The sequence below is a fragment of the Hoplias malabaricus genome, chromosome Y (genome assembly GCF_029633855.1).
Source record: "Hoplias malabaricus isolate fHopMal1 chromosome Y, fHopMal1.hap1, whole genome shotgun sequence".
NCBI lineage: Eukaryota > Metazoa > Chordata > Actinopteri > Characiformes > Erythrinidae > Hoplias > Hoplias malabaricus.
In genome coordinates, this window is record NC_089820.1 from 74,058,626 (window position 1) to 74,129,942 (window position 71,317).

A 71,317-nucleotide genomic window follows, 5' to 3' on the forward strand; every position below is an offset into this window, starting at 1 on the left:
CTAATGTATGTACCTGTAATTTATGTCTTCATCTGTATCTGTATTCTTTATTAAGGGCAGCTTCCTTATGTTTGAATCATGTTTCATGGTCAACCAAGCACTTATGCTAATGACCACAGACGGACACACTCAACCTGACCTCCATGATCTAATAATCCACTCCAGAATTGGTCCAGTTTAAGTTTTTATTCGATCAAAAGTTGTCCAGTGCATGAACCATCATTGACCTTTGTAAATCATACGAGTCAAGCTATGGATTAACCCATTGTACAATGCTGCCACCTGCTGGTCAGTGTAAGCAGAGACACTAGCTGCTTAATAAGTAGACACTGATCAGCCATAACATCATACACGCCTATTACAAAATATAATACATATGTAGCCCCTCTCACCCTGTTGTCAGCTATTATTTGGATCATTCTCAATCCAGCAGTGACATTATGGGGTTTATAAACTCCAGCAGCACTACTGTGTCTGATCCACTCATACCATCACAACACACACTAACACACCACCACCACGTCAGTGTCACTGCAGCGCTGAGAATAATCCGCCACCAGTCATACCTGCTCTGTGAGGGTCCTGATCATTGAAGAACAGGATGAAAGGAGCTACTACTGCCTGTAACTGCAGAACTGCAAAGAGAATGGACAGTGTGTTTAAAAACAAGGGAGTGTCTTTAAAGTTATGGCTGATTTGTGAATACGGTGAAGTCACTGTCAATCTAATCTAAGCTAATGTTGTGCTGCCCCCTTCTGGCCAATCCAGTGAAAATCCCATATAAAAGTGACCAGTGAAGAGTGGTCAGGGGCCTCTACTTCTCTGGGTCAGTGTAATGAAAAGTTAAAGAATACAGAACAACAATCACCAGCAACAATCCTTTCATTTTTAATTTCAATACAGTACAATGCAGTACACCATTTACATCATTTAAATATCGACTCATTTAAATATTACCCAGCATGCAAGGCCAACGTACAGCAACAAGTAGCATCTTCATAAATAAACCTTTAAACGTTCACATTTGGCGAATATAAAAACAGCAGACGTAGAATGTCTTGCGCAATTGAAAATGTAGCTCTGTGCAAAAGTCAGAGACCACATTTCCTGCCTTTAAGTTCCAGTCAAAATGTTCAGGTGTTTTCCAAGAGATTAATAATCCCACTTCAATAAGGAATGAGAAAATTCAGCAACAACATGATACAGGGGAAATGGGACCTAATGTCTTCAACAAAACTGTCATTATCTGATGAAAACCTACAGTGTGGTGTGTGTTCTCTCTGTGTCTGTGTGGGTTTCCTCCCACAGTCCGAATACATGTTGGTAGGTGGAGTAGGTGTGAGTGTGTGTGTGACTGGGTGAGTGTGTGATGCTCTGTTCAGGGTGTGTTGCTGCCTTTACGCCCAGTGACACTAGGTAAGGCTCTAAATCAGGATGAACTGCTTAAAGAAGATGAATGAATGAATGAATGTATAACTTATTACAAATATCAAAGATGGTCTCTGACTTATGCACAGTGCCATACTTCCTTCGGGATCCGCAGAAATGGATCGTTTGATACCAAAATAATGTCAATTCACAGAATTCACGTATTCAGAAATATCAACATGTACACGATAGGAACATGATTGCGATTCATGTTGACGTTTTGGGCCGAAGCGGTCAGTGTTTTATGCCAGTGAAAGGCAGCAGGACCCGGCATAAGAATGTGAAGAAATGAGTGGAGCAGTTTATTTTAAGAGTCACTCTATTCTACAGAGCAGTGGGAGTCAGGGGTCCGACAGTGTATACATTTTATAGCGGCCCAGTAACAAAACACCTTAGTTTACGTGATCTCCTTTTTGTTCTTGCCCTATCGTCCAATCCCAGGGCTTGTTACTGATAATGTCCATGTCAGCAGTAACATCACTCAGCAGTGGTCACTTTGTGACACGTCCAAAGCGGCAGAGCAGAGGGACAATTTGAGGCCGACATCACGACCACACACTAAAACAATGTCTCCCTATCATCTCTGTACAAGAGAAGTGGAGGGTGATGACACTCTTTAAAGGAGGAATGGATATAAATTATGTCTCATTTGTCTGGCTCCTGACCACTTGGAACCTCAGCTCTGTGGACATTCAGTAACCGAACGTCGAGCCCCCTGTTATGAATGAGCACTTTGTCTTTATTAAATCTAATAAATGTAACAGGGCATTAGAGTAAATACAATACATCCTTTTAAAGCAACACAAGGTAAGATTTGGTATTTTTGCTCCTGCTCCCGGGCTCCTCCTACTGTAATGCAGCTTTAAAACACTGTCCTGAATGTGGGACGGAGTGAGTTGTGAGGGATGCTTTCCTACCTTCCTCATGTTGTTACATAGTACAATTTCTCCAGTACTGAACTTGGTGTAAGAAACAACAGAGGCTCTACTCTCCCTATTACAGCTCAGTGGACCATCACAATTGTTTTATGGTACAAATACTACCACAGTCTATCTCAAGTGAGTTGCTTATAGTTGGTAAAAACCACTGACTGCACCTTTAACTCTGGCACTGGCCCTCAAAATAAAGTCTGAACCCAACTGTATCAGCCCATGCTCTTTTCCGAGAGGCAGGAGCTTGGCGTGCTGAAGGTGCAGGTGACCATCTCAGCTTTGTTTTCAGATGTGGGGGGTCGCATGCACCCCTCTATTTCAGATGCTAATTTTGGACAGGATGACGCTTCGCTCTCGAAGCCCAGAATTGGCTCCTGCTCCACACTGAAGGGGTGGAAGTTGTCCAAGGCGGTGTCAAAGTCCCAGGCCTGGCGGAGAGTCAGGTCCACGTACGCTTTGGAGTCCACGGTCTGTTTGATGCGTATGGAGGCGTAGCTGGTGTCGTTGCTGTGTGTGGACGACGGAGGCGAATGCTGACTGCCCACCCAGCCCAGCGTCTGCTCCTTCCTATCTCTCCTGCGGCCTACCGTCCGCTTCAGCCACTCGCAGCCTCTGGTGAACAGGCTCTTTCTGCACAGGATGTACACCCATGGGTCCAGGATGGGGTTGAAGGAAGCAAAGCGGATGGCCAGGAGGTCACTGCGGTAGTCCGGCTTCAGACCAGCAGCAATTTCAGCCGGACCGTAAATCTGATTCACAAAGATACGAACCTGCAGAGAGGAGATACCGAACAGTCAACATCTCGGGAGTAACATCTCGAGAGTTTACAGGTACCGGTAAAGTAACAGGTGGAGTAACAGAGGGAATAACAGATGGAGTATAATGTACAGTTGTATAATGTAGGATTACAGATATCTCACACGGTTATAGGGGTAATTGAATGAAAGATGGGGTAACAAATGAAGTTTCAGCAGGAGTAACAGATTAACAGAGGAAGACACAGGTGGAGTAATAGATGGTAATACAGGTGGAGTGATACAGGTTGAATACAGGTGGGATAAAACAGATGGGGTAATACAGGTGGAACAATATAGGTGTGTAAAACTGGTGGGGTAATACAAGTAAGATAATACAGGTGGAGAAATATAGGAGGGGTAATGCAGGTGGAGTAATACAGGTGGAGTAATACAAGTAGAGAAATACAGGTGGGATAAAACAGCTGTGGTAATACAGATAGAAAAATACAAGTGGGATAAAACGGGTAGAGAAATACAGGTGGAGTAATACAGGTGTGATAAAACAGGTGGGGTAATACAGGTGGAGAAATACAGGTGGAGTAATACAGGTGTGATAAAACAGGTGGGGTAATACAGGTGGAGAAATACAGGTGGGATAAAACAGGTGGGGTAATACAGGTGGAGAAATACAGGTGGGATAAAACAGGTGGGGTAATACAGGTGGAGTAATACAGTTGGAGTAATACAGGTGAAGAAATACAGGTGGGGAAATACAGGTGGAGAAATAAAGGTGGAGTAATACAGGTGGAGAAATAAAGTTGGAGTAATACAGGTGGAGAAATACAGGTGGAGAAATAAAGTTGGAGTAATACAGGTGGAGAAATACAGGTGGCATAAAACAGGTGGGTTAATACAAGTGGGGTAATACAGGTGGAATAAAACAGGTGGGGTAATGCAGGTGGAGATAGTCTAGACTCACCACCAGCGGAACGGAGCAGACGAGGAACACGATAGTCATGAGGATGAGAGTCCAGAACATGCGCATCTCTGCAGCGGACGCCACCGCAGGGAGCCCCGCGCGCGTCTCTCGGCTCATGCGCACGAGGGACCTGCACGCAGCACAGTTGCACGCGACGGTGACAGCGACGAGGGTCAGCATGACCCCCCCGTACAGGTAAGAGAATGCGGCTCCCGCGGTGTCCGTCGCGCGCCAGTCCAGGAAGCACCAGGTCCCCGGCGCGTGGCGCGCGTGCCTGCCGAATCCAAGGCTAGGGAGCGCGCAGAGCGCAACGTTGGCCACGTACACGACCACGAGGGCTGCGCGCGCCGTGCGGCCGTCCACGCGCCGCTGCGAGTAGAAGTAGGCGTGGTCTATGGCCACGTAGCGTTCCACGGCCATGGCGCAGAGCACGGAGACCCCCGCGGAGCCGAAGAACAGCATCGAGGAGGAGAAGAAGTGGCAAAGGCGCGCGCCCCCGGGCCAGCGGCCGGCTGCGTACGTGGCGATCACCACGGGGCTCGTGAAGCACGTCCCGAGCAGGTCGGTCACGGCCATGCCGCACACGAGCGTGTAAAAAGCCGTCTCTTTTTGCTCGCGCCGGCTCGCGCACAGGACCCCCGCCGCCACCACGTTGCCCAGCGCACCCGCCGCGAACATGCTGGCCGACGTCACCAGCGAGCGCACGTCCAGGCGCAGAGGACCGGAGCGCGAGGAGCCTCCGTCGTCGTTCAACAGCAGAAGAGAGTCGTTCATGGTGCTGAAAGACTACCTGTGCGCGCGCGGTTCAGGGCCGTGCACAGTGTGCGCGCTGCCTGCGTAAAAGCCGGTACGCGCACCTCATCTCCTGCGTTTCTGAAGTGCGAGGACACCCCACTCACAGCTGATATAGGTCCAAATTGTCCACGCCCCCATCCACTACATTCCACTCCGTCCTTCCTAACTGTGACGCCCACAGCGTTCCAATCCTTAATTGTGACGTCCGCTCGAGAGTGGCCGCCCTCCACTGTGACGTCAAGGCAGAGCCACGATAATCAGTCCACTGTGATGCCTTCAGCAACTGACCATTTTAAAATGACAACATGAGGATATACACAGATAAGCCCACCCCCGTTTTTAGACCACCCCCGTTTCAAGCACTTTGTAGTTCTACAATTACATTAAATTACAAAAAAAATTACAAAAACAAATGTTCCATTTGTTGCTCTGCATACTTTAGGTAGATTCCCTTTTGACACTGAGCATGGTGGTTTTAGGATCATGTGCAATGGGTTGGGGTTGACACTTATTATTATGGGGTTAGTATATAAGGTGTGTATGCTTTTATGATATGACTATTATGTAATTAACAGACAAATATGAACCACTCACTATTATTATTTTTGTATTACTTGTGGGTATAGTTCCCTTAGAGTCCAAAAAAATAGTGGACAATTTTCAAGACCCTCAAACAATCCCAAAATTCACCACAAAAAAGTACTGTAGTGGGTACCCATAATCCACCACCTTGTTTGGTAAAAAACCCACGAGTTAGAGCCTGAAATTGTTCAGTACCCTCCTGAATTCACTTCCTTATAATAGTGCACTCTATAGTGAGTAATATAGGGAATAGTGAATATGGTATCATTTTGGACACCGGGTGGGATGAATTATTAAGTAACTACTATGAAACTAATTATGTGAGATCAATAATGATCTGTTTTAATTGTATAATGTTCCTACAGCTTAATCATGTTAAACAGATTTCCTGGAAGCTTCTATTATTAATATCTAATTTAATAGCTCATATTAAAAAGGCTGATGAGATGATGAAAATCCCGTAGTAAAAATATTTAGAAGTTCCCCTGTTGTACCCAAACATTAAAGGAGATCTGAATCAGTTTGGGTCAGTGGCACTCAGCCTGCATCTGAAGACCACGAGGGACTCCACAGTTCAGACAGTAAAGGTCAGTAAATGTGGTTCCACCATCTGGGAGCCAGGACAGAGAAGAGCCTTGAAGCCTGCCTTTCATGTGACTTGAAGGTGCTTACATATTCTGAAAGCTCCAAATGCTTGAGGCACAGACCAGGTTTTGACCCTTGCCATCATGTAATGAGGGGCTACACAGTTCATGGGTTCATGAGTGAAACCAACGTGAACAGACTGCAGAGTTTGTTTTCTTGCTGAACAAAAATGTACAAGTTTCCTGATGATTCCTCCATACCCTACTGGACTCTACTCTGTTTGGTCCCTGGTCCCTGGCCAGTTTTCCACTCCCACATCTCTGCAGAAATGTATCTGGTGTCTTCTCAAAACCCTATTTCTAACTAGTACAGCGAGATTTAGAAACCACAACAACGGCAGCTGTAACATTAAGCGTTGTTTACGCATTGTGTATTGGCGTGTTGTTATTTGGGATTGAACACAGCTCCGTCATCAGTTCAGACAGATCAGTAGAGTTTGTTCCTTCCTTGTTGCAGTGTCCACTTCTCACTGAATTCTTTCATCAGCCACAGGAGCGTTTGAACCTCCAGTCATGTAGCTGGAGTTTTACAGATGACGAGTTTGTGCTGGACGCCTGCATTGCGTGAGGTAAAGTGACAGGTCTCTCTGGACAATCAGCGCTCTGCAAGGTTTACATGTTACGATTTAGTCCTTACTTGGCTTGCTCTGAACCACAAGAGAGCAGGGACTAAACAAGAACCCTGTTCCAGGGTTTATAACAGCAAGGGTGGGGGACAGAAAAGCAGAGTAAAGTCGAGTAGAGTAGGTTCCATGCAGTGGAAAAGTGCCACTACAGAATTGTACCAACCAACGAAATAACACTCTAGACCAAAATAACAACAGCAAACACTGTGGAGCTTGGACAGAAGCTGTATGTTCTCACAGCCTTCGCCTTAGGTATGACAGGACTGCAATATCTAGTTTGTAATTGTTGTGATATTAGCCTGGCTGCCATATGCAAATAAGACTCCAACAAATCATGCAGTAGTTTATTGTTTGCTTTGAGCTCTTCCACTAACCTCAGAAGCTCATATGTACTTCTGCTTATGCTTGGTTTTGATGTTTAGATGAGTCATGTTTCTTCATGTGTGTTTAATATTGTCAGTGATGTATCATATTTTTATTCTGACTGTTTCCACGTGTTGCTTATATTCTATTGCCATTCAGATTTTAGTCCTAGGAGTAGCCGTCTCAAACACATGGGCTCTGGGATGGCCAGTACATTGTTATGAGAAACCCAGCTAGTTCTCTGTTTGAAATATGTTGATAGGTGTCTTGATATTTAGCTGTATGTTGAGAGTCATTATCTTGTAGAACATATCTTATCCTCATTAATGTTTTATTCGGAGAGTATAATTAGGTTATTATATATAGCAATCAGCCATAGGATTAAAGCTACCTGCATGTTTTTACCCTCACTGTCCATTGTATCAGCTCCACTGACCGTACAGTAGCACTTTACTGTTCTACAATTACAGACTGTAGTTCACATGTTGCTCTGCATATTTTGTTAGCCTTAATTCACCCTGTTCTTCCAAAGTCCTGATAATGGACCAAAGGTTATTGCATTAAATTTGACCTCGAAAGTCAAGACATTTGAATTAGGGTTGTCCTGTGAATTTAGTTTTTTTCTGGAGAGCTTTTACTTTGAAAGCACTGAGACCTATTAGCACAATGTAATGAGCCACAGTATGATCCCAGTATTTTGTTCACAACTCTTGACACTTATCAGTGCTTTGCTCATTAACATAACTTCATTCGCATTGATCTCAGCTTTGACTGATTAAAAGAGGCAGCCACCCATTCAGCCGTGTCATAATACAGATATAAAATAATAATGTGGAATTCATTATTAAGGTGGAGTGTAAAAGTAGTGAGACCGGCCAAGACCGACACCCAATCTGTAATGTATTATCATGACTCTGTAATTATTGGACAGGCTTGTTTTGTTTGGCTGTGGTGGGGGTGTGACTGAGCAATAAATAATTCATGATGGAAATTCAATTGGAGAGTTTAGTTTGGAGGTCCCCTGAAAAAACAGCATATTTTGTTGATTTTCAAAATTAAAATACTTTATAATGACACACTTAAAATGTAGGTCATGTTTTTTGTTGTTAAATGTAGCAAATAAACATAAATTGTGCATAGTGTAAAATATCAGCAGAGAAACTTCATTGCTAATAGCGTATGTGTGATCGTAGTAGAACTGGTAGCAGTAACAGTGGAAGAAGTACTGCAAATTGAAGTAGTAGCAGTTGCTGTAGCTGTAGCTGTAGCAGTGGTAATAGTACTATTGGTGATAGTTGTAATACTAGTAGTAGTAGTAGTAGAGGTGGTATTATTCATTCATCATTCATTCATTGTCTAGTGGCTTATCCAGTTCAGGGTTGCGGTGAGTTGGTATTAGCAGTACGTAATTAACCTGGTATTGCGCGAACTTTTGCACATATATATATTTTAAAGAGCACTCAAGCATTTCCTCCCCTGGTTCTTCTTCACATAATGAAACAGACTGACACCTACTGGCCAGTATGTGTCAGAGATTCTGTATGAAATTTTGTTTAAATCATGGCTGCCCCCATGTGGGGGATGTACTCCGCGGAGCATAAACTTCATTCCGCGATTACAAAGCAATTTGTGTCCTGTGTGAGTTGTAATTTATGTTTAAAAAAATGTAAGAATGATGAACATCATCTTATTTTGCTTGTAAACTATTTTTTTTTGCATTCCTCTTTTAAGCTGTGTAGCATGCAGTAAAATGCATATTAAAAAGGAGCAGATGGAGTGAAAGGAGAGAGAATTGATCCGTGAAATGACAGGGAAAATACACACACATTTATGGAAGGATCCTCCTGAGAGGATTTGGCTCCGAGAGCATGAACGTTTCATAAAACAGATGACGCTACACATCAGCACCACAGGGGAGGTGATGACTGTGTAGTTTCTGTGTTGCTTTGCAGCTCTATGTGTTTCTCTTATTATGGCCAGCACTCCAGAGGTGCACGACAGCAGCCCTGAACCCGTCGAGAGAGATCTAATTTAAAATAATGAAAGAATTCGTCTTCTTCTGTGAGGGTCCGGCTTTTCCGTCTCTGTGGATCCCACCACACAGAATCCGATATATAGACTTACGCTGGTGATTTCTGTTCTATTCATGAACTTATATCTTCAGTTCATAGATTCAGGTTTCTAAATATGAGTCAGAATTCGTCACAAGACTCCCCTGGCTGACCACGGCGTTCGGAGACACAGTGAAGTCTTCATGAACATGTCATGTCCACGTAGTTAAAAAATTTTTTTACCTGAACACGTTATTTTGATAACTGTCAAAAAAGAGACTTTGGCAATAACACATACATTAATAAAGGATTATGTTGTTGTTGTTTGCAGGTAGTGTCACAGTCACACAGCTACAGGGGCCTGGAGGTTGTGGGTTCGATTCCCGCTCCGGGTGACTGTCTGTGAGGAGTGTGGTGTGTTCTCCCTGTGTCTGCGTGGGTTTCCTCCGGGTGACTGTCTGTGAGGAGTTTGGTGTGTTCTCCCCGTGTCTGCGTGGGTTTCTGCGGGTGACTGTGAGGAGTTTGGTGTGTTCTCCCCGTGTCTGCATGGGTTTCCTCCAGGTGCTCCGGTTTCCTCCCACAGTCCAAAAATACACGTTGGTAGGTGGATTGGCACAAAAGTGTCCGTAGGTATGAGTGAATATGAGTGTCTGTGTTGCCCTGTGAAGGACTGGCGCCCCCTCCAGGGTGTATTCCCGCCTTGCGCCCAATGATTCCAGGTAGGCTCTGGACCCACCACGACCCTGAATTGGATAAGAGGTTACAGATAATGAATGAATGTAAACACATACTGTGTTCTAATCCACACTGGGAAGATTGAACCACCTTTAAAAAAGAGAATCTGTAGGTTTGTGTGGGGACTGTTGGAGTGATTGTGGGATAGGGGTGAAACTGTACGTCTGATTTTTTGTTGGACCTTTCCTTTAAGGCTTTGAGAGAGAGAGAGAGAGAGGCTTTAAATTAGAGAATGAATTCTTACATGAATCTCACAGGAATGCACCGCCTGATGCTATCCCAGACTAAAATAGCAGGTGGAGACACCATGGAGTTGTTTTCACATTAGCAGCGTTTCTCTTATTATTGCTGGTGCTCCAGAGGCATGTGACAGCAGCCTTAAAACCATTGTCTGAAATCTAATTTGGAATAATGAAAGAATTCATCATCTCCAAGGTCCGGCTCCTCAGTCTCTGTCGGTGTAAGTGGATTCTACACCTCACACACGGTTGCGTCTCATACACAGCTCAGAGCCCAGAGGTATCTCATTGCTGTGTCTCAATCTCGAACCTCAGATCCACAGTGACCCTTCACTCCCAACGTCATCACATCACATCACCACACCTCCACTTTCACAGAGCGGGCTAATGTGAGTGTGTGAATGTGTGTATGTATCGGGTATATATGTTGCTGCGGGAACATGTTTACACACTCACATTGTGTGTACTTCTCTGCCTTGTGGGGAAGTCCGTATATTTTAAGGTTTTAAGCTGGCTTTAGGAAGTCTATGTATAGTCCTGACAATGCCTAAAAACAAACTGGTGTACGTGTTAGAGAGAGAAAATAAATAAATTGAAAAGGAGAAATATTTTCCATTTATTCTGGAATTTAAAATATTAACAGCGGTATTCTTTATTTATATAGCACTGTGTGTAATTCTGAAATCTTGTGGTGCTGTTTAATTAAGTTGCAGCATAACAGAGCTGCAATGAGAAACTGCAGCATAATAGTGAATATACGGTGGAGAGACACTTTTACTATGCAGCACAATGTTTATGAAAATTGTCCCTAAAAAGTATAGTAATGAAGAACAGAAGCTCTGGTTTTTAGCCATTTTCGCTTGGTTCTCTTTATTCTCTGTTCTAGATTTCTCCGTTTTTGCAGTGCTCTTATTTCTCAGTGCTGTTTCTGTTTTGCAGTGTTTTACCTCATCTTTGTGCCCTCACGTCAATGGGTCCAGTGTTGTGATTGGACAGAGTCAGATGAGGGGGTGGGGCAATTCTAAAATCTCTGCACCTGACATCAGAAGCAGAGCAGAATCAGAACACCTCGTTTTTTAAAAGCTGACTTTTAACTCATTCTTTCATTAACTCATGAAAGAATAAAGTTACATTAAAAGCAAGAACACTGTTGTGTTCTTCCCAATAAGTCTGATGTGTCACATGACCCTCTTCCAAAACAAAAGTTGGATCCAAAATTGCTGACTTCAAAATGGCTGCCATGGTCACCACCCATCTTGAAAAGTTTCCCCCCTCCCATATACTAATGTGCCACAAACAGGAAGTTAATATCACCAACCATTCCCATTTTATTAAGGTGTATCCAAATAAATGGCCCACCCTGTAGTAGACACACATACAGCACTGCGCAAAATCAGACACCACACAGCACTTCACTTACCACTCAAAACATTATGAGCAATATCTACGCCACAGAAATTACACAGATGCCCCAACAAACAAATGTTTTAACAAGCTTTTTGATATAAAGTGTGTTTTTGATATAAACTACCCACTCAGATCTCTCCCTCCCCCTCATTTCGATGTTATCCCTGATCACAGGGGCCTACGTCATCTGAAGTTTATTTGCAAAAAGTGCATTGGATGTAAACACAACTCATTTCACATTTATTTCTGCCAATAATTCTTTATTAGCTGATAGGTTATGTCTCTGGGGTCAATATCTCATCAATTAGTGGACACTATGAGCAATCCCACTTTCCATGTTCTCCAAAGGGCATTGATCACTAATAACCAGAACTGGAGACATTGGCTTTATAAATTCAAAGTGAAATCAGGCGGAAATGGTGGTCTCTGCAAGCCTCAGCTCCGGAACAAGTGTCTGTATGTTTTTAATGAGTTTCATGCTTGTTGTGGTGTTTATTTGTCCGTATACAATCAGCTTTCACCAACAGGCCTCAGGTGAACATGTGCCACATGGCCAACACAAGCTGAAATAATGAGTGCGATATTAACCCCTCATATTTAATCACTGCTTTTGTATTTTACAGGCATTTTCCTTGGGGCCTTATTTCAGAAGCCACAGACAATTGAAATAAATAAAAGATCCAAGCAATTACACACACACACATTATTCAAAGGAACAAAACATTAAAGAAAACAAAGCGAGTGACTATGAATTACAGTATGAATCAGTCTAAAACTGCATTAGTGATGCTACCTAATTTAGGAAGCACATGCATTATTCCAGTAACTACAATTTAATAATCAGTATCCTGTATGTATTCTTGTCACGAATAGGCGGCCCACGGTCCGAATCCGGACCTAGACCTGTAACAGAGAAACCATTAAAAGCTATTTAATTTTTAATAGAGTATTTGTTTTAAATGGTGTCATTTTTCTAACCAGTACGGTTCAGGTTTAGCGCTCCGGGAAATTACCAGACTAATCGCATGCGTTTCTGCATATCACACGTGAGGCTACTCAGCTAAGAATTGTCCTGTAATTACTACCAATTACTCGGTTACCACTTTGAATTATTCAGTTAACTGTCTAAATGTTACCCAGTGTTCCTTTAACGGCCAATCATGTTTACACATGTGATGATGTCACAGCCGTGTGTATGTTCTATATTTAGACAGTACGATGCTACGACAGGGTAATGAGTGTGGTGAAGGTATAATATCCTAATGGTATTAAGGTATAATATAACAGCATAGTGGTGTGATATGAGGGTATGTCATCATATGACGTTGTAGCATCATATGCTGTGTGACGTATCTCTGTGTGTCTCTGCTCTTCAGATTCATCATTCTCCAGCCCAGAGTCACGAGGGCTTCACTGATCTAATGATGCAGAGAGACGTCTTTCAGCGCAAAATCACACACTCCAGGCTAGAATAAAGCAGCCCCCTCCATCCCTCCATCCCAGAACCCATTAACCCTATCAGACCTAACAATCCTCAACAATCCTTCTGCCCTGTTTGTGTTTGTCCTTTTTAATCTGCAATGACTCTTCAATAAAAACACAAATACACACTTGAGGTGGTGTAAAAACCACCAGTATGATCTACAGAGACCTTCTGCACAAGTGAATTTCATTTTTTGGAGATATAGAGAAAATCCAGGACTCCTAACAATTAGTGAGGTGCTGGTAGAACGCTATAATTCACCATCAAATTAAAAGCATGTTAGACTTTCATTTTTTGAGAACTGTGAAGTGTGCAGATGTTTCACTAGGTGAAGATGCGTTGATTCTATGGGTCTAAGCAGTGTCTATAGCAATCACTCAAGCAGAGTCTAGGATGTATTCTTTGGGTGGGTCGTTGCATTATTAGGGTGGGCAATATATATACAATACCAGTCAAATGTTTGGACACGCCCACTCAGGGAGGGTTCCCTTTGTTTTGGACCATTTTCCACATAATGTAAATGTACAGTACAAGTCAGAAATTTGGACATACCTCATTCAAAGTTTTTCTTTGTTTTTTTTATTATTTTCTACTTTGTAAATGAATAAATTATACATTAAAACTATGAAGGAACACATATGGAAATATGTAGCAAACAAAAAAGTGTTAAACAAACCAAAATGTGTTTTAAATTCTTCAAAGTAGCCACCTTTTGCTTTGATGATAGCTTTGCACACTCTGGGCGTTTCTCTCAATCAGCTTCATGATGTCGTCACCTGGAATAATTTTCAGTGAACAGCTGTGGCCTCGTCAAGGGTTAGAAATTTGTAGAACTGCTCGCCTCCTTAATGTGCTTGAGACCATAACTTGGACCATACAGTGAATAGCCCTATTCCACCAATGACTATCGAGACAAATGTGTCCAGACTTTTGACTGGTAATATATAAATACAGTACTGTGCAAAGGTTTTAGGCACCCTGTTTTCTTAAGTACAAATTCTGTTATAGATATTTATTTTGTGAATTCTGCATTGAGTCAGTACAAACACATTTTAGATTTACTTTACCATTAATAATAATAATGTTGCAAAAAAAAAATAATTGCATTCATTAATTCATTCATTCATTCATTATCTGTAAGCTCTTATCCAGTTCAGGGTCGCGATGGGTCCAGAGCCTACCTGGAATCATTGGGCGCAAGGCGGGAATACACCCCGGAGGGGGCTAATAATTGCATGTCTATTATAATTATTAAAAAAATAAAAACATAATGAAGGCTCCTGAGTTTTTCATGAAAAAAGAAGTGTGAAAATCCAACTTTTTAAAAGAACTGTGGTAGATTCTCCAAAACACTCAGTAAAACAAATTTTTATTTTATTTATTTTTTTTTTTTGAGGGAGAGGAGGTGTAATTCAAGCTTAAAGCATCCAGCTTTTCTAGGATGTCCAGCCATGATTTATTGGAAAAACCCACTCCCTGTAATTTTGTCAAAAATAGCCCTTCGAAGCTTGATTTTCTTCTTAAGATGGTATTAAACTTTCTCATTGTAAGTTATGAACACCCAAATAAACATTTGCATGCTTAAGGAATTCTTTGCTTCATGAAAGGGCTCCTCAGATAGATTAGAAATGTATACATATATGGTTCTTCAAAGCACGTTTTAAAAATGGTTCTATACAGCACCACAAATATGACTCGTCTGGGAGGGGGAGGGGGAGGCCCACCCCGGCCCAGCCCGGCCCAGCCCAGCCCATCTGTAGACACACCCCTAAAGTCAGGCATTTTGGAGGATCACTGTAAACCAGGGGATGTATAATAGCTTCTGGAGTTGTAAATACAGATGTGCTTTAACCTACTTTTTTACTTTTTTTGAGTTTTTGTTTGACACTGCTAAGACGAGCAGAACATATTTATCCAAGGCAGTCTTCACCTTGAGATGTACATTGCAATAATAATAATAATAATAACAATTTTGGTATTATTTCATCTGAAAACTCGGGTACAGTTATGACCTCTACCACAGCCCTGAAGTCTGCTTCTGTGTCCAGTTCAGACACTAATTAGCCTCCACTTCAGAGCTGTGTTTGGCACTGGCCTCTGGCATGCACACTCCATTCCAGCATCCAGGAGCTGAGTGATGAATGTTTCCAATAATCTGTCCGCCACCTGCTGAAGCCATCGAGCTCTAGAGCGAGGCAATCTCAGCAAACGAGTTCCCTGCCTCAGCGCCTCGCTCATCTGCACCACAGAGGAGAGGGAGTCACACTCATTCCCTCTCTATCTGCAGCATCTTTCATGACTGGAGAAAAACACATCTGGAAAACGGGCCTACTGGGATGAGAGCGTGAGAAGAAAAAACAGCCCAGCAATAAGCACCACACTCAGAGAGGCATAAAATGGAGATTGAAATGTGTGGCATTATTGTTGTAGCCCTGTAGTGCTCCGGAGCAGCCCTATCTTCACCAAGCTCCAGGGAGGGTTAGTGTGTGAGTTGTGTGGGAGTAAACTTCACCGTCCTCATTGATTAAGAATGGACACTGTGTGGGCAATGAAGCGCTCTGCAAATGCTCTCAGGCTCTCGTTGTTGTTGTTTTTTTAACATCTTTTCTCAGTTTAACAGTCGTCAAGTGAGAGTTATCCATATTTCAGCTTTGGGGAGAATCGTGTTTCTCAGCATTTACCCTCAAATCAAATCAAATCAAATCAAATTTATTTTTACAACTGATGTTGTCTCAAAGCAACTGTACATAATTAGTATTAGAAAATATCGTTTGAATCATAGCTCACTGTGAGCTAGCTAGCTAAGGAAAAACTCCCTCCAGGCTGGAGGAAGAAACTCACAAAGGGGATCCATCCACCTCTGATTAAACTACTGGAAGCATCAGTCAGCGTGTTGCTAATCTGAGTCCGTTTCTACTTCAGTGTAATTGATGATGGTGAGTAATGGTGAGTGGTCTGAGGCTGGCAGCCGTAGATGGAGGTGAGCAGCTGGTCTGCTGTGGACCGCAGGAGAGTTGAGCAAACAATCTTCCATCGATGGGCCACCATTTTCTCAGAAAACAGTAAAGAGTAGCACATAGTTTGGTTGAGTGCAGTAGAAAAGAGTATGTGAATATTTTCATTAGTGCAGTGACAGATCTGACTGTAACTGACTGGAAGGAGGTAAACCAGAAGGAGCACAGACATTAGTGCATCCTCAGACAATGACATCCAACTGCTCAAACAAGAGAAATTGTGAGCACAGGACCGCAGAGCACATCGTCCGAGTTTACTATGATTCCCCATGTCCATGAGTTCCTGAAACGACAACCTTAAAGTAGAAGAAGAGGTTTGTTGCCAAAAGCTAAACTAAACAAGTGGCTTTTGAGTCTAGACTTAAACATAGTGACTGTGTCTGCGTCCCAAACACTAGATGGAAGATTCTTCCAGAGCTGAGAGGCTTTGTAGGAGTAAGCTTTACCCCCACTGAAGTCTTATGAAGAGGCTGAGTAATCTTGGTGGTTCCTAATGCGTGATGAGGTATCGCAGGTATTCAGGGGCCAGACCATGCAGGGCTTTAAACTTTAGTAAAATAATTTTGCAATCAATACAGAATTTAACTGGAAGGCAATGAATGGCTGAAAAAACTGGGCTGATGTGATCAAATCTTCTAGTTTAGTGAGGCTGGCTGCAGCATTAGCTGGAGTTTACTCGGGTTTCTGCTGGAGCATCCTGATAGTAGCACATTGGAATAATCTAATCGTGATGTAATAAAAGCATGAAATAATTCTTTAGCGTCTGGCAATGGATAAGCCATTTCTTAACTTAGCAATGTCACGAAGATGTAGGGAATCTGTTTTTGTACTGTTACCTATGTGCTGATCAAATGATAGATCTGAGCTCTGGTTTCCTCCCACGATCCAAAAACACATGTCGGTAGGTGGATTGGTGACTGAAAAGTGTCCGTAGGTGTGAGTGTGTGAGTGTGTGTCGCCCTGTGAAGGACTGATGCCCCCTCCAGGGTGTATACCCGCCTTGCGCCCACCGCGACCCTGAACTAGATAAATGGTTACAGGTAATGAATGAATGAATGATAGATCTGAGTCAATAACAACACTCAGATTTTTAGCTGATGATTTTGTTAGGAAGAACAGGGAAGTCAGCAAAATTTTGTATTAAGTCTGATACCTTATTTATAGTAGGTTTTGGGCTACTAGAAGAAGAACCTCGGTTTTGGCGCTGTTTAGTAGAAAGAAATTGTACAGCATCCAGTGCGTCACATCTTTTACAAGGTCCTTCCGTTTCTTCAGTGTTGGTTAGTTGTCTGATTTGGCTGATATTTATAACTGAGTATCATCAGCGTAATTGTGGAGGGTAATGCCATGCCTGCTAATAACTCTGCCCAGTGGCAGCATGTATAATATGAACAATAAAGGTCCTAAAATGGAGCCTTGGGAAATTCCAAATCTCATTTTTATGTGAATAGAGGAGACATTATTTACTTTAATGAACTGGTAGCGATCTGTAAGGTAAGACTTAAACCATGATAGGACCGTTCCTCTAATTCCAACCATGTTTTTTAGTCTTTCTAGCAGAATAGTATGGTCAAGTATCAATCATGTATCAAAAGCTGGACCGAGGTCTAGTAGAAGTAACATGGATTCACAGCCTTGATCAGGGACAAATTGATGATAGTTAAAGGTAATTAATTATGACGGGTAAAACTTTTTTAAATAGTTTTGTTGGTATTGTATCAAGTGTGCAGGCCGTACAATTCGATGAATTTTCTTCAGATCTAACTGTGGAAGTGGTTCAAAGGCCTCTAATCTTTCTTCAATGTTCTGTTCTATATCAGCCATACCAGATGACGGACAAGCTGGATTGAATAATATGGAATTTGTTGAAAATATACTAATATTTTCAATCTTGTTGTTAAAAAAGTCCATAAAAAATTATGTTCAGTCAGGGAGGACAGATATGCTGTCTTTCCAGGCACAGTGAAATACTTCCAGTTTTGTCGACCGCCATTTCCGCTCTAATTTCCTTACAGTTTGCTTTAAGGTCAGTGTTTCTTCATTACACCACAGACTGAGTATGTTTCTATCGTAGATTTTTATGTTAAATTGGTACTTGCCTGGTGTCTATGCTTCCATTTATTTCCTGGACATCTTGGTCAGCCAAGGCCCCCAGGATACCCAGGACTCTGGATCCCCAGCAGAAAAATAGGGGTGGGCAGAGTGAAGGTACAGCTCTTTCTCCTCCCTCAATGTCCATGGATCAAGTGCCCTAGAGCAAGGCAACTAACCTCCTAGTGTTCCCCGGGTACTACACCAGGTGTATGTGTGTGTTTTTTGTGTGTGTATGTGTGTGTGTGTGTGTGTGTGTGTGTGTGTGTGTATAGACTGTCTAAATGAAGCTGTCTCATAATGTATTGGTTTCAATTACACAAACACAGGGACCCGAGTGTAGGAAGCAGTTAGTGAAGTCTCAGTGTCATGTTTCTGAGAGATCTCATCGAGGGACGCCTCTCCTCTGTGTTTGATTGGACTTTAATGGAGTTCTGATCACTTTCATGCGACTGTTCTGTCACTGATACTGAGGAGGTATGGAGGGATGGACAGAGAGCGTGACAGAAGAAAAGATAACATGATGTTAAAGAGTGTAACTCCAGCCTGAATGTCAAATTAATCATAGACGGTTAAAGCTACCTCACACCTGTCATTAGAACTTCTCTGGTCCATACTGTAGTTATCTTTAGATAATGCTGTGTATCTTTATTTTCATCCATCATCCATCCATCAGTTTGTGAGCCTGTCTGTCTGATGCTATATATCCTTCTATCTTGTCTGGTCTACACTACACTCTCAGAAACAAGGTACTGTAGACGTATATTATTGGTATTATTATTAGTGGTGTTAAAATCCAGTTATGGTCCCTGAAGGTACTTCACATTCTCTTTTCCAGAAGGAGAGGGGAGTATCTGCAATCTTTTGTTTTTATTTTAATTTTACAGATTTATATTTTATTGCTGTATTTTTTTCAGTTTAAAATTTTTTTAATGCTTCACAGATCTGTAAAGGGAGAATAGCACCTCTGATGGTGCTACCTAGTGTTACTTTAAAGAACTATGTAAAATAAAACAACATATATCCTGGAGCTGAAATGGAGCATATCAAAACAACTGTAAAATCTACAATTAAAGATTACGGTAAGGTACAATTATGTTCCCTAACTAAAGGTACAGTATATGTTTCCTTTGAAGGTACCACCACAATGACAGTTTTGTTCTGACAGTGTACAGGGTTTTTAAAAGTCTCCTCACTACACAATCCACACCAAATAAACGTCACACACTTTCAGACAGACAGCTATGTTTCTCAAAACCTTTCGGCAGGTTCTCGCACATTAGATATAAACAAACACAGTGTGTCTGTCTGTCTCTGTCTCTCTGTAGGACTCTGAGAGTGTGTTTTAGTGTCTGTCTGTCTGTCTGTCTGTCTGTTTGTAGAGATGTCAGTGAGTCCGATGCTGTTGAGTGTAGATGAATAATGGAGTGATTCTCCTGTTTTTGATGAGGGCTGTTTGGGGTTTGTGTGGAGGTTAAGTGTCCCACTGTCCAATTAAAGCGCTTCCCTTCACCGGCTCTCAGACAGCAGTGTGTTACACACAGAGCAATTAACATCCTCAAAGACGGCTGCAAACATCAGCCCATTTCCAGTCAGTGTTGCAGCCTCCAGAACAATAACACAGCGGCTCATTTGATGACAGTTGACAGGTTTAGAAAGAAAGACAGGCATTGTGAGATCTGACTGGTTTCTGTCAACAATAAAGAACAGATTGGAAATGTTTTTGTTTATTTCATTTCCCGTCAAAATTATTCACGTTTCAGCTTCAGGGACAAATGCACATAGTAAACAAAATGTTGAGAAGTATTTAGCCATCAACGTTTCCTTCATGCAATTTCCAGCTTGGTTCTTTATCTCAGAGAAATATGCAGCCACACCTCCATCATTCATTCTAAAGGGTTGTTTACTTATGTGAAGTTTCATGCAAACGTCTCTCTGTTGCAACCTCTGTGTTATATACAGACATACACATTAGTGTCAACCGTCACATGGTTAAACGAGACATTTTATTGAATAAAAGCTATATCTGTACCCTACCAGTCCATAAGCTGTGAAATAAGACCATGAGACCAACCATAAGAAAACAAGGTCATCAACAAATCTTCTTGAATCTGCTCCACTTCTGACATCAGAACTATTCTGAGAGAAAATGATGAAAACAAGAAACAGGAGAACCAACCAAAAATAAATGAAAGACATGAGAATAAAGAAATAGGAGAACCAAAAAAATGGTAAAATTACAGTGGAAAAATAAGAGAACCAAGAAAAAAAATGGAGAAAACAAGAACAAAGAAATAAGAAAACCCAGCAAAACATTAGAAAATGAGAATGGATAAATAGGGGAACCAAGCAGAAATGGAGAAAATGAGACCTGAGAAATAAGAAACATGAGCTAAAAGAGTAAATGAAAGCAAAAAAATGAGAAAATTAGAACAGAGAAACCAGAGCAAAATCTGAGGAACTGATAAGCAAAGAAATTAAGACCTGAGCAAAAACTGAGGTAAAAAAAAGAGTGAAAATTCAGAGAACTTAGCAAAACCTGAGAAATGGAACATCCAGAAAATAAAACCTGAGCAAAACTAATAAAATGAGAACGGAGAAACAACAGAACCATGCTGCTGAGTTGTTCATCTCTCAGTGAAAGGAAGGATTGGACACAGAGCTGTGGAGGTGTTCAGATCTGAAGAGAGTGGAGCTGTTTATATGATAAGGACGGCTTTTCTGATGCCACCAGGTCCAACTCGTCATTTCTCTTTGGTTTTGGACATCTGGTTCTTTGTGGAAGTTATTTGTATTCTCATGTTTGTATTTTTCTTCTTTTAATATCTTCTGAAATCAAACCTGGTCTCTACTGTATAAACGTATTTCACCTGTACATTCTCTTAGTCACCACAGCTGCATCATCTTATTTAACAGTGTGTGGAGCATGAAAAGGTTAGAAAGACAATGTTGGAGTGACTCACAAGCCTCTGGTCTTTTACAGCAGTGTGTCATAGAAGAGAATGGCTTTTGTAAGGCAATAAAAGAAGCCTTAAATATATATATATATATATATATATATATATATATATAAACACCCAATATGAAAATGAGGCTCAATTTAAATTTCCAGGAGATTTTGGGGAGAAATGGGATTTTAATTTTGAATGAGACCAGCTGTGACCACAGCTCCCATTGTATTATTATTATTTTTTTTACTTAAATTTAGCCTGTGAGAGCATTCTTGTGTCCAGGATAATGTTATTGAGATCAGTCTCTACAAAAAATAAAAGTGTAACTCCAATGTTTAGTCTTGTTAGCATTTGTTTGGTAGTGTTTATTAGCAGGTGTGTGTGTGGCGGTGTTTATTAGCATGTGTGTGTGTGGCGGTGTTTATTATTAGCATGTGTGTGTGTGGCGGTGTTTATTAGCATGTGTGTTTGTGTGGCAGTGTTTATTAGCATGTGTGGCGGTGTTTATTAGCATGTGTGTGTGTGGCGGTGTTTATTAGCATGTGTGTTTGTGGCAGCGTTTATTAGCATGTGTGTTTGTGGCAGTATTTATTAACATGTGTGTGTGTGGCGGCGTTTATTAGCATGTGTGTGTGTGGCAGTGTTTATTAGCATGTGTTTGTGTGGTGGTGTTTATTAGCGTGTGTGTGTGTGGCGGTGTTTATTAGCATGTGTGTTTGTGTGGCAGTATTTATTAGCATGTGTGTGTGGCGGTGTTTATTAGCATGTGTGTGTGTGGCGGTGTTTATTACAATGTGTGTGTTTGTGGCAGTGTTTATTAGCATGTGTGTGTGTGTGTGGCGGCGTATATTAGCATGTGTGTGTGGCAGTGTTTATTAGCATGTGTGTTTGTGTGGCGGTGTTTATTAGCATGTGTGTGGTGGTTTTTATTAGGATTGTTTAGCATTGCTAGCGTGTGTGTGGTAGGGTTTAGTCTTGTTAATGTGTGTGTGTGGTGGTGTTTAGTCTTTTTAATATGTGTGTGTGTTATACCTGCTTAGAGCACAAATGTAACAGAGAACAGCAAATAGTGAGGAAACATCTTCAGAAATGTATGAAATGTGATTTTTGATTAAAATGATAAACACCTTTAAGGTTTTAGGGGTTAGGGTTAGGGATCATTCATTCAATCATTCATTCATTCATTCATTGTCTGTAACCAATTATCAAGATTATCAAGGATTGTAGTGGGTCCTGAGCCCACCCGGAATCACTGGGCCCAAGGCAGGGAAACAGGGCACCAGTCTACCGCAGGGCAACAAATACACATACACTCACAAACATACACACACACACACACACACTCAAACCAACATGTTTTTGGAAAGTGGAGAACACAACACACTCCTGTTATTTTATTCAAGGTATTCCCAGGCTGTTGCTTATTTTGTTCTTATTTTATTCCAGGTGGTTGCTAAAGTGTTGCCATCCTTGCATTAATTTTATTATCTATTGAATGTTTTGTTCCGTTTCTATCAAAACATTGTTTCCTGTTGGTTATAATTATTATAATCATACACAAGATAAGATGAAACTCCTGTGAGGAGTTTGATGTGTTCTCCCTGTGTCCGCGTGGGTTTCCTCTGGGTGCTCCAGTTTCCTCCCACGGTCCAATAACACACGTTGGTAGGTGGATTGGCGACTCAAGCCAATCATAGGTGTGAGTGTGCGTCTCCCTGAGAAGGACTGGTGCCCCCTCCAGGGTGTGTTTCTGCCTTGTGCCCACTGATTCTGGGTAGGCTCTAGACCTACCGCAACCCTAAACTGGACAATGAATAAATGAATGCTGTATTTATTCAGTTATTTTAAAAATGTATTAAGGGGTTGAGTTTACGTTAAACTGGTGTCCGGTGAGGTTGCTAAAGATTTGCATGGCCGTTTTGTCAGTGTCCCAGGTGATTACTAATGCATTGATGGAGATCATGAAAACTAAGATTTAAAGGCTACTCTCAAACAGGGGTTGAGTGATGCCATAGAATAACCACTTTTGGTTTCTTGTGTGTGTGTAGAACCCTTAACCTTTTATTTATCATAAATAAAATTATATATAAAATTTATCAAAATTAGCTTTTTATGAAACCAAAAGTGGACTCTATTTTTAAGGGTGTAGGCTTAAAATAGTGGAGCACAGTGGAAGTAATAGTAAGTAAAAGGCAGATATTGAACCGGTCAGATTTACTCTCAGTGAGCCACCTTCATCTAGAATTTCCCCCAATCTGTCAGCCTCCTAAACCCTGGTGTGACACCTGCTCTGTGAGAATCAATTAACAACCTTTTCTCCTCCACAGCTGAGGTGCAGCCTGTCAGGGTGAACAGCAGGGAGTGATAAATTAGTCCTGGTGTAGGCCAAACCTTTCTCTGTGAGAAACACAGTGCTGCTTTAACTGATCCACCTCATCTGCTTTAAATTCACTTGATCCAGTATCTACTGTATTTCAAAGGACTATTGGATTTTTCAGCTCTTTATGGATCTCTTTCTGACAGAGCATGTATGAGAGCTACCTCATGTAGGCAGTCATGATTAGAGCTCAGATAAGAGCCATTCTCTTGCAGATTCAAATAGTCCTGGAGTAGAGCAAGAGAAAAACAACTGCACTGCACTGTGAATATTTTAATGTTGCTGTTGTTATTATTATTATTATTATTGTTGTTTTAACTTGGAAAAACATCCCTTCTGGCTCATTATTTAAGGCACCTTCATGATTATTCATGAGGCAGTGGATGAAGAAGGTCAGATGCATACAGTTTTAATTGCTGGAGCGGAGGTTTCTAGGTTGTTGATATCTGGACTGACCCTCAGCTGCTTCAGAAGGAGTATTCCTTTCAGGGTGGTGCTCAAACAGTAGTGTAATAATTAATAGACCTCCCACAGTGATGTGACTACAGCAATACATCCGGGAGCATTTTGTTGGTCATTGTTTAACAAAGATAAAAATCTTCAAAGAATAATTACACCCTAAGACCTATTTTTAAATTAACAGCTGACAGTTTTTGCCCTGCAACAATAAAATACACCACCTCCTATTAAAATTCTAACACGTTTTTTCCAGATTTTCAAAATAACGTTTTTATTGTTGTCGGTTTCACCTCTGCAGCGCCCCCTCTGCTTCAATTCTGCTATAGGCACGAATGACATGTGTCATTCTGAAAATCAGTGTTGCCACCCCCTAGTGACGCACAACGGTGCCACGGTCGTAAATCTCAGAAGTATATATAAGAGCCCAGAGCCAAGGCACATTTCCATCCCACGTGCCCCCCATTGGTGAGCATTTTTCAGAGTTCAGCTATGGTGTTAAATTAGCTGAACATAGCAGGGTGCACTTTAATGCACTGTAATTACACTTTAATATGCCTCGCTGTAAATGCTGCAGCCTTTAGCACATTTCTTTAAGTTTCCTTTTTAATTTTCACCAAGAAGACTGTAAAAGTTAGAGGGGAATTGAGGGGAATGGTTTAATGAAGGATGGTTGTTGGTATAATTACATCTACAGCTAAAGTCTAGGTTTAAAATCCCTTTAAAGATGATGAAATAAAGTGTCAGTGTTTCAGTCTATTTTCTGGTGATAGCTGGATTAATTCATTCATTATCTGTAAGCACTTATCCAGTTCAGGGTCGCCATGAGTCCAGAGCCTACACAGGGCCAGTCCTTCACAGGGCAACACACACACTCACACATTCATTCAGTTTTGACACTTTTTACAATCCACATACCTACGTGTATTTGTAGACTGGGGGTAACCGGAGCACCCGGAGGAAACCCACGCAGACACAGGGAGAACACACCAAACTCCTCACAGACAGTCACCCGGAGCGGGAATCGAACCCAGAACCTCCAGGTCCCTGGAGCTGTGTGACTGTGACACTGCCTGCTGATCCGTGCCTCCTGTGATAGCTGGATATAAATGTGAAAATGTGAAACATTACAGTGATTGTGATTATATAAAAGGTGCAGGCTCTACTACTATCACCTGCAACAGTTTGCATTATATTGTACTGTATTATATACAACAAAATGACCAGTGCGTCCATGTTGAAGGTTCAGCATGCAGATATAACCCATTTGGGCCTTATCTGTGACACTTTGGGCATTTACAGTTCAGTTGCAGTGTTCAGTTACAATGTCATGAGCTGGGCTTGACTTGCGTTATGATGTTTTGTGTGGGCCAGGCATGGTCCAAATTTTGAAAACTACTCTTCTCAATCAGTCAGTGCAATGCTACCCAAATGGGCATTTAATGTCCTCCTCTAAGTGTGCTTTGAGTCCAATGTGTTAGTAGCACTTGGAAAAGAAGCTAAACTTTGTACAGTGATTTTACACCAGGGATACAAACACATAAGTCAAAACACATTAAAAATCTGTGTAATCTTGTAACATTCTTACAGCAGTCTCCCAGTGAGAAATATCTGATATTATCGCTGCAGGATCTAAACCTTGTATCTCCAGTATAAGTCAGTTTTAATGTAAATGGGACAAAAATATTGTTCATATCACTTGTGTTGGTCTGTTGACACAGTGTAACCCAGTCTTCTATTTTCAAACGATAGTTAATAAAAATAAATAAATAAATAAATAAGTAGCAGAGCTGAAGATTGAAGGCTGTGTTCTGACAGTGACAATGTGTTGCCTATGTCTCCTGCCAGATATAATTTTGCAGGCAAGGGTTAGCAATACTCTAAGGACAATCTCCCAGTGTGGAATCTTTGAAAGATTACCTACATTAAGATGCCATTACATCATGTATTTGCAGCAGTGAGAGTGGTACGAGAGGGAAAAGGCATTTAATGCTGAAATATGGCATCAAACGCAAACTCATGTTTTGAGTCATGTTCTCTCTCATCCTACCGTGATCAATTAAAGGCCTTGGCTGTGAATGTAAATATGCTACAAAACCAAATGCATGTCATATCAGTGAATGTGCAGGAAATATTTAAAAGCATCAGTGAACTAAGCAGGGATATTATAACCATTAAACCAGTCAGGATCAATAAACATCTACTCAGTGCTGAGCAAAATGGTCTCATATTGAGTAAAATCATCCGAGATCTGGAGAATAAATGTCATATTTCTCTTTCTGAAGTTCTAAGTACATTCTTAAAAATGATCATTCATTCATTCATTCATTCATTATCTGTAAGCGCTAATCCAGTTCAGGGTAACGGTGGGTCTAGAGCCTACCTGGAATCATTGGGCGCAAGGCGGGAATACACCCTGGAGGGGGGGGCCAGTCCTTCACAGGGCAACACAGACACACACACATTCACTCACACCTACGGACACTTTTGAGTCGCCAATCCACCCACCAACGTGTGTTTTTGGACTGTGAGAGGAAACCGGAGCACCCGGAGGAAACCCACGCAGACACAGGGAGAACACACCAACTCCTCTAAAAATGATAAAGGGTTCTTAATTATATATAGAACCCTGAACACTGGAAGGTTCTTTGCATCATGAAGGCATTATTCTTCAATCTAAAGAACCTATTTACAATTCATAGAACCCTTTAAAACATTCTTCAGGTGTTTCGAGTTCATTATAGAACTGTTTCCTTTAATAAAGAACCCTTGTAGAAGCATCACATTATTATTTGTGTGATAAGATTAACCAAACTAGATAACTTCACATGTTTAAAGTGATTTTATCTAGTGAAATGTCTTATACAGAGCTATGTTTCAAGCAAATCAGCATCAAGCAAGTAGAACTGTCTGCAAATTGTATTTAATTTCCACATATAATAGCTGCAGAATCTTTTAGCATTCTTATATCGTTATCATAATTAGTTTTGAGTGAGCCACTCACCCACTCACACACACCTGTGGATAACTTCACATACTCAGCTTGACATATACGCACACACATGTTTGAACGTATGTTGAAGCTGTGGACACACAGAGAGCACCCAAAAAAGTAGATCAATAAATTCTTTAAACCCTAATTAGATCAATAACAATCACCCAACAAACAAAGAAGCTCCGGCAAAATGGAGGTCAGTGTGTTGTCCTTTGAGTAATGTTTGGGCTAACAGTATTACCCTAAATCCTACCCTCCTCCAAAAGTTTCATAGTGTGGTTTCTGCAGTGCCACACCAAGGGTAGCATCACAGTGATTTTGAAGCTGTAATTTTAAGTTAATAATAGTACATAGTGTTCTTTAAACAGGTTTAATCTAGTGTGTTATACACTGTGCTTACATTAGTGTCACCCACGGCTGAGAAATGCTCAAAGGCAATTGTCCTGTACATGATGAATAAACACCGAACCTTAAGCACTGACCTGATTGTATTGATCAGAGGTGATAAACGATCAACACCTCTTGGGTGTTTTTTCTAAAGCTTGTGGAGACAAAGCACTTTGACATTTACTGCATTTGAATATTGAGTGGACTGAGTAAATAATGGCCACCAACACAACCACTCCAACCCCCACGCGCCCTCCAACACAACATACACACGCACAAACACACAACGTTAAATCCTCTCTGTGAAAACCTCACTTCCTACCACCTCACACATATGGTGGAGTTACACAGAGGTAAGTAATGAAAATGTTTAAAGTGTCCTTTGTGTCAAGAGCCTAACACAGTGCTCATTTTCTCTCCTGTGGACATTAATGGTTCAGAAATATAGAAGATGTCTATTTTTACTTTTGTTATTAGTAAGTGTTAAAATGACCTTTCTCCTGCATAGGTTAACGGGTTGGACTGAAAACCTTCCTGTGACCTTTACACAGACATAAGGCCTGATGTTTCTCTTCATGGTAATTGGATTTGTGTGGAAAAGAAAAGAAAAAAAGAACAAAATGGGAAAAAAGCTTCACCTGTGCTTCACTGAAAGCTATGGTTCAGTGAGAAATGAATCATCTGTCACTGAAGAGATGCAGGAAGATGAAAACCAACAAACAGACGCACTGCTTTGTTATCACTGTATCATCCACTTTAATGGAAGTGTGGAAAACAGATCACTCACGGTCAATTACTTTTTTTCCCATTCATTTTTCCCTGTAAACACTTCACACTCACCCAAACTTACACAAACACACACCTGTGCACAATTTCACACACTCACACCTGTGGACAGTTTCACACACTCACCCAGTCTCTCACACACTCTCACCTGTGGAAAGTTTCACACACTCACCCAGTCACTCACACACTCACACCTGTGGACAGTTTCACACACTCACCCTTTCACTCACACACTCTCACCTATGGACAGTTTCACACTCTCACCTGTGGAAAGTTTCACACACTCACACCTGTGGACAGTTTCACACACTCACCCAGTCACTCACACACTCTCACCTGTGGAAAGTTTCACACACTCACCCAGTCACTCACACACTCACACCTGTGGACAGTTTCACACACTCACCCTTTCACTCACACACTCTCACCTATGGACAGTTTCACACTCTCACCTGTGGAAAGTTTCACACACTCACACCTGTGGACAGTTTCACACACTCACCCAGTCACTCACACACTCACACACTCTCACCTGTGGAAAGTTTCACACACTCACCCAGTCACTCACACACTCACACCTGTGGACAGTTTCACACACTCACCCTGTCACTCACACACTCTCACCTGTGGAAAGTTTCACACACTCACCCAGTCACTCACACACTCACACCTGTGGACAGTTTCACACACTCACCCTGTCACTCACACACTCACACCTGTGGACAGTTTCACACACTCACCCTGTCACTCACACACTCTCACCTGTGGAAAGTTTCACACACTCACCCAGTCACTCACCCTGCCACTCACACACTCTCATCTGTGGAAAGTTTCACACACTCACCCAGTCACTCACACACTCACACCTGTGGACAGTTTCAAACACTCACCCTGTCACTCACACACTCACACCTGTGGACAGTTTCAAACACTCACCCTGTCACTCACACACTCACACCTGTGGGCAGTTTCACACACTCACCCTGTCACTCACACACTCACACCTGTGGAAAGTTTCACACACTCACCCTGTCACTCACACACTCACACCTGTGGAAAGTTTCACACACTCACCCAGTCACTCACACACTCACACCTGTGGACAGTTTCAAACACTCACCCTGTCACTCACACCTGTGGACAGTTTCACACACTCACCCTGTCACTCACACACTCACACCTGTGGAAAGTTTCACACACTCACCCTGTCACTCACACACTCACACCTGTGGAAAGTTTCACACACTCACCCTGTCACTCACACCTGTGGACAGTTTCACACACTCACCCAGTCACTCACACACTCACACCTGTGGAAAGTTTCACACACTCACCCAGTCACTGACACACTCACAGCTGTGCACAATTTCACACATTCACACCTGTGGACAGTTTCACACACTCACCCAGTCACACACTCACACCTGTGGAAAGTTTCACACACTCACCCAGTCACACATTCACACCTGTGGAGAATTTCATACATTCGTCTTGTTACTCACCCAGTCACTCCCACATTCCCCCAGTCAGTCACACAGACGTAATTTAAGTTTTTTTTTTAAACTGTACATTTGTTTACTTTTAATTTGAAAAAACACAGAACTTGTCCGCTCCTTCCATGTCCCATGTGGCTAAAGATGCTTTTGTTCCATTTAGAAATCTCATGTCCATATTTTTATTTTGTGCTTCCGTTTAAACAGCAGTAGTGTTCACATTAATGCCTCTCTGCTATGGCTCATTATTCTGAATGACAAATGAAGTAAACATCCTCAGCAGCTGTATGTATTAATAACTGTAAATAAATCACAGAGGACTTCATTAGGACTCGTGTTAAATGGACAGTGTGTCTGTGTGTGTGTGATGTGTTTTTATACACACTGTTCCCACCAGGCTCTTATTATTATCCATGCAGCGCTGATGTCAAACCAATCCATCAACACAGCGCCGTGGTTTAAGGGGGTTATAAACTTAAAGGATGTTTCCTGAGCTATGTCAGCTTCCGTAGCACTAGGCACGATTAGTTCAGCTCTTGCACAAGACCTGATCTCACCCACTCAGTCACTATGACACTCTTTATTGAGCAGGACAAAGTCCACCAGAGCATCTATTATAATAACAGCAACAATAAGCATATGGTGTTTGTGCTACTTTATTGTGGATTTAAATCACACACGTTTTAGGCTACAAACTCTTGACAACTGAATTTATTCTCATACGCTTTAATCATAAAAAATACAAATAATACAGTAGTAGGTTTTACAGTTTTGTAATGTATTGGTGTTCTTTAAAAGAACTTTAAGAGCTTTTTCTGGAGTGGCACACAGCTGCAGAGTCTCTGGGTCCTGGTTGGGATCCTCTCTTCAGGTCTCTGTCTGTGAGCAGTATTGTGTGTTATCCCTGTGTCTGTGTGGGTTTCCTCCCGCAGTCTAAAAATGCATGGTAGGTCGCAATTGCCTACAGGTGTGTGTGAGAGATGGGATGAGTGTGTGAAACTGTCCACAGAACACTGCTGGCAGGTTATTTTTCAATGTTCTCAGTCCAGCTGTTACACTGAGGGGTTTAAAAAATCCAGCAGCCCTGCTGTGTCTGATCCAGTCGCCCCAGCACACCACCACCATGTCAGTGTCACTGCAGCGCTGAGAATGATCCCCACCACCCAAGCCATACCTGCTCTGTGGGGGTCCTTACTGTTGAAGAACATGATGACCGAGCATAACAAAGTATGCAGAGCAACAGATGGACTAAACCTGTGATTGTAAATTTAGAGTGCTCCTGTATGGGGAGTGGAGGTGGGAGTGGTCCTATTGTTATGGCTGATCTTCAGTGCTGATTTACAGCCTCTCTGACCTTGTGTGTTTACGCAAGAGGAGCTGGTGATTATTGAGATGTACAGTACACTAGTGTCAGATTAATCATCTGTAAATCAGAGAGGGCTCCTCCTCTCATCCAGAACCATACATCCACTCCAGAGAGGGAATTACTGGTTAAAACTTCACTTGTAGTGTGAACAAACCACTGGATTAATGATATAGTGAGTTTTATGATGGGAAACTGGCCACAAAGGTGTGCAGACAAACAAAATATAAATCACCTCATTTGAGTCCATTATGCCTTAGCTCTGTGTATTACCAGACAAATGGCCTCGACTGCTAATAGTGCACTTGATATGAAACTTACTCAGACATAATGTGAAGTGCTAGGTGTCGTTTTTCATTAATGCTCTGTAATAATGTCACAGCTGAAGATAATACAATAACTAGTTATAAGAATAAATGACTTTACCCAGCATGAGTCTGATATGTTCCCAGTGTGAAGCAGGCATAATTTATGTGAAAGCGCCTCACAGAGAGTTATTGCATTAAAGGGTTATGAATACATGGCCTAGTGATTGAGACACTGTTGATACTTAAAAAAAGGTTTTGTTGGAAACATATTCAGTGCAGAGAGGTATAAGATTTAAGGCAAAACAGTCACCGAATGGCACATATTCTTTCAGATTTCTAATTATTTTATCGTTGTGAACATTCATTCATGTTCTGTAATCATTCATTTTGATCAGGGTCAGAGTGGGTCTGGAGACTACCCGGAATCATCGGACACAAGGCAAGAAGCACCACACACACACACACACACCCACACATGTTGAATGTTTCACACATTCATTCAGTTACTCACAGTCCTCTAATCATATTCACAAATAACAGCAGACCAAATTTAAGAACGTTTACTATAGGACAGGCTTGACTATGGCCTTAAGTTAACTGGTTAAATAAATAAATAAATAAAATATCTTAAATCTTGTCCTGGACCCACCCCAGCCCCTCATACTGGTGCAGTGGACATAAATAAAAAATATATACTAATATCAACGCACTGTCTTCCTCCACTCAGCACAACGATAAGGAACGAACAAGTGGATGGAAGAGAGGGCAAAAAAGACAAGAAAAGAAAGAAAAAAAGAAGGAAAGAAAGAAAGAAAGAAGAATGTAACGTACACTAGTCCAACGAACTCTTTTGTTTTTGTGGTGTTGACGTCAGCAGTGCGGTTTTTTTCGAAAGTCGCTATCTGATTGGTTAAGTCTTTAAAAGGCCCGCTCTGATTGGTTGCCGGAATGCCTGATTGTTATTGGCTACCGGTGCAGTGTTTGAAAACTGCGGCGTGCAGCTGCTGAGATACTCAAGCGGCTTTAACAGTAAGTCTGAGATTTGGATAAATTCTGCAAATATTTAATGCTTTAGTGATTATTCTTACGGCTTTATATACAGAGCCAGTGATCTGTGGAGTGTTAGACTGTTGTTATTGTTACAAATCAATCAGAGATTTAAAATAGTTCTACGTTTAGTCGTGTTTACTGGTTTGTCATGTTGTATTTTAAGTTTGCTGATGTTTCTCGTATTTCCTGTGTTTAGATTAGACATTTGTTGGGAGTTTATTTAAATACGTGCACTATTTGTGTATTATATTCGTTTTATTCTGAAAGCGTTTCGGTACTTTTTTTAGTTGTAGTTTTATGAGCTATCCCTTTCAGTTCAGTCGGATCTGATACCTCCCACGATTCATAGCGAGAAAAGGCTTACGGCTTTGAGGCAAACAAACAAAAAATACACCAATTAGACCTGAAATAAGGTCGTAATGTAGCAGCGTAATGTGTGTATATATATATATATATTATTTTTTTTCCCAAATAATATCATTTTAGAACCGGGAATAAAGGGGAGTTCCCTATTGTTTGAAGCTTCTGAATAAGATGGTTAAGACAATAACAAAGACATTGACTGGGTGACATGCTGAACCAGACCTGCACACTGTGGTATTGAATCAAACCAGACATCCACCTCAGAAAGCTGTTGCAGAAGATATGACAGAAAAAAATCAAATTAACCTTATACTGCGTGTCATGCTTATTTGAGTTCATGGTATTTTTAAATTTTAAACTATTATCTCATGAAGGAAGGAGGATTGACTAAATCACTTTTCTCTTTTGTTATTCCTAGAACTACCTCCACCATGCTTCGCTCAGGTGAAGCGGCTGAGCTGCAGTGCACTGTTGCAGTGGAACGCGTGAGTGCCACCTCTGGCCAGGTGATGAAGCGACGTGTCTCTCGCTCTGCTGCAGTTCTGCTGGGACGCGATGAGTTTAATGAGCTCATGCTGAGAGTTCAGGACTACAAGGGAGGACACACAGAGAGTTTCATGCTGCGGGACTTCCAGCTTTTTACCCGTTTTGCTAAAGATGGCAAGTGCACCATAAAAGTAGAGCCTGAGGGGACACAGGTTTTAATCTCTGACTGTCCTCCAGATCGTCTGTCCAATTTTTTGCGAACCCTGAAAATTAAACATGAAGCCTCACGAGACCAGAAGCCTGTGAGTGACCGGGTCAGACTGCGAGCAGCTCTCCCTCGATCCTTTAACACCATCAGCCCCCTGCAGCAGAAGGATGTGCAGAAAATCAACGAACTTCGCAGCAAAGTCAACGCACCTCTGCAGCTGAAATCTGCCAGTAATAAAAACAACATAAGTAATAATATTAAAAATGCTGGAGGGTCATTACAGGTCAAAAGGCCAAGATCGGACTGCGATACAAGCCCGGTATGATTCATTAATATGAAATATTACCTTGAGGATGTTGCAGATTGTTCCTATGCACTATGTCTGAAATGTTTTTAGCACTTTCTTATAATGAGTAAATTCATGCAAGTTTAAAATACAGACATTAAGAGTGTAGAAAAGCATCAAGTAGGATGCTATGGAACAGCTGCAAAGAGCCTAGTGTTACTATGCCTAAGTGCAGCTACATGGATGTAATACCTGGTGTTTGTTCTCCAGAACTATTAATCCAACATCAGAACCTCACAAATGTTTATTTGGCTGACTACTGTGTGATCCAGGTGTCCAGAAACGTTGGCCATATAATTGATACATGTACATTCTGTCAACCTGATAAGGCTGAGGGCTCCAGAGCATTGCAGAGCATTACCATAATGCATAAATTTATTCAGACACTCACAAGAAAAGCTCCCCACAACAGTGTCTGGTTGAATATTTCAGTTTGGAATTCTGATGTGCTTCGGGTCTTATATTTTACAGTTAATGAAGGTATAATATTCCTGTGTGTTGTAGGTAAAAGCTCTGCACCCAAACAAAAAGCCCATCCTGACGTTGCCAGTGGCACGCAAACTCAGCAAAGAACAGACTGCGGTTCTGGATGCGGTTCTAAGTGGAAAGAATGTCTTCTTCACTGGAAGTGCAGGTATTTTAAAAAAATCACATGAGTGTATATGTCTATATTTCTTTTAATCGTTTCTGATGAATATAAGTCTCTTTCAGGTACAGGGAAGTCTTTTCTCTTGAAGAGGATTGTGGGATCTTTGCCTCCTAAAAGCACTTACGCTACAGCAAGCACTGGTGTTGCTGCATGTCACATCGGGGGAACCACGCTGCATAGTTTTGCAGGTGAGAAAAGGTTCTGACCTGTATGTCCAGTGTAAACACTGTTTTCACATAGTGGTCCCTTCTGTTCTGTTTACACGCTTCTAAAGGAAATGGCTGTGGGAGTGACGCTGATTTCTGTATTCAGTGTCTCATTGTAAAATGAATAATGTATAAATGTAGTATTTTAATAGAGGGCACAGCTTCAAGGACATAGCAAACAGTAATTTTATATATATATATATATATACACACACACACATACATATGTCCATCCATCCATTATCTGTAACCGCTTATCCAATTTAGGGTCGCGGGGGGTCCAGAGCCTACCTGGAATCACTGGGCGCAAGGCAGGAATACACCCTGGAGGGGACGCCAGTCCTTCACAGGGCAACACAGACACACACACATTCATTCACACACTCACACCTACGGACACTTTCGAGTCGCCAATCCACCTGCAACGTGTTTTTTTGGACTGTGGGAGGAAACCGGAGCACCCGGAGGAAACCCACGCGGACACGGGGAGAACACCACATACATATGTGTATATGTAAATTTTTTTTTTTTTTCCCCTTCCCCTCTCCCCCTTCCTTTCTGCGTCCACACAAAACCAATCTCGGGCACATGGGGGGTAATGCATTATTCACGTTTTCAAGCAGATTAGCTGGGAATCATGGCTAAAATACCGTACTGTATTAAGAGCATTTAAAGAAGCAGTAATTTTAATTGTAAATGAATTGGCAAAAAAAAAGTTTGACAGTGTTTTTATAATATTTACATTTAATCTGTTACATTCAACTCAGAATATATGAATAATCACACGGCTTTGTAGTCACAGAATGAACCATATGTTCCATATAATGGGTTCTTGATATGAGACAGCCTTTTTTTTAAAAAAGGGGTTTAATGCAAAATCTGTGACACATCCAGACCATTAGGTAAAACCTGAAGAAATTGCCTGAATGCTTTTAAGTGAAAAGTATATGCAAGGTATGCTCAGAAGAGAGCACAGTTTATGATATTATTATTATAAGAATACTCTCCTCCTTTTTGGTACAATCATTTGCCTGCCTCTTAAAGTGTATCTACTGTTTCCATTTTGTGTTAGGTATTGGCTCAGGCTCTGCTCCTCTGGAGCAGTGTGTGGAACTGGCTCAGTGTCCTGGAGTCCGGCAGCACTGGATTAGCTGCAAACACCTCATCATTGATGAGATCTCCATGGTGGACGCCCAGTTCTTCGACAAACTCGAGGCAATAGCACGGTGTGTAGATGAGATTTTGTTTCCTCTGAAATGAAGTGCATTAATGGGGAATTTGTTACACGTCAGGGCTGGACTGGGACAAAAAAATTGGTTCTGGCGTTTTGGACCAGACACATTCGATAACGCACCTTTTTCAGATTTACGGTCTCTTGAATCATCAAATCAAATTTATTTGTACACCACTTTTTATCATGGATTTTGCCACAAAGCAGCTTCACAGAATTCCAGTAAAGATGAAGTTTTAACATGTAAAGAACCCCAGGTGAGTAAGCCAGAGGCAACAGTGACAAGGAAAAACTCCCTCAGAGCTGAGGAAGAAACCTTGGGAGGAACCAAGGCTCACAACGGGGGACCTATCCTCCTCTGGTCAATCTACTGGAAATAATCGTTAGGAATCCGTGAAAGCTTCAGTGTAGGGGCAGCTCCAAGGCACTTGGTGGTGGTTGGAGCGTGGAGCAGGAGCTCAATAGTTATCCATCAGTGTCCAGCCAGACAAGTGGGCAGTCCTTTACTCGGAAAAAGGTAAAGGGATGGAATTAGTTTTAATCTGTTTGGGTGAATGTAAAGCAGAAATGTGAACATTTCCAGAGTGTGGCTAATGACTCCAGCAGATCTGACTATGACAGCTTTAATTAAAAGGAGAGAACCAGAAGGATACACGGACACGGGAGCGTCCTGAAACACTGACACTGGAGCAGAGGCTCCATCGTCGACAAACCCAAGTGATCGCGTGAAGCGTCCGGATGACACAAGGGTCTCAGTTTTTACTATAATTCCCTGTGACTATGGACCCCCTGGATCTGCTGCCTTTATCTTTGGTAGGGGGGGCATTAACTACCAAAAGCTAAATTTAAACAAATGTGTTTTGGCCTAGATGTGAAGATTCTGGTTGTGTCTGAGTCCCGAACGTTTTCTCTTTAAAATCTTTCCAGAGTTGGTGCTTTATAAGAAAAAGCTCTCTCCAGCTGAGGCCTTCTGAATTCTGGGACCTATTAAAAGTACGGTACACTGTGATCTGAGTAATTGTGGAGGCTCACTATATCTGGGAGCAATGCTGTAAGGTATTGATTGCACAAAGCTTAGTGAGTGAGGGTAGGTAAGGATGTTGGATGATTAGCTCTGGATACCAAACCCCACTTAAATCAACAGCAGGTAAGATTTAGTTTTGTTTTTTGCACTCATGGGCTCCCCAGAGTCCTCTAGAGTTGCAGAATGTTTTTTTTTTTTTCACAGCACTCTCCTGAAATCAAAGGATGGGTGAGGGGCAGGGGGTGTTTTCCTACCCTCCTCAGTTACACAGTGCAGTTTCTGCAGTCCTGAGCCTGTGCTGTTCTCCCTATTACAGTTTAGAGAATCTTCACAATGATTTTGAAGTTGTAATTTTAAGATATTACCCAATGTTGCTTTAAACTCATCCCAAAGGTATTGGGTGGAGCAGTTTCACTTTGCTGGCTTTTTGGCCAGCACTTGACTTTGGACATAATAACAGCTGCACAACTTAACAACTTCTGTTAAGAGTCCTTTTAATGGCTTTTTGTATTTGCCAAATTTATTAAGAACCTACTTAATATACAGTGGCTGGACATTTTAATTTTTGTGAAAAAAAAAAAAAAAAGTCTGTAACAAAAATGATATTTAAATGAACTTTTTTATTCTGTGACACAAAATAGAAAGTCCTTCCGGCTGATGAACCGATTGTGTTCATCACTCAGGTGTTTGTCCTTAATGACAGATGGTGAATAGATAATGGATGTTTTGGGGATGAGCAGATGTTCCAGCCTCGTAGCACAATGAACCAGTCCAACAAATCAAATATTTGATACTAATTAATGACCTCAGAAATCTCACTGACCGAATGAGCACCATGTGAATCCGATTAACAAATGTTTGACCTGTCTGTGTGGTCTTTCCTGGCTGAAGGTCTGTCAGAAGATCCAATGAGCCATTTGGAGGGATCCAGCTGATTGTGTGTGGAGATTTCCTCCAGCTTCCGCCAGTCACTAAAGGAAACGAGAAAATCGGCTTCTGTTTCCAGGTATGAGGCATGAATAGTGGCCCAATATGTCAGTCTGGTGTTCACTCCAACACACAGGTAAACGGGTTTTTACAGGGTGGGCCAATTATTTGGATACACCTTAATAAAATGGAAATGGTTGGTGATATTAACTTCCTGTTTGTGGCACATTAGTGTATGGGAGGGGGGAATCTTTTCAAGATGGGTGATGACCATGGTGGCCATTTTGAAGTCGGCCATTTTGAAGTCGGCCATTTTGGATCCAACTTCTGTTTTTTCAATGAAAAGAGGGTCATGCTACACATGAAACTTATTGGGAATTTCACAAGAAAAACAATGGTGTGCTTGGTCAAAGTGCTGCCCATTGTGTTGGATTGTCAATGCAACCCTTTTCTCCCACTCTTCCCACACTGATAGCAACACTGCAGGAGAAATGCTAGCACAGGCTTCCAGTATCCGTAGTTTCAGGTGCTGCACATCTTGATGGTATGGTGTGGTATATGGGGTACAAAGATAGTGGGGCCATTCTTCATCAATGGAAACCTCAAGGCCACTGGATATGCGAAATTGCTACATGATCATGTGTTTTCGTCTTTATGCACTGAAGCTGGGACGTTCCCTGAGGTTTTCCAGCAAGATGGTGCACCACCACATTATGGGTGTCAGGTCCGAGCATTCCTAGATGAACAGTTTCCTGTTAGATCCGAAATGGCCGCCATGGTCATCACCCATCTTGAAAAGTCCACCCCCCCATATACTAATGTACCACAAACAGGAAGTTAATATCACCAACCATTCCCATTTTATTAAGGTGTATCCATATAAATGGCCCAGCCTGTAGTTTGTAGGATAAGCTGAAAAATCTTCATGATATTTAGATCAGATTTTAACCCTGTTTACTATTTTGGACACTTTTACAGTCAGAAGTGATTGTAACCTTCTGGAGTTTTCCCTCTAATGTGAAATTAATTGTCTTTGCAGGCAAGGAGCTGGAGGAAATGCATACAGGTGAACATGGAGCTGATGGAAGTCCGGAGACAGACTGACCGCTCCTTCATCTCCCTGCTGCAGGCCATCAGAGTAGGCAGGTAAATCTTTTCACTCTGTTCTACCTTCTCTTTTTTCGCAGTCCCTTGCAACCATGTACTTTTAAACACGCGCGGTTCTCATGAAAAGCTGGTAACAGGTGCAGCGGTGTGACTGAAATGATTCCCTATTCATTCAGTCAATAAGTACATAGATTTTTTTATTTTGAGGGCACCGCAATCTCCAACAATGCACTCATAATTGATAATTAATTAACATCAGAGCTCATACAGCTCAGCTGAATGTGGATCAAGATTCATTGTGAGTTTCTTGGTTACCAGGCAACAGGATGCGGAAGTGACAGAATAAACTTGTCTTAGCACTTCTCTCTCTCCACTTTTCTCAGTTTTTGACTCACCCTTTTCCAACCAGATCCCCTTCAATATCACACCCTGCCTTCTGCCCCTCAGAAATAATCTGTTTTCCCTGCAGGTCACTTCCCCTGGCGGTTGGTCAGCTTCCCTGAGTCACTGACATGCCAGATAACAGGCCTTCTCTGACTGGGGTCTGGTGCCCCCACCCCAACCCCACACACGCACACTTACTTCGCGTTAAATTTACCCATTCAACCAAGACATGTTTGGGTCCAGAGTTTGCTTCTGTGGTTTGAGCACTGGAGCTCTGAATCTTAAACTTATATTGTTTGCTACGTTTTGCTGCTTAAAGTTATTAATTATATTTTTATAAAATCTAATACACAAGATAAAGAATGAAAATTTCATAGTCCCTGTATCAACCACTTTATTCTTCATAGAGTTCCCACCACCCCAACCCCCACACACACGCGCATTATATTTATATATATATAAATGAGAGAGAGGGAGAGGAAAATGCATTTAGTTGAATATTTATGCGTCCAGGTCAGTAGAATGGCTGAAGTAGAATCACTATTGGTTCCTGGTGTTAAAAATGGAGGTCATTTTAAACCTGTTTTATGTAGTGTTTCTGGCATTTTTGTATGAAATCCACAATTTTTAATCAATTTCTGGCTTCTCCTGTGGTGACCCTTGGTGACCTTCAGTGACCCTTAACTTACCCATTCCCCAGAGCCACGGAGGAAGTCACTTCCCAGCTGCTGAAAACAGCCAATAACCGCATAGAAAGACACGGTATCCTGGCGACGAGGCTGTGCACGCACAAGGACGACGTGGAGCTCACTAACGAGAACAAACTCCAGCAGTTACCAGGTGGGCTGGATATCTGTGTCAAGCTGAGTATGTGCGTACATACACACACACACACACACAAAAACACCACCACCACCTCCTCCTCCTTACTGTGTTTAACCATCTATGACTTAATCACTCTCTGTTTGCCCTGGGGAATGGTTCAGATGTTTGTATCCCACTGACACAGGAAAATCCTGGAAACACCTTCTGCTGGTGTAACAATCCTTAAACGTTAGAATTGCACAAGCAATTATTATGGGTACAAATTGATGTTAAACCATTTTTGTTAAACATATATAATTGTAATGGCCGTATGTGTGAGTGTGTGTTGCCCTGTGAAGGACTGGCACCCCTACATGGTGTGTTCCTGCCTTGCACCCAGTGATTCTGGGTAGGCTCCAGACCCACCATAACCCTGAATTGGATAAGCGGGTCCTGTGTTTGATCTCCACTTCAGGTCATTGTCTGTGTGGTTTTCCACCAGGACCTGGGTGTCCTGCCAAAGTCCAAACACACATTGATGGACTGGGGCTGTGTATGTACATGAGCTCTATCCTGTATTGTCTATTCAACAATGTATAATTCAGAGCGCCCCTGTTCTGAAATGTGTGTGCTGCAGACATGTGTATAGTTCATCTGTGGGTAAGTGAAGTGTTCTGGCTTTAATTCCAGGGCCTTTGCGAGTGTTTGAGGCAGTGGACAGTGACCCGATTCTGGTGAAGACCATAGATGCTCAGAGTCCAGTGGGGGCTGTCTTACAGCTTAAAGTCGGAGCTCAGGTAAGGGCTTAAACTTTAGACGTTATAGTCTAAACCTTAATGTAGAAACAAATGAATAGTAGTGTTTGTTTGTTTAGGTCATGCTCACCAAGAACCTGGACGTTCAGAGAGGCCTTGTGAACGGTGCGAGGGGTGTGGTGGTGGATTTCTTACCTGGAAATAAAGGTATGGCTCTGAGTTATGTAATGCCTCTGCTGGTGGCTTATTTTACATCAAGTAAAATGGCTCATTTTTTCTATTTCAGCTCCAGGTAGAAGTACAGGGACTTGTAAATATGTTAGTTTCTTTCCTATTTTTAAGGCATTTAACAAAAAGAAATGCATTGTAACTGGTTAAACCAACCATGTTCTCTCTCTGGCAGGTTTGCCTCGTGTGCGTTTCCTGTGTGGAGCAGTGGAGGTGATTAAACAAGAGAAGTGGATGTTCAAAGCTGGCGGAGGGCTCTACCTCAGCCGACAGCAGCTTCCACTCAAACTGGCCTGGGCCATTTCCATCCACAAGAGTCAGGTCAGTCTCTACAGCGGAGCTCCGAAGGGTTTAAAGCACCCACATCCTTTGTTTTCCAGAAGCTCTTTATTCCATAGTTCTCTTTTTTTTCCCTATGACTTCATCTGTGTGATGAAGTCCAATAAGCAGTCCAGAGTGAAACACCCTAGCTCCACCCATTCATTACTGAAGTTATAAACTGTTGTAGGCTGAATAGGGGATATATGAACAGTTTTTGGCCTATGTTACTCCATGGTTCAGGTCTGTTTCAAAAGAAAAACATAGAAATTTAATGTAAGGTGGGGAATTTTTTTAACAGTGAAAGCGAGTCATCCAATAAATCAGTAATTGGATTTCTTTTGGTGATCGTATCCCTCAGCCTCTATTGTTAGGTTCACAGACAACTAAAGGAATTTTACAACCTTAAGACTTGTTATAAAGATGCAAACCAACATAAAGCCCTACGATTAAGAGACTGAGGTCATGACCTTTTTAAAAAAGACAGTGGTACTTTAACAAAAGAGCAAAGTTGGCTGTGACTCACTGGAGATGAAACTTCTGTGGGTTAGTCAGACATACTTCCGCTAAAGCCACTCCTCCAGTCTCTCTCACTCTGTATTCTTCACCTTTCTGACGTCTTGAATGTGTGTTTTTATGGGTAATGATATCAATGGTGATTCTGGAACTCATCCCAGTGGGAAACCTGTTTTGGGAACATGACTTTGGTGTTTTTAAATGTTTTTCAGCAGTAAATGAGGTTTTTGTGAAATGGCATTAGTCTGAACCTGCAGTCTCCAGTCAGAGAGTGGAACAGTGTTTACTAATGGATCCATTAGAGCTGTCTGTACATTACATTACGTGTGTACTGTAATCAGGCTTATTAGTTAAGGTGGAAATTATGCTGATACCTGCTTTTGAGCCACTGGCCTTGGTCAGAGAGGACAGACGGACACTGATACAGTCTGCTGTTATAAGTGCAGAGCAACAAGGCACAACTGTTTTATTGACTTCCTTTTTATCAGGTGTGACACCAGTGGACTGTTGCATCAAAAAAAAAACACCTAAGACTCCTACTGAACACGTTGTGAATAAGGAGAGACTGGAGAGGTTTTTGATCAGATTTTCAGACTCAAGATCTACTCAAAGTCCAGTTTTAAATCCTATAGAGAATTCTCTCCTCTCACCCTTCCCTTCACAACTAGCCTGCAACTCAAAAGTCCCATCCTGCAAGTTGTTGGGATTGGTTCCTTAGTTGTGTGATGTAAGAAAACGTCTGTCTGAACCTGTGTTTCTGAAACTGTTTGGAAAGCTGCAGTTTTAAATTAAAAATGCTCAGTCACAGGGCATTACTGCTTATTCATTCAGGATATGCCTACTACTACTAGCACAAACAAACACGCTAACAAGACTAAACCTTTTATTCTGCTTGTGTAGCTCTGAAAAGAGGAGTTTTAAGGGGTTTAATCAGTGACTGGAAGGTGGCTTTAATGGGTTGTATTAGGCTTTATTTTTGTTTATACTTTCTTTTTTCATTCATTCATTGTCTGTAACCACTTATCCAGTTCATGGTGGGTCCAGAGCCTACCCGGAATCACAGGGGGCAGGAACACAACCTGGAAGGGTTGCCAGTCATTCACAGGGCAACACACACACCTATTCACTCACACTAACACCTACGAACACTTATTATTTATTTATTTATTATTTGGAACCATGGGAGAACACACCAAACCTTGAACTGGACTTGAACCCACAACCTCCAGATCCCTGGAGCTGTGTGACTGCGACACTACCTGCCACACTAACTTTATTGTTGTTTATTTATCTGTATTAGCACTTGTGTCCAGTGTGGTGTTCCTGTCCGACCTGGAAATCGAACCCCTCTCTCCACTACTCCCAGCATCTGTAGCAGTGAAGTGATTGACTCTGTTGTTCCGTGCTGGCTTTTAGGGGATGACTCTGGACTGTGTGGAGATCTCTCTGGCCCGAGTGTTCGAGAGAGGTCAGGCGTACGTGGCTCTGTCTCGCGCCCGGAGTCTGGAGGGGCTTCGTGTGATGGACTTTGATCCTCGAGTGGTCCAGGCTGACCCGGACGTGCTGCTGTTTTATAAAAAACTGAGGAAGGAGAGGCTGCTCATGCAGGTCGGTGCCATCTCCATCTGCAAAACTGATCTCACTATGGAAAAGCATCTTTAGTTATGATGTGCGTGTTCTCTCTCCACCCTGCTGTTACTTTATTATATATAATTATGTAATATAATATATAGCAGTGTCACTGTTGGAATGAGAATAGTGCTCCTGTAAAGTCAGTGGAGCTGATAAAATGGACAATGAGTACAAACAAGGAGGTGATTTAATAATCTAGTTACATGATCTCTCTCCATTGACAGATCATTTGAGTTGTCTGCCATAGGTTGATCTAGTCACTTGATCACAGTTCATTTAAAACAATGACAATGTTTTTCAAAAGCCTTAATTACCTTAATATATTCTCAGAAAACACAGACTGAGAATATTATGTATAAAGCAGCTTTCACAGGTTACGATGACCTGTCTATACTTTTTGTCGTACTCAATCTCCCGTTCAGAATTCATCTTAAATCCTCAAGTCATCCTGATGACCATTGCCCTTCACTGTCCCAGACAGAAAGATTGCCTCAGGTTCAGAAAGTGATTCCTGACCCCACATGAGCCGAGCTCTTTAAAGAAAGATGAATAGCTTGTATGCTTTTGACTTAATTCCACTTTTACATTGAGCTGTGCGAGTGGCGTTTAATATTGATTTTCCCGGATGTTCTGCTTCTCCATTTCTAATATGTCTAATAGGTCTTCGCCTAAAAGGTTAAAATTTAATCATTGATGGATGTGTGGCTTTTTCAGAAATGAAGAATGCACCAGCGCTGCATAAATGTATTTATGGAAAATAGGAGTTATTCCTCATTCTCACTGTCCTTTCTGATCTCTTCCAGTCCTCCATCAGTGACTTTGTTGGAAAAAGCAACAAGGAGAATGAAGTCTGGTGAAGAATCATGTCTTCAAATGACTGTGCACCGTGTGCATAAGTGTTTTTTGTTTTGTTTTAAATTAATTTATCATGTCCTTATTCACCTCCCGACAGCTCTGCGAGAGCATGGATTATTATTAGGATGATTTTTTTAAATATTTTTTTTTAAGGTGACTTTTTCAGACAAACATTATTTAATAAAGTTTAACCTTTTTTTTAAGGCCTGTCCATGTTGACTGATTTCAGAACTTCTATCCTGGTGTACCATTATAGTGCTGTTATAAAAATCCCATAGTTCAACCTACAGTAACATTCATTCATTATCTGTAAGCGCTTATCCAGTTCAGGGTCGCGGTGGGTCCAGAGCCTACCTGGAATCATTGGGCGCATGGCGGGAATACACCCTGGAGGGGCACCTGTTCTTCACAGGGCAACACACACACACACGCTCACACCTACGGACACTTTTGAGTCGCCAATCCACCTACCAACGTGTGTTTTTGGACTGTGGGAGGAAACCGGAGCACCCGGAGGAAACCCACGGGGAGAACACATCAACTCCTCACAGACAGTCACCGGGAGCAGGAATTGAACCCACAACCTCCAGGTCCGTGGAGCTGTGTGACTGCGACACTAACCTGCTGCACCACCGTGCCGCCCCATACAATAATAATACTTTATTTTTATTTTTTTAAATACTTGAACTACAATTGTGATTTCACTTATCATACCATTATCACATTTAAAACAATACCACAGTATAGAGTAATACCTCTGCTGCCAAAAGATACATAGTGTGGCCTCTGCAGTGCTGAGCCTAGAGTAGCAACGACAGAGACACTATTTTCCCTATTACAGCTCAGTGGAGCATCACAATGATTTAGAAGCTGGAATTTTAAGGTAAATATTCTACCTGGTGTTGCTTTAAGAAGTCTGTGAACAATGGTGCAATGTTTCTATCCTACTTGTGTCTCTTCTGGATTGTTGTCTTCTGGCAACACCCCTCACTGCAATTTAATGGACAGGCATAGAAGAGATATTTGTCATGCTTTTTTCTTTCTTTCTACAGTTAATTCACTTCTACATAATTTCAGCATGTACAGAAATTAAGGCACATGCTTCACTGTTTTACCACTGATATCTTCGATATAGTAAATAATTTTAGCTTTCAGATATTAATATTTGCTAATTGACAGTCATAGGGTACCCATTGCAGGGGACGGTTTGTGAAGGCTGCTGTTCAGAAAAGAAACTCATTATTAAAAGCCTTTATTAATAAACACTATCAGAGCTCTGAGATGAGAAATGCAGCACAGCTACTCACAGGATGCTCTTCATTAAGTGATGTACTTTAGGGTTGTTACAGTGAGTGCTCTTTGTTCTCTGCTGTGTTTTGTGTAAATGAGCTCAAAGGAAAAACAGCACTGCACCAGGCGAGTTTTTATGTTAGTTTGTTTCCTTGTCTTACAATGTTCTTTATGCTCCACTCTGCCATTAATACATTTTAATTTATGGAAAAAAAACCTTCACAAACCTCTTCTAACGCAATGTTAGACATCAGCCGTGTATTCATAAACCTTTCATAAGTAGAACTATCTGTGAGGAGCTTTTAGAAACCTTGAGTTCCTCAGACGTCTGGCTCTCATGCTTCTTTAATGTTTATTTTTGGAGAAACCCTGAAGGTTCTTTGTCTTGGTACGGTGCTATGAAACATTCTCCTTTGGATAAGGCTGGTATTACAGAAAACAGAGCCCACCTATAATCTCTGAGTGCAAGACAGGAATCACACTGGACTGTTCGCCAGTCTATCACAGGGATCCACATACTCAAACATTCACTCATGTAGACACTATTGAACAGACTTCTCCACTGACCAAAACATGGGGAGAAAACAGGAGCACGGGGAGAACACACCACACACCAGGGTCCATGAACCTGCTGCACTGAGAATGGTCCACCTTCCAATTATCTGCTCTGTGGTGGTCCTGTTTTAGTCCGGATCATTGAAGAACAGGGCCAAAGTGGGGCAACAAAGAATGCAGATGGACTACAGTGACTTCAGAATTATGAAGTGAAACAGTAGGAGCAGTGGAGCTGATAAAATGTACAATATGTTCAGAAGCAAGTTGGTTTTGATGTGTATCTTGAATGTTTATGAATCGCAGATTGATTCTTGAGTGGTGCTGCCACCAAGTGGCTATTTAAAGTTGTTGCTAAGAACATTTGCATAATAGTTATTTATATATAAATATTTTAATATTTATTTTGAAAACCATCATGTTTTATTATAAAACTTTTCTTGAACTGCCAGCCCCTGTGGGCCCCACTGAGGTGGGGTGGCCGTTTGGGATGACAAATCCTTTGCACACAAACCTGTATCCAGCCATAAGTGTGTATATAACGTTTACTATACTTTGGGGGTGTAGAAGACACAGTTCACTTTCCTTTGTAGTGCACTTTGTAGGTAGGCAGCCATTTGAGACACAGCCCTAATAGCAATACTGTATATACACAATGTGGAACTATAAGGCGAGGGGTTGTGGTGAATGCGGAGGGTTTTACCACTGACACAAGGACAGAAACATGGCTGTGAAGCTCAGCCCGAGGTTTGTTTTCAATCAAACGAAAAACACGACGTTTTTCCTCCAGCGGCGGAATCGTGTTAAGACCAAATGGGTAAAGAACTTCTCTATTCCCTCACGGAGCGGAACAATAACAACAGGGACAATGCCTTAACCGCAAGATAGGAACTCGCGCGTGGGCCGTGTTCCAATTACCACATACTCCCTAGTGTACTGGTGCTAGTGTACGAAGTAGGACACTAGTCAATTTTTAATGAGCTCGTTTTAATTTTTACCATTATAAAAGCAGGAAACGCTTATTTATTTATTTATTTATTTATTTATTTTTTAATCAGTTATACTTCAACTGAGAAGAATCTCTCTCTCTCTCCTCCCTGTTTCCACCTCTATCTCCTCTCTCTCTTCCTTTTTATGAAAGTGGCTGTTTACTAGTTTTACATTGCTTTCTGTAAAATATAACTGTCATGAGGTGAATAATCCCTGAAAGTATCTGCTTATGTTAATCAGTTATAGAGTATGTTCCCCTCATGGGGGCGGCCAGGCTAATAAGTAGTATAGCACAGAATCTCCCTCCTGCAATTTTATACCTTCTAATTTTATTGTTATTAATATTGATATTAACAGGCTGGCACCAGACCAAAACTGCCCTCTACTGCCCTGGCACTGCAGCACTTTGACGCCGTATACGGCCCCCAGCTTGGCGACCTGTGGCCTTCTGTTCGAATCGGACTGCTCTGTGAGAAAAAATATGGAGCTTTAATCAACAACTTTGCCTCCAACGCTGACCTCATATCAGCCTTTCATTCCCAAGGCTGCAGAGACTTCATCAGCTCCAGACACAGCCACCAAACCCCTTTGGAGGGTCCACCACCAGAACCCGAGCTCCTCCATCAAACCCCGGCTCCGCTCAGCTCCAGGATCCAGTGTTTCGTTTTTCCCAGAGGAGATATCTCTCGATTTAAACCCGCACGGTAAGACTATGCCCACCTGGCCAAACCCTCAAATCCTCCAGCATCTCTGGAGTTTGCTGTGTTTTCTGAGTCAACATTGCAGTGAAGATTTTATGGCGTTTGCCCACAACAACATCAGGTGCTGGTGCTGGAAGCTTAGATCTGGCTCTTCAGCTTGTCCTAAAGGAATTGGATGGAGTTCCATCACTTTAGAGAACAAAGTGTAAAGCTGAGGGGCCTTACATCCCTTTAGAGCACAGTGGCTTTTGGCTCATGTGCATCTCCACACCATCCCATTTCACTTCCTGGTTTTCTAAACAGTTTTGTACACATTGTGGGTGCCATTTTAAAGTAGCCAAATTCACTTATTAAAGTGGTTGTGTACAAACATTTCAACATTGATATTAAAGGAACACAAGGTAAGATTTGGTAATTTTGACTCATTCTCCTAACATCAGTCTCCTGCAGCACTCTCCTGAAATGAAGGTGGTGGGGGTTTGTTAACTACCCTCTGAAAAAAGTTACATAGTGCATTTCTGCAGTACTGAGCCCGGAGTAGCAACAGCAGAGGCTCTGTTGTCCCTGTTACAGCTCAGTGGAGCATCACAATTATTTTGAAGCTGTAACTTTAACGTAAAAATATAACATAGTGTTGCTTTAATTAAATGGAATTCAAGTGACTTTCCCAAATGTGAATAATGTAAATAATAATTAAATTAATATGAAAATTTAAGAGAAACCCACAAAGTCAATTTTGTTCACAGTGGATGGAACCAGACGTCTGGTCATAGCTCATAGTTGGAAACTGTGTTTTTTTTTCCTCTCTCAGTCCAGACAGTGAGAGATTACTGACCTATTACCTGCTGGACGCAGCGTCTGTGCTTCCTGTCCTGGCCCTTGATGTTCAGTCGGGTCAGTCAGTTCTGGATCTGTGTGCTGGACCAGGAGGGAAAACCCTCGCTCTCCTGCAGACCCAAGCAGTCAGTAAGTACTGATTACATCATATTATTCACAGTAGAGTCTGTGATGTTTGAAATACAATCTCTGCCCAGGCCACTAGGTGTCACTATGACACATTATTATCTGTTTATAACGTTTCTGCTCTGCTCTGTGTCCAGGGTTCCTCTGGGCGAACGACCTGTCAGGGTCTCGGACAGCTCGACTCCGCCGGACGCTCCAAAGCTACGTCCCCAAAGAACTGCTGACCGAGGACAGAGTCCTCATCACGTCTTTAGATGGACGTCAGTGGACGGATAACTACAAACACGAGTTTGATAAGGTCAGGATTCAGAGCAACAGCTCACAGTAACATGAAATATTACAGTTAAATAAGTCCTCTCTCTCTCTCTCTCTCTCTCTCTCTCTCTCTCTCTCTCTCTCTCTCTCTCTCTCTCTCTCTCTCTCTCTCTCTCAGGTTCTGGTGGATGTCCCCTGTACAACAGACAGACACTCAGTAATGGAGGAGGACAATAACATATTTAAGAGGTCCAGGACTAAAGAGAGACAGATGCTGCCCTCGCTGCAGACGGAGCTCCTGCTGTGAGTTTCATTTATTCTCCACCAGTCCACACCAGCTCATCTGTTGTTTCTCCTGAAATGAAGGATATTAATCAGGAGTGTGTTCCCATTTTGCTGCTGGAAGTGGTTTACACTAGATCCTGGAAAATTGCTGTGGGAATTTGAGAGCATTTCACCCCATAAAGCACTAATGTCTGTTCCCTAACTCGTCCTAAAGATGTGGGATTCATCGCTGCAGAGGACACATTTCCACTGCTGAGGGGGTTTGTACACGTCCGGCCTGCTGCTGGCATTGGGCCACAGTGACCTTGTGTTCAGCTGTTGCTGCTTTAGATATACAGGGTTTCTACATACATTTGGACACATGACATATTCTGGTTTTGGCCTGTAGGGGGCATTAAATGACAACAAGTGAGTCTACCCACTGTCTTTTGCATTCCCCATTCTAACTTTTTCCACCTCTGTATCGTCTCTCTGTTGCACTCTCCCTTTCTCTCTCCACTTCCTTTCTTTCTGTGTATTTATCTCCTTCTTTCTTTCTTTCTTTCTTTGTTTCTTTCTCTTTCTGCTGTCTGTCACCCCCCCCCCCCTCTCTCTCTCTACAGAGCAGGGATAAAAGCCACTCGTCCAGGAGGTGATGTCCTGTACTCGACCTGCTCTCTGTCTCAGCTGCAGAATCAGTGTGTTGTGGACCGGGCCGTCAGCGAGGCTCAGCAGATGGACATCACGGTTAAAGTCCAGGACCTCAGCGGCTTCGTCCAGCTTTTCTCCGACACGTTCCACTTCGCTCCTCGGCCTCCGGTGGGGGAGCTGGTGTTACCGCACTTGTGCGAAAACTTTGGACCCATCTATATGTGTAAATTAACAAGAATGAACTAGAGAAGTCCAACCTGAGGCTCTCAGTGGTGAATAGAAATAAAGGACACGGCTCAATGCTGCCCCCTTTTTGTCACTGGTCATAAATGTAGGCTCCTGGTTGTGTTTGTGGCCGGTAGGTGGCGACAGCTGACAAAAAGTCGAGTGAGACTCATCTCTTCCTAACAGGCAGTAATCCTTGGACAGAGCTCATTGTAGGTGTTATATGCATTTATTCACCATCTGTAAGTGCTTCATCCTGGACCATAGCATGAGGCAGAAACTCACCCTGGACGTGGCAGCACACGCTCACAAAATCACTCGCACGTGTGGACGGTTTCACACTCTCACCCAGTCACTCATACTCCCATCTGTGAAGGTAAATGAATGAATAAACATTTTTAAGCATGTTAGAAAAACATCGACGTGCCAGTTAACCAAGGCTACTCAAACATTAGTATTAATACAGTTCAGTTCATTTCAGGGCGGCGCGGTGGCGCAGCAGGTAGTGTCGCAGTCACACAGCTCCTGGAGGTTGTGGGTTTGAGTCTAGCTCTGGGTGACAGTCTGTGCGGAGTTTGGTGTGTTCTCCCTGTGTCAGTGTGGGTTTGCTCCGGTTTTCTCCCACAATCCAAAAACACACTTTGGTAGGTGACTCAAAAGGTGTCCTTAGGTTTGTGTGAGTGGGTTCCTGAGTTGTGGCCAGTGATTCCGGGTAGAAGCACCTACAGACAATGAATGAACGAATGTTTAGAAAAGTAGAGACCTTGTGTAAAATGCACAAGTAAAAACAAGAGTCTGTGATTTGCTAATTATTGTGCGCTTTTATTTAACTGACAAAAGCACAAAGAAAATACTTCCAATGTTTCCACGGAACAGTTCGACTGTATTTTGTAAATACAACACATTTTGAATTTAACACCTGCAGCACATTCCATAAACATTCGGACCGAGCCATGTTTCCCACTGTGTTACATCACCTTTCCTTTTAATTACACTGTTTAATCATGAGGGAACTGAGGAAGTGTCATCGTTGCCTGATTCTCCTCTTCATGAAGACCACGGGAGACAGATGTGGACGGCAGGTCAGTCAAGCAAAGACATGGTGTAGCACATACGGAAAGACCCAGTGCCTAGTGTTCACCTCCATATCAGCAGTACATTCTCACATATGCAGGTCACCCATGCTGTAGTCGCTGATGCACCCCCGCCATTACCATAAGGCTGGATGGTCCCTTTCATCAATGTGACAACATGAACTTCTCTGACAAAAGCACGCATTTCTACTGTCTTTAGGATCATCGGAGTTGAGCTCAGACCCAGAGAACGGACATGTCATTTTCTCCTTTTGCAGAGTTTCAAATTGCACTTCTTGATGTAGCTGTGTGACAAGAGTTTTCCAAAGTGCTCACAAGGCTATATGGCTATGTTCGAGTCAGAAATATCTTGTGATATTATTTGCGTTTATCGCAGATGTCAATTTCAAACTTTGTTTATTAATTTATTTACAAACTGAAAACATTTAAAACGTAAAAAAGATTTAAGAGAATTAACACGTAGCGTTTTACAAAATGGCCCCCGTTTTCTGGAAATGAGGTTGGTATGTTCTCAGTACTACACGCTGGAGCAGCTGCCCATGAGCTCGTGGACACCAAGCTCAGTGCCAAGTCTGGTCCAGACCGGGTATAAAACCCCTCAGCGTTGGCTGTGGGGCAGTGGAATTGTGGTCATTGGAGTGATGGAGCGTCACCCAGTTCCTCTGGGATGAGTCGGAGTGCCAGAACAAGAAGCATCAGTACCACACCTCATTAAGGTTTACAACATTGAGAGCAAAGCCTTCCCGTTATTGCAGCAAACTCCCGATTAACCCCCTACCTTTCAGAAGAAAGTTCTGGCCACAGTGTGCACTAAGGGTGAGAGGAGGGCTAAGAGGTTTGTTGTTGCTTTGTTTATTTATTTATTTACTTTGTGCTTTCCAGGAGCGTAGCGGCTTCAATTTCCCCTCCGACTGTCCGCGAACCTGTCTATTCGGAGCAATGTAGCATGAAAAGGTGTCTGCACTCCGGGAACGAGGCCGCGCTGCACTGCGGACGCCCTGCTGCCATTAAGCTGCTCGAGAACGGTGTCTCGGCCGAGATTGGCCGCGCTGTCGTTTAGTCGCCGGCTTCTGGCTGAACATTAAGGACGCAAGAGGATCCCGAAATGGGATGTTTTTCTTTCCCCCCCGCCCTCGTTCTCTTTTTTCTTTTATTCCACAGATGAGTGCAGATGATTTTCTGTGCGATTGTGAGTGATTACTGTATTACGGTGGTAATATAGGGTTATTTGGGAATGCAAAGAGAATTAATGACACATAAAAACTATTTCCGCTTTGCCGCCGTCTCTGGGCCGGCCCTAGTTCTCCATGCCTGCATCTTGTGATTACCTAAACGTATTGTAAATATGTCCCGGCTACGGGGCCCTACATAAATTTACATGTTATAACACTCAGGGAACGCGGGGCCCATTAGGGACGAGTTCTTCTCCTCCGCGCGCCTTGTTCCTTATTGACTTGGACGGCGCGGACGATGATCGTTTCCAGATGCGCTGGGCCAGTGATGGAAATCTGATGGAAATCTTGGTAACGACAGAAATATTGAAATGATCCGCTGTACCTGGAGGCTCAGTGACCTGTTGGGCGAAGGCTCCTGGTTCTGTTGCTTTATCTTCAGCAGGGGAGCGCCTGCCTCTCTCTCTCTCTCTCTCTCTCTCTCTCTCTCTCTCTCTCTCTCTCTCTCTCTCTCTCTCTCTTTATACTCTGTGCTTGTGGGTTAAAATGTGTGCATTGCAGAGTCACACCATGCGGCCAAATGTTTTTGGACACGTGCTTATTCATCTTTGGTTTTCTGAAACGTCAAGTACTCATAAGGACTTTGCCGCTCTGTTGCAGTAAAAGCTCATGTTCTTCTGAGAAGACCTTACACCAGATGCTGGTCCACAAATCATCCCAAAGATATTGAATTGAATCCCATCACTCTGAAGAAAAGAGTTCCACTTCTGCTGCACTGCTCTAAAGCAATTGGGACCTTTACACCCCACCTGCTGATGTTTGGCATTGGGTGAGCTGATCTTAGACTTGTGTCCATCCCATTTTTACATCTACAAATGCTTGTGTACTTTTAGCTGTTCACAGGGAAGATGTCCCTGTGGATGTATCTAGATATTTCACATGCATGGTTTTAGCCATACAAATGCTACAACTGTCTCTGGGTTTACCTAGAAGAGCCATTAAAGGCTAACTGACCTTGCTTCTGTATCAATAACAGAACCTGTGGAACAACATCAACCATGCTTTTGCATGAATTATTCATATAATCGAGCACTTTGTCCTCTTTGGACCTTTTCTTATTTTTACTAAATTACCCTGTGTTGTCCTGCTGTAAATTAAATTCAGAGAATTGCATACTCTGACATGGAGAGGTACATTTGGAATAAACAGTGATAAATCAGTCTGCTGTGTCGGTTTGTTTCAGTTCAGCAGTCTTCTACATCAGCTAGGTCTTCAATCTAATAATCCTATGACCGTAGCTGAGTCTAGGTTGTGTTCCCAGTGTCTCAGGGTAGGCTCTGGGCCCTTCACAACCCTGATATCTTAAGAGTGCTTGTAAATCTGTGTCCAAGTCGTTCATAAATGTAGCTACTAAGTATTTAAAGCTTATGAATAAAAATAAGGATGGTGCTAATTCTTATTTCTCACAATTGTGACTTTAACTGAAGCAGGTCAGCATGCTCAATGCCAAGCGCAGACTGGAGGGGTATAAATATCCCCTAGTAAATGTTTGGCATTGGTCACAGTGACTTGAAACCATGCCTAGGGATTTCCACATAGTGATGGCGCTCCATCCAGGACTTTCAGGTGGTGTTCATGATCCAGAACTTATCAACCTGCAGCAGCACCTGACTATACTACAATTTCCCATGTCGATATGCCATCAAATCCTAACAGAGATGTCCCCAGAAGAGCAGAAGCTGTTAGTAAAACGTCTTTAATTTCCGAAAAAAATTTGGATGAGCAGGTCTCCGCCAACTGGAGCCATATGTCTGTGTTTTTGCTCAGACCCACAGTGCTCTGCTCTTTCTCAAAAAGGTGTGTGTGGCGCTGTGTTGGCGCGTAATTGTGTGTGACTGAAACATCGTCTTGGTGACAGCTCTGGAGTGCCTCTGTTCCCGGGGTTAGACTCTCCCGAAGAAAAGAGCGCTCCTCTTCAGCGCTTAAGAGGATTAAATGCGCTTGAGATAACAGAGGGATAAAAAAAAAAGAAACGGGGGAATTGAATCAGAAAAGGGGCGCTGGGACTAAAGGGGGCGACCTCTTGCTACTAAGTTCAAACACCTGTTGTCACAAGCAAACCCCCAATTCCTCCTGACTCCCTCTAGTTATGTTCCCTTGGGATCGTTCCTTTGTTCTGTTTGTTGTTCAACTTTAACAATATATTCAGTGCTAAAACGATAATGGAATCAATGAGAAAACCTCAAAAATGAAATGTTAGTTTGTTACAAAATCTGTAAAAAATACCACAGCTTTGTGGGACAAAGTCTCATGGTTCAGATCTTCACCAGATTCACAGGAAACTGGAAAGAAAAAATTGTGAATGTCTCATGAACTACAACAGACCGTGAAATCTATGACACATGGTGGTGGTAGTGTCAGTGCAGCAGAACTGGGATACTCCACTTTTTATTCATTATGAAACTAAATTTATGGTCTTTATTGATACTGATTTAAGTTATCAGTAGCTTAATGACGCAATGACAGCAATTTCTTGGCAGTGAGCTCACAACACATCAGCTGTTATGGTCAGGAGGCCAGGGAGAGTGACCAGAGTGGCAGATTTAGCCTGATATCACAGAAACACACCAATGTTTTTCTAGGAATTTTCTCGGAGCCCTTAATGACCTCAGACAACACCTCAGTTTAACGTTTCATCGGAAGCTCTATTTATTCAGTACAGTGTCCCTGCCACGGCACTCAGGCTTTGGGAGTCATCCACACAGAGCACAGGGACAGCGCCCCCTGTTGAACTCACCTGCGCCACCTCCAGCAACCACCTACGCTTACATAGAAGGAGGCCTCCCATCCAAGTACTGACGCAGACCTGCTGAGCCTCAGTGGCTCTATGTGCTGTTCACTCTCACACGGTCACTGACGTTCATTCAGTGGCCACTTTCCCACTGCAGAGCCGAATGGTTCTTAAGGCTGTTCTGTGCTATTGTGGACCCTTTTGTAGAACCGATTCTGATTCCTTTTTCTCTTGCTATGTCAGGAGCAGGTAGTGCACTGCATCTCGTAAAAATGAGGAGTAAATAGAGGACTAAGAGTTATTTGGATTGTTTGTGTACGTCTTATTTGTGTCCAAAAATGCACAGAACTAACATTACACACTATGAATACTACAAACAGGACGCCTGCAGGTTCTGTGGCCAACAGCGGGACTCGTGTGGTCAAGGTGTGTTACAGCTACTAACACTTCATATAATATACATTTAAAAAATGAATATAGAGAAAGAGGTTGTACATTTTACTCAACTGTGAAAATAACGTGTTCCAGAATAACCACATATTTGATCAGAAATTGAATAATGAGCCAATCAGTGGATCTCTATGTTATTTAAGCCCCTCCCACAGAACTGCTCTGTGGCCCTGAATATGGTTCACTAACCGTGCTGAGAATTACCGGTTGTGGAAAAGGCACCGTCTGAGCTCAGAACCGTTTGTCACTGCAGGTGGAAAGAGTCCATAGTGTCCACCATCAAAAACCGCCCTCAACCAAAAGGGCAGCACAGCCCCAGTGCTTGTGGACGGCAGCGTGGCGTAGTAGCGGTCAGTTTATTGTTGCTTTTGTTGACGTCGGAGGCTGCTTTTGAGGCCTGGATCCGTGTCAGGCCGAGCTGAAAGCGGCCGCGCTGGTTTCCAGGAGGACTTTGATGTGTATCTGGGCAATGTGCTATTAGAGGGATTTAGCCCAGCTGACAGCTCGGAGAGTAGGTGGCGAAATTGCAGTGCCAGCAGGCTAAAAGAATGCTGGGAACAGGATTAGGATCATATTCTGGCAGTGCCTGTCACTTCTTCAATGGACCGGGGTTTCTTATGGTGGCAGCTTTCATTCTCCATGCACCTAAAACCTTTAGCAGCTCTAAAAAGAGGGGGGCGTGGGGAGGGGGGGGACTGATTGAATGGTACACTGTGATTTTTGTGCTGGCTGTGCTCAATGGCCATTGTGTGTGTTGGAGTGTGTGCGCTTGTGTGAAGGGGTTAAGGACTGTCCAATGAAATAAAGACCAGTGAATTTCAACCTTGTCACACACTAGGCCAGAGGTTGGATCCCATCCAGCTGTAATTCACACTGGTAAAAAAAGACTGAGGAACAGTAATGGAAGTGCTTTTTCCTGTAATGTTGATGAGCAAACAATAGACCCTCATCCAGGACCTTTACACGTGGCCCTTGCCCTCAAAGGCCTGACAGAGGAGGTTGTTAGAGCTGTGCCACTGGACAGGGCCTGGCTCTATGGTGAGGAAACTAACTCCGTGTGGCTCCCTGATTACCTGTCGGCATCATCCTGATGTGAAACACCTGGTAAAGGAGGTGATGGGTTGAAAGGAGGGGAGAGGGAGGGAGAAGGATTGAAGAAGCTTTTAAAATCTTAAAGAACCTTTCGTTGATTGTTGCATGGCAGTGCACAAAGATCCTTTTGCTGCTGCTATCACAATGTCATTGCACATCAACACGCTTGGAGGAGAATGCTAACTGCCCAGGTTTTTTCGTTATGTTGTTCTTAGATGCCTGCGTATGGTAGTGTCTCTCTCTCTCTCTTTCCCTCTCTCTCTCTCTCTCTCTCTCTCTCTAGTGACAGTAGTGTTATGAGCACAGTGAGACCGAGTGTTGTAAAGCTGCTGTGTTTAGGGGGACGTGGGGCAGTGTGAAGAGCGGGTGGGCACTGATGGTGAGGGTCCGAGGAGCGAGCCTGAGCCTGTGGTTGAACGCAGGCCGAGGGGAGAAGCCTCTTTATGTGAGCGAAGGGTTTTATGCATTCTGACAAACCACGCTGTTTAAGACATAATAGCAGCATAATCACGGCCCCGGGCGGCCATTCCTCAGCATAACGACCCCCTCATTCATCAGGGGGGGGCTTATGTCCCCAAACCCATCTTACTGCACCAGATTTCCCTGTCCTCCCGCCCTCTTTTCACCTCTCCTTTTCTCTCCTCCATATCATTTTCTCTCTCTCCAATCTCTGTCTCTCTTTCTCTTTTTTCCTTTCCTTCTTGTCTCTCTAGCTTTCTTTACGTTACTTTCTTTTCTCTGTAGTTTCTTTGCATTTCTTCTCTCCCTCTCTTTTAGGAGTAATTCACTCTGTGTTTATGTCCGTTTAAAACCCATTGCCTATATAAGATTGATCAAAATGAACACTATAGCACCCCCTTGTGGTGCGATTCACCACGAGTGTGAGAGTATGAGTGAGTAAGTTAGAGAGACAGGCAGAAATGAACTTGTCATGTCAAGATCTTCAAGCAGAGATTTATTGAGTACATATTTATTTTTTATTTTACAAGTTTTCAATCCTACAGTCGTCACAGAGTTCCTCAGAGTCGCCCTCCTCCTTATATCTGTGTGTGTGTAAATATAAATACACTGTATATAAGCTACAGGTTCACCACACACTCATGATGGAGAACAGCGGGAGAGAGTACAACGTTATGAGCACAGCGACAATGGAAGTAGTTTACATTTATGACCATAATCCAGTGGGGGGAGGGGGAGGGGGAGGGGGAGGGGGGAGAGGGAGGGCAATGCACGCGGGACTAACGTTACCGTCCAAAACCAATTTAACAGTCTCACAACAGGACAGCTACGAGAATCGTCAAGTGGAGGTCGCTTAGATTCCTCTCAGTCTAGAACATAGAACATTTTCCTTAACCAGCGAACATTTACAGATAAAGACTTTGTGTAGATTTACATTTTACAAAATAGTTTACAAACACCACGGGGTCCGACCCCAGGGGACGGACAGCTGCCTTTTCCGGGAAGTGCCTTCTTCTTTATTTACATTGAATAAAATGAACAACAGTCATAATAATGTCAAAATAACAAATAAATAAATCCTTAAACTGTCCCAAATGTTGTTGACCTTATGGATTTGATCCTGTTTTCATTCGAAGGGTTCAGGAGGCTGCGCTCATGTTGTTTCAGACGAGTAGCTGCAATCTCTAATGATATGCACAGCCCGTAATTGCCTTTCTTCCTCAGCCCAAGGCTGAATGTAATTAAAAGCTCTGTGAACGTCAGAACCGTGTTCCCATTACCCCAGCCGTTCTCGCCTTAACGTTGGCCGTTAAACAGGTAAATTAGTCAGGTTTAATTAAGCAGTCTGGTCTTACAAGGCAGGGATTTACGCTGTTAACCGTATGGAGTTATGTAATGTGTAATTTGAGCATGGCACTAATTGAATTTGAAGTCCAGGCCTCGCTGTGTGTGAGGCACAAAGCTCTTCTATTAAAAGTGCTACGGTCAAACAGCTCAAGGAACTGTCAGCGTTTGAATGGTAAGCAGACACATAAGTCCGTTTTAAAGATATAATATGTAACATTAGCACATGAGCGCACTGTCTACAAAGGCCCACTTCTGTTGAGTCAGTAGTTGTTGATTTTAGTCTGAATTTCTGGGGCCTTCTGTTTAGTAGTAGATGTTTTGGGTCAGTGTTCCAGGGGCCAGTAGTTGGGTCAGTAGTTTGCTTTTGTGGTCAGTTTTCCTGGGACGTGCCTTTGGGTCAGTAGTTGGTGATTTGGGCCTGCTGTTAGGTCAGTAGTTGGTGTTTTGGGTCAGCGTTCCTGGGGCCTGCTCTTGAGTCAGTATTTGGTGTTTTGGATCAGTTTTCCTGGGGCCTGCTGCTGGGTCAGTAGTTGGTGATTTGGGGCAGTGATCCTGGGGCCTGCCCTTGGGTCAGTAGTTGGTGTTTTGGATCAGTGTCCCTGGGGCCCGCTGTTGGGTCAGTAGTTGGTGTTTTGGATCATTGTTCATGGAGCCCGCTTTTGGGTCAGTAGTTTGTGTTTTGGTCAGTGTTTCTGGGCCTGTTGTTGGGTCAGATGGTGTTTTGGGTCAGTGTTCCTGGGACTCACTGTTGGGCCAGTAGTTGGTGATTTGGGTCCATGTTCCTGGGGCCTGCTGTCTGGTTAATAGTTAGTGTTTTGGGTCAGTGTTCCTGGGGCCTGTTGTCAGGTCAGTAGTTGGTGTTTGGGTCAGTGTTTCTGGGGCCTGCTGTCAGGTCAGTAGGTGGTGTTTTGGGCCAGTGTTCCTGGGGCCTGCTCTCAGGTCAGTAGTTGGTGTTTTTGGTCAGTGTTCCTGGGGCCTGCTGTCGGGTCAGTAGTTGATGATATGGGTCAGCATTCCTGGGGCCTGCTCTCAGGTCAGTAGTTGGTGATATGGGTCAGTGTTCCTGGGGCCTGCTGTCAGGTCAGTAGTTGGTGTTTTGGGTCAGTGTTCCTGGGGCCTGCTGTCAGGTCAGTAGTTGGTGATATGGGTCAGTGTTCCTGGGGCCTGCTGTCAGGTCAGTAGTTGGTGTTTTGGGTCAGTGTTCCTGGGGCCTGTTGTCAGGTCAGTAGTTGGTGTTTGGGTCAGTGTTTCTGGGGCCTGCTGTCAGGTCAGTAGGTGGTGTTTTGGGCCAGTGTTCCTGGGGCCTGCTCTCAGGTCAGTAGTTGGTGTTTTTGGTCAGTGTTCCTGGGGCCTGCTGTCGGGTCAGTAGTTGATGATATGGGTCAGCATTCCTGGGGCCTGCTGTCGGGTCAGTAGTTGGTGATATGGGTCAGCATTCCTGGGGCCTGCTGTCGGGTCAGTAGTTGGTGATATGGGTCAGTGTTCCTGGGGCCTGCTGTCAGGTCAGTAGGTGGTGTTTTGGGCCAGTGTTCCTGGGGCCTGCTGTCAGGTCAGTAGTTGGTGATATGGGTCAGTGTTCCTGGGGCCTGCTGTCAGGTCAGTAGTTGGTGTTTTGGGTCAGTGTTCCTGGGGCCTGCTGTTGGGTCAGTAGTTGGTGTTTTGGGTCAGTTGTCAGTCAGTTGGGCAGCGTGTCCAACCCCAGCGAGGCAGCATGCTGCTTGGCTCTGAGGCGCAGATTCTCAATGCTGCTGGTCTTGCTGGCAGAGGCCTGCAGCAGTGGGGTGTTCCACATCTGCTGGGCATGCTGGGAGAGTGAGTGGTAATAGGACTGGCAGCCCAGGGGTGGCGCCATGTTGACATTCATGCCCAGGTATGGCAAGGATGAGGGGGCGGCCATGTCGAATGAAGGGTAGTGCACCAGGTTGTTGGTGGCTGCCATGTGCTGGCGGAACTGCTCCTGTAAACGGAAGAGGCTTAGGGGTGAGGAGGAGTAGGAGTGACTCTGAGAGACCCCGCTGACCCCTGCCGACGAGGACCCCATCACCGGAGAATCCAGTGGAGAGTCTGGAGGAGGAGGAAGAAATGGGGAGTAAGTTATTACTTTATCAGTCCACTTTTACAAGCCCCATCAAACTCATACCAAGGGTGTGGGACTGAGCTCCATCTACCTTTGGCATGACTTGGAGGGGGAAACCTCAATAACATTCTTGTGGTTGCCATGACATCCTCACAGAGTGATTCAAACACTGCAGGGGCGTTAAAAGACCTATAAGGCATAACCCCTTGGCATTTTACCTGGTTTGGGACTGAGGCGTTTGCAGGTGGGAGACTGGACTCCAGGGGGCAGTTTCTCTGCCTTCAGTGCCTCTCTCTGGGGCTTGAGCTCTTCCTCTCGGTCCGTGGTGGTATCCTCCGTGGCCGACTCGCTGCCGGACTGCTCGGCCGAGGTGACGTTCAGCTCCACGCTCAGCTCTGAGGATAAGGCCTGCTGAGGTCCTTCTGCTTCCAGAGAAGAAGAGGAGGAAGAGGAGGAGGAGGAGGAAGGAGGGAGAGGGTTCTCCAGGCCCATGCTGGACTGAGTCTCGCTCTTCTCGCTCGTTCCCAGAGCTCCATCGGCCGAGTTGTCCTTCTGTTTCTGCAGCTGCTCTTTCTGCAAGCTCCGTTGCTTCTTGCGGAACTTCGCTCGCCTGTTCTTAAACCAAACCTGGTTGGAGAAAGAGGTGAGGTCAGCGTCATATTCACATTTATCAAGATCATCATCACTGTAGTCTTTCACTGAAGCCATCGACCATCGTCTGCAAATTTTGGACATCATTGTTCAGGGGACAAATTTGGGTTGTTTTCTACGAGAAAATCACAGCAGGGAATGCAGTTCCACTGTCCCACACCCTGGTGTTAGACGGCTTTATACCCTTCTAGCCCACACTGCTCCCCAGCGTCCCAATCAAACACCGAGAGCACCTTACAGTGGCAGACCTCCCTTTTGAACAGTGTGCTCGTGCTCATGGATGTGAAGGTGGGGTGTGTCCTCACCTGCACCCGAGCCTCCGGCAGGTTGGTGCACATGGCCAGGCGCTCACGCATCACCACGTCCGGGTAGTGCGTCTTCTGGAAGGTCTTCTCCAGCGCTTCCAGCTGCTGCGCGGTGAAGGCTGTGCGGCTGCGGCGCTGCTTCCGGTGCTGAGAGCCGTAGCGCGCCTCCAGGATGATGTCTAGAAAGGTGGGACCCGTTTTTGGAAGAGAAGAAAACATAAATACAGAGAAATTCAATCAGCTGCGCAAGGAGGCGCACAAGCCTGCAGTTGTACTAAAGTGTGTGTGTGTTGTGTGTGTGTGTGTGTGTGTGTGTGTGTGTTGTGTGAGTGAGAGAGGCTTGAGTGTGACATTCCAGAGAAAAAAAAACATGATGTATGTGTCCTCTCACATGAACTGCATGAGTCTAGAGAGGGAGGAAGAGAAAAAGCAAGCTCTAGAGAATTGAGAAGAGTGAAAAACTAGAAAAACAGAAGAAGAACTGAATAAAAAAGTAAACTGATTGATTGACTGAGCGATCGACTGGTTGGTTGGGTGATTGATTGCTTGGTTGGATGGTTGACTTTCAGATTGGTGTATTGACAGACTGACTGATACCTGCTCTTACCTGCCAGTCTCTCTGCGAGTGTGAGGGCGTGTACTGAGGGTCTGTAGTCCGCAGTGTGTTGGGCCTGTTGCGCCGCCTGCTGGTGGAGGTTATACATGGCACTCAGAGAGTTCATGGCATGGAGAGAGTAGCCGTTCACTCCGTAATGCTGCATTCCCACAGCTGCTGAAACACACACGTTAAAATAAAATATCATATAAATCCTAAATAATAATTCAGAGTCATTACACAGTTCACGGTTACATTTACGTTTACAAACGCATTCAAATACAGGAACCTTAGTGAATCATTTCACTCAATTAAAAATCTATAAATAAATAAATAAAAACATTGCAAGTTGTGAAAACCAACAAAATGTCCTCACAACACGTTCTCGCAGCATGTGAGATACTGCTATCTTTCCAAGGACATCTGCTCCTCACAAGCATATAAAAAAACACACACACACACACGTGTACTGCTAAACTACACACACTTCAATACTAAAAACACTAATGAAACCTGTACTATTGTATTTCAGAAAAACACGCACCAATTAATAATAAACATGAAGACAGTGTACTTTATGGGAAGCACTTAACAGCACCCTCTTTTGGTGCAGTTCCTAATTATTTCTGACTTACTAGCCTGTTCCATTAGGGCCTTTACATCTTCAAACCTATACTAGTAAACACAAACTGAACCAGCACTAAACTACCTCTGCACACCCTGTAGGTCACCCCCACCATTACTGCACTAACACTCAATTATTACCCCACCAATACCTCTCAGTTAACCCACCAGTACCCCACTATTACTCCACAATAGCCCTACCATTACCCCACCAGTACACCTCAGTTAACCCAGCAGTACCCCACTATTACTCCACAATAGCCCTACCATTACCCCACCAGTACACCTCAGTTAACCCAGCAGTACCCCACTATTACTCCACAATAGCCCTACCATTACCCCACCAGTACACCTCAGTTAACCCAGCAGTACCCCACTATTACTCCACAATAGCCCTACCATTACCCCACCAATACCCCTCAGTTAACCCAGCAGTACCCCACTATTACTCTACAAGAGCCCTACCATTACCCCACCAGTACCCCTCAGTTAACCCACCAATACCCCACTATTACTCCACAAGAGCCCTACCATTACCCCACCAATACCCCTCAGTTAACCCAGCAGTACCCCACTATTACTCCACAATAGCCCTACCATTACCCCACCAATAACCCTCAGTTAACCCAGCAGTACCCCACTATTACTCCACAATAGCCCTAACATTACCCCACCAGTACACCTCAGTTAACCCAGCAGTACACCACTATTACTCCACAATAGCCCTACCATTACCCCACCAATACCCCTCAGTTAACCCAGCAGTACCCCACTATTACTCTACAAGAGCCCTACCATTACCCCACCAGTACGCCTCAGTTAACCCAGCAGTACCCCACTATTACTCCACAATAGCCCTACCATTACCCCACCAGTACCCCTCAGTTAACCCACCAATACCCCACTATTACTCCACAAGAACCCTACCATTACCCCACCAATACCCCTCAGTTAACCCACCAGTACCCCACTATTACTCCACAATAGCCCTACCATTACCCCACAAGTACCCCTCAGTTAACCCAGCTGTACCCCACTATTACTCCACAATAGCCCTACCATTACCCCACCAGTACCCTACAATTATCACACCATTATGACACTTCCACACCGATTCCACACCATTGTCTCACAATTACCCCACAATATTTGTTAATAATTAATCTCCCTTCACTCTTCTGTCTGCTCTGATAGAGCTGTTGTTACAGGGTGTTTTCTGTTGATTTTCTAAAGTGTTTAAAACAAGTTCATCCTCGATTATAAACGCACCCAAACAATCACACCCTCCGCAAGGAACTGAAAGAAGGCCTGTATCTCACACATTTCTATGTCTCAGGTTTCAATGGAAGAGTTGCTGTATATTGTTTTTTTCTCCGTATGTAAACTGACAGTGGAGCATTAAAAGGTGCAGTGTGTACACTCTCAGAAAAACTCTCACCGCCGTGGTACATTTCACTGGCAACTGCAGTGGTACCTTCAAGGGTAAGTCTGCTCAGCCCTAATTCGGAAACTCAACTGTACACTCTCAGTAAGAAAAAAAACAAGAATGGGAGATGTATATTATTGTCACCTTTAAAGGTACAACACTGGTGTTAAAGTCTGGTTGTGTTCATTACATTCTCTTCACCAGAAGGAGAGGGGGATATCTGTAATCTTTCATTCTAGAACTTTGTAAAATATAAGTAATAATATGAGTCCTGGAGATGAAAATGAGGCGTATGAAATCAACACAACTTTAAAAACCTTTTACAGTATATTTTTGAGTCGCATCGATTTCAAAATTCTGGCTTCAACACGTTTGATTACATTTTACATCGGTTTTAATCAAGATCACTGATGTGAGGGAACAGTTACTCTCTCTGTACCTTCAGTGAACAACGCTGTACCTGTGCTGGACCTTTTTTCTCCGACCTGGTGAGGGCTGTGCTCCCTGGAGAGAGTGTGTTCACTCTGTTCTCAGTTTTACCATCAGCTGTAACATGTCTTTTTGTCCCGGGGCGCTGAGAGTTGTGCGCACACCTACCCGGCCGTAAAGGCATGAGCAGGAACGTGCGTTAACAAGCCCATGCCTATGCAAATGAGATCTGATTAATATTTAAAGCGGCTTGTGGTGAATATGCATGTGATTGTTTGACAGCGACGTGTTTTTTTTAAAGACGCTCATTAATTCCACATTACGGCTCTGTTCAGATCATTACTCGCGCAAATGAATCTAATTGCTGCAATTATCAGCCGCTCATCTGAGAGGATGAACTCAATCACTCAATTAGTGAAACTAATCCCACGCTCAGACAGCACTCGGGAGATCACTCAGCTTTACATACAAATAAAATAATAATAATCTAAGAATAAAGTCCCTAATGAGGAACATCCGCTGCAATTACAGTGCGGTAATCACCTTTTAATCACCACACGCATCATGGGATATCTCTATTTTATTAAATAGCATCTATTCTTATATTTAACTGATATTCTACATCATGAATACAGGGCTAAATATAAAATAATCATAATTAAATATTCAGACTTTACTTTCTACATTACTTCATTATAAATACATATAAATATTCACTTTCAGTGTTGTCCATCACTGCACAGTTCATTTTCTTATTCATAAATAATGATTGATAATGTCCTCAGGCATGATTAGACATTTACTAGAGTTAGTAGCTTCATTAGTAAAACCTTAATTTTGAAAATTAAAACAATTAATTTCCCCTTCTACTAACGGTGTGTATAGATGTGTTATAACTGTATTCCGATGAGAAGCGGTGTATTATTCCAACTGCAGCTAGCTGCAAAATAACATGCAAATATAACTGCAATATTTATAATAAAATAAAAATAATAATAAACAAAATCAGGTTTGAAATATTGTTCTCAAGTGTGCTGCAAATTTAAAATACATAAGTGAAAATAATACTTTAACAAACACTCGCAAATGATTGTAAAAAAAATAATCTGCCAAATTAAATATTAATTTATTTACATATAATTTAATTAACTGAAACTTGTTGTTTGTTGTTCAGTTAAATTAATCACAGAATCCTCTGTCTAGTAAATTTGTTCAAGGTCTGTGATACAATTAAAATAAAATATTATTATATTGTTAGAAATATTTATTTTTTTTCTTATTATTAACGATTGAAGTCATTCTTTGATTTATATTTAGGGATTTCTCGAAGCTGGTTATTGTCAGACTATTGCACTATGCAACATTTGGAGTGTAGTTATAATACAGCTATTACTGTTTATAACATGGTAATAACAATAATGATTTCATCATTAAATTCTCAAAGTTAAGGATGTTTACTAATGAAGCTAATAGCTGTAATGAATGTCTAATTGTTCCTGAGCACATTATTGATCTGTTATTTCTTTATAAATAAATAAAACGACAGGGCGGTGACCAACAGTAAAATAAATAAATAAATTAATAAATTAATTAAATAAATAAATTCAGATGGAATCCTCTTTGATCCGAATCAGAAATAAATCAGAAAAGCACTGGGACAGTAAAAGAGGCGTGGAGATTGGAAAAAGAGAGGGATTTTCTCCTCCACCAGTCTGTGGGAGTTACTGTAGTTTGTGGTGGAGAAGTGACACTGTGTGGAAAGAGAGAATCTACTTCAGTTCCCTTTTTCTCTTTTTCTCCCAGTGGATGATCGGTCTCCTCATCTGTTTCTGATTCGCTGATCAGAGAACCACTGGGAGAAGAAGAGAAGTAGAGAAAGAGGGAGAGGTGATGGAGAAATGTGCTAAACATAAACGCTCCCTCTGTTTCATTCAAAGTGAATAGAAATGATGCTGAAGTGTCTGTTGTTAGCCACTACACGCTCCGTTTATTTATTCATTAACACCGTAGGGTCAGTGATGAAAGATCAATAATCATATGCCCTTAGGCACGGTTAGACACAGCTTAGACGTATTAGCTTTATTAGACATTCATTAGCTTGATTAGCGAAATATATATTTGTTATTACTACGTTATAGCCTTGTAATAAATGTGGACGGGTGTTTAAGTGAAGGGAGTTAAAGAGCTGGATTTAAGGGAGCGTGTTGGGGAGTGTATTTGAGGAAAGGAGGTGGGGTATTCTGGGCAGTTTAAATGCCTCCCCCCTGCTGTGCCCCCTCCCTCAGCCCATTACCAGGAGCAGGGTCTGATGGATGTGATCAGAGTCCAGTGGGGAATCGCTTTAATTCTCTCCCACAGAAGGTGCTTTGCTAAACATTTACTTTGCCCACCCCCACCCCCTGTAGTATTTGAATTGAATTGAATGGGGCTGTCCTGCCCCCTCCCTTGTCTGTCCTGCCCCCGTCCCTGTTGCCCCGGGGCAGTTCTGGCTGAGATGTATGGCTTCTCTGAGGGTAAAAATATGCACGCTTGATCCCCATTTGGCTCACTCCGTCTTTAATGGAAGTGCAAATAGGTTTGGACCGAGGGGTCCGTCCATTCTGCCCCACCGCACTCATCCTTCTCTCTCTCTCTTTCTCTCCCTCTCTCTCTCAGAGGGCCTGTTATCTCTGTTTACACTGCCCTCCGTTCAGATCACAACACATCAGATTAGATCAGATTAAATCAGATTATCAAACTAATCCCAGGCCATTTCTCACTGCGGGAGCTTCTTTTAAAAACAGGTTATTCCTACTTCATTTTAAAATGGCCACCCTTCCAAAAACCCTGTGGACACTGGCTACAAGTATTAGCTTTATTAGATGTTATTATCTCTATTACTCAAGCCCATTACTGTTATTACCATGTTATAAAGTCATAATATGACATGTTGCAGTGAAGTGCATTAATGAGCTGGATTTGTGTGTTGGCAGGTGTTTTTGGTGCGGAGGGAAGGGCCTAACGAGAACCCAAAAATGGTTCTATTGACACCTGAGTCATTCCAGGAGCCAAGGGACCAAGTGGTGAATGGGCTTGCTTCCGATAAATTAAATTCCCCGCATTAATTTATTACACTCCTCAAGAGAAGAGAATCTGTCCTGACTCACTTGATACAAACTTGTTCCCAGTGTAAAGGTTCTATGAAGAACCCCTGAACAGAACCCTACAACAGGTTCTGTGGCAAGTGTCTCATTCAGAGAAGCATTTCTGTAAAGAATGAAGAATCTGTTCTGAAAAGTTGGACCTTTAAGGTACACAACTGGACTTTCAGAACTCTGCTGGACTTTCTGTCCTTTAGTGGACAACAAGGTACCTGTACAGGACATTTTTATCAGGCGCATTGTGTCATGGTCCTCAGAAGAACCCTTCAATTCTAAAGCTTTATATTATATTAATTATAAAGGTATAATAATAATAATAATAATAATAATAATAATTGCATTTTATTAAAGGTTTTGTCACATTCCCATGTCTCCTTCTAATTGAAGTTCCTTTCTATTATATGAACTTTTCTGAAGGTTCTAGATACAAAAAGCAGTACAGAAACTGGTATGTGGTTCTTTAAGCTTTAAAATGATGTAGGACTTTGTTTTAATTATTCTTCTAGGAACTTTATAAGTTTTAAGAACCTTTAAAACCAGATGTGTTTCCTCTGAGAATTTAATTTAGTAAAAACCCAGGTTCCAGAAAAAAGTTCCACAGTCTGAGGAACCACTAAAGGATCTCCAGCGGCTCTGGTTTCAGCTGAGTACAATTTACAGAAACTTTTATTTCATCTTCAAATGCTTCTCTCTCTCTCTCTCTCTCTCTCTCTCTCTCTCTCTCTCTCTCTCTCTCTCGTCTTCCATCCCTTTTTATCCTTCCTTGTCATCCTTCACGTATAATTTCTCTCCTCCTGCGACTGTGCGTGTGTGTGTTTGCCGCAGGGGTCAAACAGATCATCAGCACAAAGAGCAGCTTATTATTAATTTGTTAATAGTGGGTTTCACAGCTATTGAGGTCCGTCCGTTGTCCTGTTTACAGCCGGGGGGCTTTTTTTTTTTTGTCGGGGTGAACGTGGGGAGGGGGTCTTCTTCACGCTTCACTTTATTAAAACATCATTAATGTAACACTGACCCCAACGCTGGGATCTGATCGGCACCGAATCTGAACAATATTCACTACAAACCTTTCAATACACAGACTTAACATTTACTGGCAATATTTACAATTAAATATGGAAATAAATATCAATATTATTATTATTATTATTATTATTATTATTATTATTATTATTATTATTATTATTATGTTGTTGTTGTTGTTGTTGTTACAGTTATATTCAGTTATATTTAGGATTTTTGTGCAGCATGCTGTTAGATTAATTCAGTAGATCTCACTGGAGTTGGGCGTATAATACATCTATAATTTTTACATTAACTGATTATTTATAACATTGTAATAACAACACTGTGGTTATTGTCATTTTATTCTCAAATTCAATTATAATTTTATTATAAAACTAATAAAAACAATGAGTGTCTAATTGTGACTGAGGACAATATTATTATTGTTATTATTATGATTATTATTATTATTTGTTTATTTATATAGTGCATAACAATAACACATGCTTATCATCATAATGTAATTTACATTTATTCATAATTAAAAATGTATCTTATAAACATTTAATAACTTATTGCTTTGTTGGATTTTTAAAATGCATTTTTATATATTATTAATAATACATAAATATGAATGTACTTACATACTTTTATAAAAATGTGTAATCCATTTGGTAAAAATTGTATTAAACCCAATGTTAATACGCTAAATGAAATCCATAACATTAGGAATAATCTCCACATTAATAAGCATTGTAAGCATTCGTATGGATGAACGTCTTACATTTCTGCATGTATTTTTAGATTTATATCCAATTGTTACAACTATAGACACATTAACTCAAATACTAAACAAATACTAATCCCAAACATTACAAGTGTGTTTTAAACTACATCGATGCTTGATTAAATACATAACAAATTAATTATGATTGTGTTATTTTATTATTACTACTTTACAAAGAGACATTTACAAATAAATTTAAATTTTATATTTAACAGAAATCAAGCAGTTCAAGATACATTCGTTTTTTAATTCTGTTATCATCCAAAACGTCCATCTAGGAATCAGTACATGTAAATTTCGAAATGTCGAGGTGGAGGTTTGACCTTTCGTTTAATTTTAGATTGAAATATAAAGTGTTTTTAAATGTAACATTTTTAATTTCTGAGTAGGTTTTAAATTTACATTTAGATTTTTAAAAATACAGTTTTGTTTCTCTAAGAAACTTTTGGCAAATGAGGTGAGAGCATGTGTAGATTACTTAGGTTTAAAGGTTCTTATTAGTATTTTTATTAATGCTTATTTTAAGAATGATTTTAGATTCCACTTGACTACATTAATGTTCCTCCAGGGAAACATCAGCAGAGAAGAGGGTTTTCTGTGACATTAATGAACATTTGCAGCACTTTTACTTTTAGTGGTGTAGTTTAGGAAGTTATAAACAAGTCTGTCTATTCAGATCATGTTATTAATATGTTATAAATATAAAGTTAAATATGGAAACTAGAAAAAAACAACAAACTCCTTAAATGCAGACACTGGCTCCTTCAAGTCTTTACAAGAGTCAGATGAACTCAGTTAATTTTCTTATTTCCACATTGGCAGCATTATTGCACTGTAATATATCGTTATTACCATGTACTCTGACTCTAAGTGTTGTGATACCTGTCCTGGTTTAGGAAATAAATGTAGAACTGGATAAAAATGTCTGTAGGAGTGTCTTACCTCTATTTCTCTCTCCGGTTCAAATAATATCTTCTGCTTCTTTATATTAATATATCAGTTCCACATCCAGCCGTCTTCTTTTCACTCCGAGTCCATCCTGGTGTGTGTGAGGCTGTGTGAAAGAGTGTGAGAGTGTGTGAGACTGTTAGTGTGTGTTCAGCTCCACTCCAAAGCTCGTCTGCCATCTACACACACACTCCCTCTGGAGGAGGTTATAAAGAGGCTGGCCACTCCTCAGCTCAGCTCGCTATTGGAGTTCCGAGCTGTCAATCAAAGCTCTGCTGATGATTTTTCTCTTTTTTCAGCTCTTGTTCTGTTCTTTTCCTCTCGCTCGATTGTGCACTCGGTACTAGAGACTCTTAATTCCTAAAATCACAAACTCAAAAAACACCAATAGGGCGCCACATACGTCCAGAAGCAGAGGGAGGGACAGGGGGGAGGGTGGGGGGACTGAACATGTCCAAATCTGTGGGGTTTACACTTCTTTCAGGAGACAGTATTTTAAAGCATTGCATTTTATCTGAATGGCTGTTGTTGTTTTTGTTTATGTTTATGTCACATCCCAACGGCACATTTGCATATTTCATTACAATATGTTTATTTTTAAATCAATTCACACATTGTCGACTGAACATTGTGATTATATTTAGGTGCTTCCCAGGGTCTTGTCTGATCTCTCTAATCAAAATAAAAGCATATAGATGCAACACAACAACTTTAAATCTACCA

At 42.3% G+C, this 71,317-nt stretch overlaps 4 protein-coding genes across 7 annotated transcripts; 2 read left to right on the forward strand and 2 right to left on the reverse strand.

The window, feature by feature from the left end:
* Positions 1-960: 960 nt before the first annotated feature.
* Positions 961-4,938, reverse strand: LOC136678382 (prostaglandin E2 receptor EP4 subtype-like). The gene is made up of 2 exons (XM_066656434.1): positions 4,077-4,938; positions 961-3,130 (listed from the first exon to the last, which is right to left on the reverse strand). Exons 1-2 carry the CDS (start codon positions 4,848-4,850, stop codon positions 2,573-2,575), a joined length of 1,332 nt encoding a protein of 443 aa, XP_066512531.1. The 5' UTR covers positions 4,851-4,938; the 3' UTR covers positions 961-2,572.
* A 27,245-nt stretch (positions 4,939-32,183) lies between these two features.
* Positions 32,184-44,455, forward strand: LOC136679278 (ATP-dependent DNA helicase PIF1-like). Of its 4 annotated transcripts, none has more exons than XR_010796538.1 (13): positions 32,184-32,251; positions 33,054-33,648; positions 34,180-34,309; positions 34,387-34,512; positions 35,603-35,756; positions 37,677-37,791; positions 38,752-38,858; positions 39,904-40,043; positions 40,698-40,804; positions 40,882-40,969; positions 41,049-41,080; positions 41,166-41,311; positions 43,241-43,374. XR_010796538.1 is itself a non-coding variant. In XM_066657717.1 (13 exons), exons 2-13 carry the CDS (start codon positions 33,067-33,069, stop codon positions 44,311-44,313), a joined length of 1,941 nt encoding a protein of 646 aa, XP_066513814.1. In that variant the 5' UTR covers positions 32,184-32,251; positions 33,054-33,066; the 3' UTR covers positions 44,314-44,455. The 4 variants fall into 4 exon arrangements, 3 of the variants coding, with proteins under 3 accessions (XP_066513814.1, XP_066513815.1, XP_066513816.1); XM_066657717.1 differs by lacking the exon at positions 41,049-41,080 and adding an exon at positions 44,260-44,455 and having other exon boundaries at positions 43,241-43,432; XM_066657718.1 differs by lacking the exons at positions 32,184-32,251; positions 41,049-41,080 and adding exons at positions 32,315-32,413; positions 44,260-44,455 and having other exon boundaries at positions 43,241-43,432.
* A 2,386-nt stretch (positions 44,456-46,841) lies between these two features.
* On the forward strand, positions 46,842-51,012 carry LOC136679252 (5-methylcytosine rRNA methyltransferase NSUN4-like). The gene is made up of 6 exons (XM_066657678.1): positions 46,842-46,970; positions 47,501-47,847; positions 48,656-48,810; positions 48,945-49,105; positions 49,241-49,365; positions 49,950-51,012. The coding sequence occupies exons 1-6, from the start codon at positions 46,878-46,880 to the stop codon at positions 50,221-50,223; spliced, it is 1,155 nt and encodes a 384-aa protein (XP_066513775.1). The 5' UTR covers positions 46,842-46,877; the 3' UTR covers positions 50,224-51,012.
* A 6,772-nt stretch (positions 51,013-57,784) lies between these two features.
* On the reverse strand, positions 57,785-70,617 carry LOC136679277 (diencephalon/mesencephalon homeobox protein 1-A-like). The gene is made up of 5 exons (XM_066657716.1): positions 70,589-70,617; positions 62,248-62,409; positions 61,641-61,819; positions 60,903-61,311; positions 57,785-60,671 (listed from the first exon to the last, which is right to left on the reverse strand). Exons 2-5 carry the CDS (start codon positions 62,399-62,401, stop codon positions 60,283-60,285), a joined length of 1,131 nt encoding a protein of 376 aa, XP_066513813.1. The 5' UTR covers positions 62,402-62,409; positions 70,589-70,617; the 3' UTR covers positions 57,785-60,282.
* Positions 70,618-71,317: the final 700 nt, after the last annotated feature.

Excerpts from the sequence above, each read along its gene's own strand:
- LOC136679277 (XM_066657716.1), bottom strand. The coding sequence starts at position 62,401 with ATGCAGCATTACGGAGTGAACGGCTACTCTCTCCATGCCATGAACTCT. Across the intron at positions 61,820-62,247 it reads ACTCGCAGAGAGACTGGCAG|ACATCATCCTGGAGGCGCGC; the intron begins GTAAGAGCAGGT and ends CCACCTTTCTAG. Across the intron at positions 61,312-61,640 it reads TGCCGGAGGCTCGGGTGCAG|GTTTGGTTTAAGAACAGGCG; the intron begins GTGAGGACACAC and ends TTCTCCAACCAG.
- LOC136678382 (XM_066656434.1), bottom strand. The coding sequence starts at position 4,850 with ATGAACGACTCTCTTCTGCTGTTGAACGACGACGGAGGCTCCTCGCGC. Across the intron at positions 3,131-4,076 it reads TCTGCTCCGTTCCGCTGGTG|GTTCGTATCTTTGTGAATCA; the intron begins GTGAGTCTAGAC and ends TCCTCTCTGCAG.
- LOC136679252 (XM_066657678.1), top strand. The coding sequence starts at position 46,878 with ATGGCTGTGAAGCTCAGCCCGAGGTTTGTTTTCAATCAAACGAAAAAC. Across the intron at positions 47,848-48,655 it reads TCTCGATTTAAACCCGCACG|TCCAGACAGTGAGAGATTAC; the intron begins GTAAGACTATGC and ends TTCCTCTCTCAG. Across the intron at positions 49,366-49,949 it reads CTGCAGACGGAGCTCCTGCT|AGCAGGGATAAAAGCCACTC; the intron begins GTGAGTTTCATT and ends CTCTCTCTACAG.
- LOC136679278 (XM_066657717.1), top strand. The coding sequence starts at position 33,067 with ATGCTTCGCTCAGGTGAAGCGGCTGAGCTGCAGTGCACTGTTGCAGTG. Across the intron at positions 34,310-34,386 it reads CTTCTTCACTGGAAGTGCAG|GTACAGGGAAGTCTTTTCTC; the intron begins GTATTTTAAAAA and ends AGTCTCTTTCAG. Across the intron at positions 40,970-41,165 it reads TTTCTTACCTGGAAATAAAG|GTTTGCCTCGTGTGCGTTTC; the intron begins GTATGGCTCTGA and ends TCTCTCTGGCAG.